A 71,909-nucleotide genomic window follows, 5' to 3' on the forward strand; every position below is an offset into this window, starting at 1 on the left:
TATCTATCTATCTATCTATCTATCTATCTATCTATCTATCTATCTATCTATCCCCAGACACACCCAGCATCTATCTATCTATCTATCTATCTATCTATCTATCTATCTATCTATCTATCCCCAGACACACCCAGCATCTATCTATCTATCTATCTATCTATCTATCTATCTATCTATCTATCTATCTATCTATCCCCAGACACACCCAGCATCTATCTATCTATCTATCTATCTATCTATCTATCTATCTATCTATCTATCCCCAGACACACCCAGCATCTATCTATCTATCTATCTATCTATCTATCTATCTATCTATCTATCTATCTATCCCCAGACACACCCAGCATCTATCTATCTATCTATCTATCTATCTATCTATCTATCTATCTATCTATCTATCTATCTATCCCCAGACACACCCAGCATCTATCTATCTATCTATCTATCTATCTATCTATCTATCTATCTATCTATCCCCAGACACACCCAGCATCTATCTATCTATCTATCTATCTATCTATCTATCTATCCCCAGACACACCCAGCATCTATCTGTCTATCTATCCCCAGACACACCCAGCATCTATCTATCTATCTATCTATCTATCTATCTATCTATCTATCTATCTATCTATCTATCTATCTATCTATCTATCTATCTATCCCCAGACACACCCAGCCTCTATCTGTCTATCTATCTATCTAATTGCTTTTGTAAAGCGCCCGTCTCCTTAGTATCGAGGCACAAGGGAAGGCCTGTGTTCGGAGGAAATGCCCCCAGCCAGCAGCCCAGCCCAGCATCTCAGACAGGTGTTTGCCATGCCCTAGGGACTGGCAGCCCGAGGCGATCAGCCTACGCCCTGTATGGAGGATGCTGAGCGCGTGGTGTTGGGGATATTGCTGGGAGGGAGCTGGCTTTCCAGTCCAGGGGGCTCCGTGCGAGGGATGCAGACGAGGGGGAAGCCGAGGGGGGCATTTCACTTCAAGGCGGATCAGGGCCTCAGCCACCCCGCTCTGTCTAGTCACAGCAGCGGCTGCCTCATCTCTCTTGGCTTTGCCTCCCAGAGGGGCGTGGCGTAGGCTGCAGGCGGCTGATTGTGACGGGGACCAGCCCCCGCAGTTAGGGGGGTCGGAGTTTCTTCACAGGCTCATCCCTTAAAGGGAAAGCCTGCCAGCAGCCTGTGCCTGACTGCATGGCTGGGCTGAGGCCAGGGTCCTGCCAGGAGGAACAGAGGGGCCTTCTGATGACCTAACTATCCTTCTCCCAGCTCCATCTCTAAAGTCCTCTGCCTCTCCTAAGGCTGACTGGGCCAGATCCCCCAGTGCCGACTGCAGGCCAGCTGGGGATAGCCCTTACTATCGGAAGCTGCACTCCAGATCCCGTGGCCTCTCCCTGTGGCATTTCCCAGAGCAGTCTGTATTGCCTCAGCACATGGGGACGGGGAAGGGGGGCACACGTTTGCCTCCCGGGACGCCTGGCCCCATTCAGGGTGTGAGTGAAGGGCAGTGATTTGTTCCTTGTCTCTGAATCACGTTGCCCTCCGCTTCTTGTTAAACAGCCGATCCCCAGCTCCTGTGGTAACCTAGCAGCTGATGTGCACAATTACAGAACGGAGTTATGGGCCAGGCAATTGCTATGTCATTATACACTGGCTAGTTATCGGCTGAGTGCTGCTTGGGGGTCAGCAGGCAGTAGAAGTCCAGCTCCAAGGAACTGGCAGCCAGGACTCCTGGGTTCTACTCCAGCTGTCCCCTGAAATCTAGTCTCTTTTCTGTAACTCCGCCACTGTAAGGGTGACATGGCTCTGCCGCTGACTCACTGCATGGCCTGGGACAGTCTCTGTCCCTCTGTAGGGATATTTCCCTATAGCATGGGGGAACTGGGGAGTTGAGTGAATTATCCACAAGATGCTCAGAGGAAAGGAGCTATGGTAAATACAAAACGGGGTTGTGTCTGTCTTCCAAGCTATGTAACTAGGCATGGAATAACATCGATTTTTAAGGCTCTCTCTGTCTCTCTCTGTTATCTACGTCTCCTCATACGTATCCATGTCTCTCTCAGTATACCACTCTCCTCCCTGGCCTAGCTGAGCACTCAGCCATTCAGATGCTCCTTGATGGGCGTGGTATAATTATCTAGAAGAACAGATGGCAGAACGTTTCCCAGAATGATCATCCCCATGGTATAAAGACCGCCCTGGGTCTAGATTCCTCCCCGCCTTCCCCAGAGGTCGCTGCGGGGGAACGTTAAAAAAATGTATTTCTCTCCCTCCTCTTTATTGCTTTTCTCCCCCTTTGTTACTGCCAAGTCATCTGCCAACGCATGTTGCTATGTAATTTACAAGGTGTTCAACGTTTTAATTAGAGATGGGGCTGCAGGGTTGGCTGGAAAGCCAGCCGCACGGGGCAGGCTGAGCTCTGATTCATACAGCGTATGGTGCTCCTGGGGCTGCCCGAGGGGAACTTGACCTACATGTGCCCAGCTCCAATACACTAGAGCCCCAGGCATTGAGGAAGGGGGAGGAGGAAGTAGGTGTATGGATGTAGCCAGGTATCTGGGGTGTAATGAATTCTCAGAGGTCTCAACTTGGGTCTTCCACTGCCCATCCTCAAAGGATCAGAGCACTCCCAGGCTGTGGCAGCTCGAGGCTGGAAAAGAGAGGGGCGAAGGAAGGAGAGAGCGAACCACAGTGACCTCGCCACTGCCCTGCTGAGCTGCCATGCTGTGACCAGTCGGGGCTAGACCAACCAGGATTGCTGCTCGCGATGCTGGGTGACTGGAGAACCTGTTGGGGTATCCCCCACACCCCAGCCTGCTAACAGAACAAGAGCAAGAAAGCAAAGGGATCCCAGGCACCTCCCTCCTTGGCCAAGGGAGCTGATTTCCCATTCCACGCCCTGGAGCCAGAAGGGACCTTACCAGGGCTGGGAATGGCCCAGTGTAAGGGAGCCATAGGCCAGCCCCACCCCCACTGTGTGTTGTGTGTTGGGGTCAGGGGGTGGGAAGCTGAGGCCCAAGGTAGGGGCATGAGTGTACTCCAGTGGGGCCCATAAGAGAGTGGGAGTCACCGAGGCATGTGTAGCTCAGCGACGTCAGGGTTGGTTGGTTGACAATAGAACCTAGAGGTACAACCAAGATCAGGGCCCTATTTAAGGGGGTGCTCCACAAACACACATCTCTAAAGCGCTTGCAGCCTAGAGACAGCGTGGGATGGGAGACAGAGGGGCAGTGACTTGTCCAGGCTCATACAGCCGGGCTGGGGATAACACCCCGGTCTCCCAGTCCTCTATGCACTGGCCCATGCCAGCAGTCATGGAAGTCTAGATGTTAAGAGGTGGGAGATCCCTCTTCGAGCCCCCAGAGGTTGCTGCAAGACTGTCCTTTCGCCTCTCTTTTCTAGTGCTTTCCCTGCTGTGCTCTTTAGCCCCCTATCTAGGGAGGATTTCCAGATGGGTGGGATTGGCAGAGACCTGGTTCTTCCTAAAGACTGAAACCGCAGCGCTGTCTGCCTAACATTCAGGCAATTGGAAGTCAACTTGAAAGAGGACATGCAGGCTATTCCTGGTCTCGGATGGATGCAGGCACCAATTGTCAGCTCTTTTATTCAGGTTCTGATGCCTCCCTGGGCACCCTCGTCTCTGCGGCCCTTCCAGTCAAGCAACATTTTGAGCAGGGGGCTGGACTAGATGACCTCCTGAGGTCCCTTCCAACCCTGATATTCTAGGATTCTATGAACATGACTAACGTATGTCATATGTGGCTCGTTCTCTCTCTCAGCCTTACCCCAGGGGGAAAGTTATGGAAGTTGGGAGTTTGGGCCAAATTCTCTCCTGGGGTCACTCGACTGCAGTCAATGGCATTATGTCAGCTGAGACTTTGGCCCTAAGATCCTGCTCCTATCCTCATGTCACCACTTATCTCGGTGCAAAGGGAGCGTGAGGTGCTGCCCGGTCAGAATGGCAGCGTTTCACACCGACAGTGCACAGTTGTGGTGACCCAACGTGCAAATCGGTGGAGAACTGGGTGCCAAGGTTCAATTTGTGTTTTTATCTTTCCCCCAGATTTAGGCCTTGTCTACAAGGGCAAGTTTTACAGTAATACAGGTATAACTCATTGTGAGGACACTCTTACAGCAGAGTAAGAGGGAATGAGGGAATATATCTGTATAATTACCTTAGGTTATACCAACAAAATGTTCCCGTGTCCACAAGACTTTACCTCCCCAGGTAGAGTTCAGCGGAGAAGAGCTGGGCAAAGGTTTCAGTGAGCAGCTGTTGAAATGTCTCTGTGGGACTTAGAAATGAGCTCCACGGACCCAGTGCATGATCCCTCACACAACCCTTCTCTCCTTGTTTCCTTTTTGTCGTTAACTCGTTAATTACTGTGATTCAAAATACCTTACAGTTAGGCAGTGCTCTCCATCCCAAAAGGATCTGAAGATGTTCTGCAGATCGTACGCAGAGGTCACTTCCCACGCCACTGTAATGCAGCCACCTCTGGGGTGGGACGTGGCAGCTGTTTAGCAGTGCCCAGTTCAGAACACAAAGGAGGAGGCTGAAACCAATTCAAAGGGAGACAGGATGCTGTTGGCCACAGCTAAAAGCTTGGTAGCTGGCGGGGGCAGAATTTTCCTGGCACAGACATAACTTAACATAGGCAGCCCTCAGGAGGCTGCTGTGAAGGAGAACAGCCCCTGAGTGCCCTATTTTTTGACAGGCCGCAGCCCAGAATATGGAGGGCCGGCAAACATGGCAGTGTCGTAGCAGGCTATAGCCCTCTGAGGCCTGATACAAAGCCCAGGAAGTCACGGGGCGTCTCTGCATGGCTTTCGATGTGTTTTGAATCAGCCACTGTGGCTCCACGCACTGTACAGATATATGCACTATCTTACCCTTGGCACCCACCAAGAGGCAGGTACATCGACATTATCCCCATCATACAGCCAGGAGGGAAGTGGGGCTGGGCCTAGCTCTGGTGAATGAGGTAATTCCTCAGCACCGTGCCTGGTGGAGCCGGGGTAGGCTCGTATCAGGAGCCAGGGCTCCCTGATTGCCAGCTGGCCCTCTGCCTCCCCGGAGTAGTGGGCATAGAGGGGCCTGGGTTTATCTGAGAACTCAGACCTGAGTTTAAAGCTCTAATTCTGCGGTGTTTGTGTTGACCAGGCTCTGAAAGGCTCATCCATACCAGGTGGCCATCTGGGGTGTCAGGCCCATATTTGGCTTTGGGATGGGAATGGCCGGAGCATTTTCATCTCAGACCTCTTTGCACTAGACAACCATGAAATCCCAGACGGCTGCAGCACTGTCGTGTGCGGAGAAGTGTCTCTGTAACATGCCGTCAGAGGAGGGTCTATATTTAGTCTCTTGAGGTGACTTACAGAGCAAATATGCCCTGTTTAAAAGCCAAAAGATGATTATTTCCCCCAACTGCGGAAGCTGCAAACTCTCGCTGGGGAAGGCGCAGGCTTGTCTGTTGGTTTGCATGTAGGGATCCGCCTGGGGAAGTTCAGAACCAAGAGGGGCGGATCCTCACTTACAGACAGTCCCTTAACCCCACACTTGTGGCCTACAGGGATTTTCAAGGAGGTGAAAGCAGCTTCCTGAGGATACTCCTTGCACCAGGGGCAAACCCACCCCAGGTAGATCTTGCACCAGGCTTCCACACCAGCCTTGCTGCTAGCCCGTAGTGTTGTGGACAAGAGAGGAGGTGAATATACAACAGCTGCTTTCTGCTTCCCAGTGTCTAGGACAGGCGGTCCCAACAGCGCCAGCATGCAGTGAGCACAAAGGTGGCTTAAAGCCAATTCCTGCCTCCTGAGTGGAACAGACAGAGGTGAATTTCACCCAAGATGCCTAGAAGTTTCAATACAAAGCAGTACAAAACCACCCCAGAATGGGATGAGTCAGTGCTTCAGAGCTGCAGTTAGTAACATATATGGGTATTTCTGACACCTCCTTTCCCAGCATGTAATATCCCTCGGGCAGGGCTTCCTCTTAGATAGCTGCATTCCTTTTTCAGGCCCTGAGCCTGCAGTCGGATCTCCTCTGGCAGGCCCTGATCAGAATCCCAACAGGGCTCTGGATGGGCGCAGGGGTCTGCTCATGTGGATCTGATTGCAGCAGTGGGGTCTTTGTTAGTAAATACAGTATTAGGCTTTCCAAGACATGACAGCTAATTACCCCATTTCACCTTTCAGTGGGAATGTCTCTTGCTTTAGTGGGTTGCTCTCAGATGCTTAGGGGCCTACTCTCCCCTTGAGAGTTTTGCATAATTCCTTTTGATTCCAAGCACACATGAAGAAAAGGGGCTACACCTCTTACATCTCCTTCAATGCAGGCTTTGTCCCCCTTCCCCTCCCAGGAATGGAAGAGCCGCCGAGTCACAACGATAGATTCAGCGCAAAAGAATCCTTCCCCCCCAGCCCCCGCCTGCTCCTGCCGGCACAGACCCAAATCAAAGGATGCAAAGCAGTCATGACAGCATTAGTGTCTTTGAGCTCTGCCTTGCCCCATCCCCCTTCTCTGCCTGTGTGTCAGCTGCTGAACTCTGCTGTCCCTATCTCTGCACTGTACGCCCCCTTCCCCCCCCCCCCGTGACTCACTTCAAAGTGCTCCCCTCTAATGAGCAATCTGAACCAGAAACAGCTGCAGAAGGGGGATGGAACTAAAAAAATCCTATTTTCTTTCTTTCTTTTTCTTTCTTTCGAGTTGGTTGCTCCAACAGTGAAAGGGGGCACGTGCTATTTTTCAGCCACGCAAGGCCCGTATACCCCAGCGGAGCGACTCTAACGTTAGCATTCAGCAGAAAACCACTGTCATTAACTCGATCCAGCTGCAGATTAGAACACTCGAGCCAACAATCTGGCCAATCTGACTGGGTCAAACTGTGGGAGTGAGGCAGATTCCCGGTGGGAGGGAAGAGGCTAGTGGTCAGAAGATGGGCCTGGGAATGAGGACTGCAGCGTTCTGCCTTCTGCTGTGTGACTTTGGAGCAAGCACTTGCCCTCTCTGTAAAATGGCGATAATGATAAATACCTCAGGGGGCAGGCAGGGAGCCTGCGTTCATTTATGCTTGTGAAGTGCTTTGAAATCCTCAGATGAAAGGCCCCATACCAGGGCAAAGCACGATTAATCTACAGACAAGTGGGCTGTTCCAATGCAATCCCTGACAACTGTTGTCTGGTGTTTTCATCTTCCCCTGCCCTCTCAATCAACTCTTGTCTCCGGTGAGGACAGCAGCCCCTACTTTGAGGGATGCTTTCTGGAGCCTTTTTCCTTTCTGCATTCAGTGCATCCACCGTGCACAGCAATGGCCTGTGACTCCTGTTTCGGGCCTGATTTCTGTGAAGTTACACCAGTGCCTACCTGGAGTAACAGAGTGAAGCATCGAGCCCAGAATCTTTACTGAGACGGACCCAAACCAAACCGGGAGGCGGGGGTTGAATCTCAGAAGCAGCCGAAATGGAAGGGGTCAGTTTATCTACACGACCCCACCTCCTCCCCTTTCACAGTCCCAGGCCTTCCCCTTTTCCAAAGAGAGAGGCCAAAGCTAGAGCTGGGAGAGCAGACCTGTCCCCATGCAAGTTCAGTCCTCTCCATTGAGACAGTGCTTGTCCATCATAAAGGCCGACGGTCATGATGCAAATCGCTGAGTGCAAGGAGGTGAACCCAGATCCCACCCGACACACTTCTCATAAGCCGCCTTTTGGTGCAACGATTTGCACTCATCATTGACCTGCGAGTCTCTGCATTTCATTAGGAATCATAGAATATCAGGGTTGGAAGGGGTCCTCAGGAGGTCATCTAATCCAACCCCCAGCTCAAAGCAGGACCAATCCCCAATTTTTGCCCCAGAGCCCTAAATGGCCCTCTCAAGGATTGAACTCACAACCCTGGGTTTAGCAGGCCAATGCTCAAACCACTGAGCTATCCCTTCACCCACCTGCCCCAGTCATCTGAAAGAAACAGATCACTTTGGGGGGTCAGGTCACCAGAAGAGCCTGAAACCAAGGGGACTCTTTCTTTTGCCTTCAGTGGGCTTTGGAGCAAGCCCAGAGCAGGATGGGAAGAGAGCAAGGTGCCCATTTTCTCCATCCCCTTTGTCGCCTTTGAAATGGAGCCAGCTCAATGCTATTGCCCTGTGCTCTGTAGGTGCTGCAAGCCAAGCAGATGACGCCTTTTCTCACTTGCCCTCAGCTCTCCCACCGCCGTGCAGTTCTGTGCTGCGGTAGCAGCAGCTGTATTACTGTTGAGCTTGGGGGCGTTCAGAGCATGAGCTCTATGAAGTCAATTAGCGGGGTATCACCCCAACCTGGCATGTGCCTTGTGTATGGATGGAGGCAACAACAGGAATAAGGGTGGGAGATAAAGCTGGCTAACGGCAACGGCCGGGGACTGTGAATCAGGAATCTCAGCTGTGCCACTGACTCCTTGGAAAAATCACGTCACGTCTCTGTGCCTCGGTTTCCCTCACTTGTAAAGGAGGAATAATACCCACCCAGCTTTGGAAGGCCTTGGAGGAACGGCGCAGTGTACATGCAGAGTATCATTTCTGTTCTGGCTCCTGTGTGAAGCTTGTATCAGAGTAAAATGTTTCAGCGTCCCATGTCACAGACCGCCACTGTAACAGCTCACGGTGAGGGCTGCTGTCATCCGAAGCCAAGAGGCCCCCTGCTATTGTGGATCAAGCACGATACAAGGGCGTGGTCTCATTAAGAAGCCTAATGTCCACACCAATTCAAGTTTTTCCAGCCCGGCTCGAATCACCTGTCTGTCGAATCTGGTATCCTGCCTCCCTGCAATGATCAATGCACATCGCAAGCAGATTGGCACCCTCACATAACATGCCAGTTTGCATGCTGTCCATGTGGCGAGAAGGCAAGTTCCTCCTCATGCCGGTGATCCGTTTACACTCTGCAGCACGAGACTGGAGTATTTCCAGGATTGTCCTGTCTGGCTGGGGTCGTGCCCACTTCCCTCAAGCAACAATCCCAAAATCACTTTGGGGGAAGCTGCAAAAAATGCCATTGTGTTTGCAATGTCTCCTCACAACGTTGTGGTGCCAGGATGCAACATTCCCTGGCTGCACCACAATCATGAGCAGGGTATAAATACCTAGAAAGATAGGAAGCGCATGCAGGTGGATTAGATACAGTAAATAGATCCTGGAGATAGCTAAGCACTGTCACATTGCTTTGGAACGGACCAGGAGGATTAAAGAGGTTGCAACACACAGCTTGTCCTGTTGGGAAGTCTCACAACGGTCATAACCCCAGTATTGTACCGTTTATGTTACTCCGTTCTATGGCATTCCGGGTTTTTCAGATTTATCATTCCTGGTGAATTTTTTGTAAATGTGTCCATAAAATGTCTTTTGAGGATGCACTGCCTGGAAAAGTTCCCCCATGAGGAGATCAAAACCCACAATCATGAGCAGGGTATAAATACCTAGAAAGATAGGAAGCGCATGCAGATGGATTAGATACAGTAAATAGATCCTGGAGATAGCTAAGCAGATAGATCAGACACTGGCAGATAGATTAGATAGGAAATCTGTCCTCAACATGGGACTTAATGTTCCAAAATCTGCTAATGAGATGATGCTCCAAGCAAATTAATTAGTGTTTCAGCCTCTTGGGAAACCCGTACTGCTGACCCGCTGGAGCTGGTGTGAGGAGATAAGAGTTTTTGATAACTAAATACCATTGGCTTGCTAATGTATCTGGGCATTTGCAGAGACGGTTGTGTTAAAGGCCTGTTCCTGGAGTACCCAGCATGGTTGCCCAAGGAGCCCAGTTATCAAACTCTCTTGTAATGTTTGCAGCCCACAGGCGTTTAGCGCTAGTGAGTCCAGTGGTGACCTCCTACAGCACCCCATCATGAGATGCCTGGTAAGTGGTGCAAAGGATTCTGGGAAATGCCGGAGAACGGAAGGCTGCTGACATTTAAGATGGACATAGGGAAAGTCCTTTGAAATTGGAATGGGGACAGGTAGGGAACCTGATGGGTCACCAGGTGGGTTGGCAAGAAGGCAGGAGAAGTGGAACAGGAGCACCTTGGAACAACCCTGAAAACACAATTCCTGTACTCGCAAAAAGAAAAGGAGTACTTGTGGCACCTTAGAGACTAACCAATTTATTTGAGCATGAGCTTTCGTGAGCTACAGCTCACTTCATCAGATACATCTGTATCTGATGAAGTGAGCTGTAGCTCACGAAAGCTCATGCTCAAATAAATTGGTTAGTCTCTAAGGTGCCACAAGTACTCCTTTTCTTTTTGCGAATACAGACTAACACGGCTGTTACTCTGAATTCCTGTACTTTTCTTACTGTGTCCAGGGCAACCGTCCCGAAAGAGAAGGCTGCAGAGACAGCCCTGTTGACCTTGACCTGATCTTGGAAGGTTTATGCTTGTGTTAAATTATATTTGAGAGGGAAGCTAGGGTGCTTTAAAGATGTTGATATTAAAGCTGTGATACAAGTAGGGAAGAATAAAATGTAACAGTAGGCTTTGCAATATGCTGGAGGCCTAGCAGGGCCCAGGAGGAAGCAGTGAGCTTAAGAATGCTAGGGTCACAGGATTTAGCAATAAATATCTTGTGATAAATCATAGAATATCAGGGGTGGAAGGGACCTCAAGAAATCATCTAGTCCAACCCCCTGCTCAAAGCAAGACCAATCGCCCATTTTTGCCCCAGATCCCTAAATGGCGCCCTCAAGGATTGAACTCACAACCCTGGGTTTAGCAGGCCAATGCTCAAACCACAGAGCGATCCCTCCCCCCTGCAAAAGCCAACCACAAAAAGAACAAAACCAACATATTTCTAATAGAGTTTTGGTAGATGTAACCATGAGGTTAACTGCTTTAGCATGTTATAAATGCATTGATGCAAATCGCTTGTGTAAGCACTCGGAACCCTAATCATGGGCCCCTGGACTACCATACATGGGCAGGGGGTTGAGACTTAATCTACATATGGCCACCGGACACGTGCAGGTGTATAGGACAGGGGTATAAAATAACATGCAAGTCCAACCTCTGGTGGGCACATTGAAATGACTTAATGGCAGAAGCCTGGCCTGTCACATCCCGCTTAAGATGTTCTCCACTTCCTCTTCTTCTTCACTTCTAATGGTCTCCACAAGGTTTGGGAGAACTAACAATACATGGGATCGTTCTGTTGCATTTATCTTATTCATTTATACTTTATTCACTTATAGTTGTTTGCACTAAACAAAGTCTCCATGTCTCACTGGGTGTCTCACCAGTCTCAATTCCTATTATATTTCTTATGGAGCTGCCTGAGTAAAGAATCTGTTATTAGTAACTTGTGCATTTTGCAACCTACATTAATCAAAGGGCTACAGGTGTGTAAGGGGCCTCCTTCACAGGAGTGAATTTTACTCTCTGCGTGTGTCTGACCCTATGAAGTTATCTGGATCCTCTCTGATTCTGCCACTGACTTTGTATTACAGGGCAGTGCTGGTCATTAGCATATAAACCACGTGATTCTTTGCACGTCCATGGGGCTGCCCATCTGAGATTAGAATCAGCTTGCCATTTTTCACTCCCTTGCTGATTACCTTTCCTCAACTCACATCGCGCGTGGTGCTGCATTGTCGCTGGCTTTACCATCTTCAGCAAGTGGGTGATGGGGGGGCCAACAAGGGGGAAGCTATAGCCAGCTCTCCCTCAACATCCAGCCTGAAGAGCCGGGGATGGCACAGTCCCTTGGAATTCCTGGTGGAATTTGGCACACAGAGGCCAGATGTGCTAACCCACCTTCAGAAAGGAGTAGGGTGTACATGAAACAGCTCATCAGTGGGTACACATTTTCCTAAAGGATCTGCTCTAGGAATTTTGGGGGCAGTTCTCTGGGCTATTATACAGGAGGCCAGACAAGATGGTCACAGTGGTCCCTTCTGGCTTCGGAATCTACGACTAGGGAGAAGTTACTGCTGGGGTCTCCAGAAGCCATTCCGGACACTCTGCCCCCTACGAAAAGGGAGAGCGACACCACCTCAGACCCGCAGGGGCTCTGGATTCCTTCACTCGCCTCCCATCTTTTCTGTTAATGGACCGTTTCTCAGGCTTCCAACTTTCCGCCTGTTGGGATGCAGAATCCTGAAGCTGCCTTTGAACTCTAGCTGCAAAAGTCTGGGTCAACGGCCAGTAAACAGTGGTCCCCTTACGCTCCTGCATTCCTGAATGTTCCTATTTCTCAGGCCCAAGAACTGCCACCGAGATGCTTCAACGAGAGACTGTGTTGCGGCAGTGGGCAAAACAGAAGGCGTTAGCTCTGCTCAGGGCATTAGCTTGTAAACTGTTTGGGGCAGAATGCTTCTGTTGGTTCTGTGGTTTTAGCAAACTGGAGCAGAGTGGGGTCCTGGTCCCCAAATCGGGTGGCCAGGCCTTGTGGCAACAGATGTAACATTGAGGTACCAGCAAATTTAGAGATAGAGGCACATACGCACCTTTTGCAGGGCTTCCCGTGAGGCTGTTGCCACAGAAGAACTGAAGATCCTCTGCTGGTTGTGCAGGAGATTGTTCCGAAGTGTCATCCCCAAAAACTCTCTCGCTCACACACACAAACACACGCCCACATACACACAGAGTGAAGGAGTAACAGCCATACAGTGCCTGGAGCAGGATTGTTGGGGTTTTTTTTGCCCAGCATGAAGGAATTGCAGGGTACTAGGGGAATCAAAGCATCAGCATGAATCTCTCGTCGCTGCTGAAGTTAAGGGGTGATTATCTCCGGATAACCTATCAGAATATTAAGCAGCCAATCAAAACAAGCCTCCATGTTAAAGCAGGTTGAGAATATTCCCGTAATATGTCACAAGCCATTTACCACAAGCAACATGAGAGGGGAGAAAATGTGAAGAGACGACCTCGTCTCCCAGGCCGCAGGAATTAACGAAGCTGTGCATTTGGATGCTTTTGAGTTATTTTAATAGTGTGGGCAGAATCAGGGTTATTAGGCCTTTCGGGGGGATCTGCTGAATATACATTGGAATCTTGCAAGTCTTCTGGTTATTTGTAACTTTCTGTACCAAGGCATTCATTCAGAACAACCAGCAGCCTTGACTTCACTGGCCATTCTCTGTTCTCAACTATTCTTCGTGCAGCCTCAAGGCATTGGGGTTGCATCTGTGTCATGGGGTGGAATCTGGAGATGAATGTTCATTGACCAGCTTCCAGAGCTTCCTCCAAGTTAAAACCTTTGTGAACAAATTGCTGGGAAGTTGTCTGGTCTTGTGAGCTGGTCACCAGGCAGTCCTGAGTTCTAATCCCACCTCTGGCCATTTTCAATGTAGCCTTCATAGAACCACTTAACTTCTCTGCCTCAGTTTCCCTATCTGTAAAATAAGATGAAGGCTATTTCTGTATCCACCTACCAATGGTGTTATCAGGATTAATTATAGAGTGTGCTAGAGACATATTCAAACAAGTTCCCTGCCCTGAAGGGTTTACAATATAAATAGTACAATCTGAGCTGAAATATTTTCTATGAGGACTTAATTTCTCTGCAACGTGATGTTTGTTTATCACTTTCATGCTATGGCCTGAATAAGTCGATGTTTTCACAAGATGGGACAGATCCACAGGTAGCGTAAATTGGTGGAGCTAGAGCAATTTATGCCTGTTCATGAAGCTGCTGTCCTGTCCGCTTTCAAATCCTTCCTCCAGCCCCATTTCTACCACAGTGTCGCTGGGAAACTGACTGCAGACATAGATGGCTGGGATTTATCTTTATGTTAATATATGTAGACATCTCTGCTTATTATTATTATTATAATAAATAATAAAACTCAAATCTACCTATGGCCTCAATCCTCCAACATTTACGCATGACTCTACTCCTGCATGTAGTCCCATTCACTGCCAACTGCAATTTTTTTTGGGGGGTCCACAAATGAAAAAGGTTGAAAACCACTGCTCTAAAACCTTATTATAGGAAAGAATACACAAGGCTTTGTAAAAGACTAATCAATTGCTATTCTGTAGCTAAAGGACATTGTAAATGTAAACAATAGCCCAGGACTGTGGGTGTCAGCAGCCTACAGCTCAGGGTGGGCTTGGAAGAGACGACCTCGTCTCCCAGGCCGCAGGAATTAACGAAGCCGTGCATTTGGATGCTTTTGAGTTATTTTAATAGCTTTTAATAGCTTTGGGGGCGGGAGCTGCAGTGTCAGTTGGTACATTAGCTAGACTTACCTCTTCTAGGGCCTAATCCAAAGCCCACTGAAGCCTGAGGTGCATCCGATGAAGTCAGCTGTAGCTCACGAAAGCTTATGCTCAAATAAATTGGTTAGTCTCTAAGGTGCCACAAGTACTCCTTTTCTTTTTGCGAATACAGACTAACACGACTGTTACTCTGAAGCCTAAGGGAGTCTCTCCATGGACTTCAGTGGGCTTTGAATCCATCCCTCAGTGCTTAAGGCCAACATTTCCATTGACACCCAAACTCAGTAGCCATTTGTGAACATGCTGGTCTAAGTGCTCAAGACATCAGTAAGAAAACACCCTGCACAGGTGTGTAGCAAGGGAAGAGGAGCCCTGCCCCATCTTCCGTCACACTGAGGGCCCTTTGGTGTTGGTTTTTAATTTATTTTTCCTGAGAATGTATCGGCGTTTATTACCACACCAACAAAATCAGGTGAAAATCAGGACAAAAAACTCTTAATAATTTGTCTCGGTAAATATCGGGGTTTATTTTGGTGGACAGAAGGACAGAGGAAAATTGATTCAGTAGATTAATGCTTTGGTGAATGGAATTCAATGTGGTTTGCTGCAGAATTAACAGAGAACTCAAAACACAATGCTACCTCAGAATTTAAGAAAACAATGTATCGCTAATCTCCAAATAAAACTTTTCGCTTGAATAAACAGTTTTCTGTTGTAGACTCAGATCTATTAACCTATAAATATTGACATTTAATAATTGGGCCACATCATCTGCGGCGCATCCACTCAGCTCCATCCTTTTCTCCTGTTTTTGCTTTTTCAAAACTTTCAAATACTTTTGAGTGTATTCTGGTACAGATTTTCATTTTCTTCCCATTTTAGTCTGTCAGATCTTTAAACCATTATCTGCTAGCAGCTTGAAATGTGTACGTGATGTGCATGCGAGTCATCACTACGTTCAGATGCACACGCACTTCAGAGCTTGTGTGCGCACCTGTTTGTTTATTGTGTGTATCTTTTAGACTAATACCTAGCCTTCCTTCAACAGGCTGCTTTGCATACACACACCAGCTAATGTATTATCGTACTACATATATCTCACGCAATGTATTGTATTTTCCTAATAAAACAAGTTGTTTTTTAGATATTTGAATGATACAAAAGTAGGGTGAACATCGGAAAAAAGCGAATAATACTATTTGTAAAGCCCAGGATATTTTTTGGTAAAAATGGGTTTAAACTGAAAACGAAGGGGCTTGTTATAGCGCATCTCTGTTTGTACAGCATCTAGCACAATGCGGTCCCAGTCTATGACTAGGGCTCCTAGGTCTTACTGTAATACAAATAAATAATACTAATAATAATCATTCATATACAACACGGGGCAGTAATTTCCCCCTCTTGTCCATTTATGAATACCTAGCAGTATATGTTTATATAGAACTATAAATGGGGTGAAACCCTGGCTCTGGATTAGGGTCTATGAGCAGACCTGGCCAACTGACCAGCCCTTCCTGGCAGGGATATAGAGTAAGACATGATCACTCAAATACTGAGAGGGCCTAGTCTATGAAGGGCTTTATATGCAAGTATGAAGACTTTGACTTGTGGCTTTTGGAATAGCAGTAATCATGTAATTCATGGGAGGCAGATGCAACCGACTCCCTCAGTCCCTGAGGAGCGTGCAAGGTGCTATATTCTGCAGCCATTGTAGCTTGCTGATCAGTCTGAGGGAAGCCCAGTTAGGATTGCCAGCAACAAGTTGACTCAGCAACATCATGTTATCATATGGTAATACGAACATCATGATGTTGCTTTTTAGCACTGTGGGACAAATTGCCAAATTACAATGATACTTTACACTTCTGTAACAGTGTACTTTTCATCCAAGGATCTCAAAGCACTTCACGGGCATTAATTGAGCCTCCCAATTCTCCTTTACTATAGCAAATCAAGTATTGCCAGGCCCAGAGGCCCACAAGACCGGCCCCCAGAATCATGAGATCACCTTAAAAATTGTGAGATTGGGGTTCCTTTTGTTTGCATTCTGTTTTGGGGCCTTTAGGAGATACTCTGATCATTTTTTCAAGCTTTTCTCTGCAACCATGAGAGATAGAAACTCTTTTTTTTGAACGCCGGCTGAAATTCCCACTTTTCTGTAGGATTTGGGGCATAAAGAAGAACACCACATATGGCGAGACTCATGACAAAATCATCAGAGATGGCAACTCTGGGAGTCACAGAAATGTTAAGTGACTTGCTCAAGGTCACCCAGGAAGACAGTGGTAGAGCCAGGTATAAACTCCAACCCTCCTGGCAGAACAACTAGTCAGCATTTCTTCCCTGTAATGGCAACGTTGGATGGTCCTTAGCCATAGTTATAATATCCCAATATGGTGTGGCATGGAAGTGAGGAGACGGGTTTCAAACTTGGCTTTGTCAACTGAGTGACAGCGGACAAGTCACGTAGGCCTGAACTTTTGAAAGTGTCCACTCATTTGAGAGGCCTCTGGTTTTGGCTGCCCAATTGGAAACGCCCCCGGCCTGATTTGCAGAGGTGCTGAGCGATGAAGTTAACAGGAGCTGCGTGCGCTGCACCCCTCTGAAAACGAGGCCCTACACGTTTCAAGATGGGCACCCAAAACCTGCAGCGCACGCAGCTCTTTGCGCCTCATCTTCCCTTGCTCTACAGCGGGGGGCAATGGTGCTTTTTGAGGCCTACAGACAACTGGGGATTTTCAAAGGTGCCGAAGGGACTTAGGTGCTCAACAACCATTGATTTTCAGTGGGGTTTAGCGGCTGGCTCCCATGGGCTTCTTTGACAATCCCGCCACGCCAGATGTAAGCGTGATTACGGGACAGTCTCCAGGCAGGAAGCACCCACACGTTAGGACCGGGAGGTCCCAGATCAGCCAGGCGCCCAACTCCCATGGCCGGCCAGCGCGTGAGGGTGGGGGAGAGCGAGGGGGGCGGGGCCTCGGAGAAGGGGCGGGGCAAGGGTGTTCGGTTGTGTCCGGTCGGAGAGTTGGCAACCCTAAGCCGGGCCCATCTCCCTGGAGGCGGTGGCGGGTTACCCCGCGTGGGGGCTGCTGGGGTCCCTGAGCCCCGGGCTGTGGGGGGAGCGGCTGCAGCCGGTGAGTCAGCGCTCGGGCCCCGCCGCCGAGCCCCACAGCCTGGGGGTGCCACTGTGAGGAGAAAGACTGTGAGCGTTTGGGGGGGGGGCCCTCCCACTCCTCCAATGCGCCCCTGAGCGGGGTGCGCTGGGAAATGGCGTCTTGCGCTGCAGGCTCAGGCTGAGGCCCGCGAAGGCGGGGGCGGGGAGAGAACTACAACCCCCACAATGCCCAGCGCGGGAGAGGCCGGGGCGGGGGGGCGGCGCCGGAGCGAGGCGCGCGTGCAGGGGGCGTGGCCGCAGCGGGGTTGTCCTGGTCGCGGGCGGCGCGCGCACAGCAGCCGGGTGTGCAGCCGCCGCCGCCGCCGGAGCCTGAGCCGCCTCAGCCGGAGCTGCCCCGCCGCCGCCTCTCCCGCCGCGCCGCCCGCCCGCGAGCCCAGCCCCGCCCGCCCGCCCGGCCGGGAAGATGGTGGACCGCGAGCAGCTGGTGCAGAAAGCCCGGCTGGCCGAGCAAGCCGAGCGCTACGATGACATGGCGGCCGCCATGAAGAACGTGAGTCCTGCCTCCCCTCCCCCCGCGGGGCGCGCACCCCTGGGTGCGGGGCCGCCCCCGCCTTCCCCCTGGGGCTGCGGTGTCCCCCCCCTCCCCGGGCGGGGCGCCCCCGAGCCTGGCGCCGGGGGCTGCCCCGAGGGCTGAGCGTGGGTCGTGCTTTGGGGGGGTCCCCGCTAACGGGGTTCTCCCCCCCACAAGTGGCCTGCCAGGCTTGTGCCCCCCTTTGCTCTTCCCTTCTACCCACCCCCCTTTCTGGGCGGGGCTGCCCCCCGAGGGTCCTTTTACCCCTTCCCGGGCCGGGGGGGGGTCGCTTGCCCGCCCGCCCTCCCTCCCTGTTTTCGGGGTTTGGTCTGCGGGGCTGGGGGTGTCGTGGGGCAGCGGGGGGCATGCCTCGGAGAGGGAAACCTCCACGCCTTGCTCCTGGGTGGGTGGCTGATGGCGAAGCTATTCCGTCCCGTGGGGGTGCGGAGGGCGGGTCGGAGGGCTGTGGCTTCCCCAGCGGGGTCCGAGGAGCCCGGGAGCTGTGCCGGCGCGGGTCGCTTTTTCCCCTTTCTCGCCCTGCCTTGTGTCTGGGCGGTGCCGCTCCCTGCCAGCTTTTCCCATTAACTCAGCTCGTCTGCGGGCCCCCCCCCCCCCCACTACACACATCCACCTCCATCCCCTGCCACCTCCCTTACCCTGCTTCTCCTGGCAGGTCTCAGGGAGCCTTCTTCTGGAACCTGAGATCTTTGGATCCTACCTATAAAAACCTCATCTTAGAGATTGACGTGTACGTTGTCTCTAGCACCCGATCTCACTGCTCCATTTAAATTGCTTTCTTAGAGGTCGCGGTGCTGCTCAGGGGAATTCACGATTGTGTGTGTAATTTATAAATAATCACACTGAGGGACTTTTATGCATGGCTTTCCCTGTAGCTGTTAAACATCTCTCAGTTTCTCTAATGCATCCCTTTTTCATGTCTTCTGTCCTGTATTGTCCTGTATTTGGGAAGAGCGTATACCTATCTCTTCAATGATCTAAGTTTAAGTTTATTTTTATTACATTTGTTTCAAGATTTATGGATTTAGCCTTATTTTCGTTTTACACTCTTAAAATAAAGAGACTGCATTTATCAGACTGATCTGATTTGTGATACTTAATGTCCCTTATTAATAAATGCAGACATCATTTGGAAATCAATAAGTAAGAAATCACTCTGATCTGATCTTGCAAACAAAGCAATCGTGGGAGGTAGTATCAAGTCATTCCAGAAGATTCTGCATTTGTCATATTGCAGAGAGGCTAGACTGGGTGGAGGGAGGGAGGGGTTGCTTTAAAGGGGAAAACTGTTCTTTATATTTGCCTTGTTAGTCAGGTCTGAGCCTTTAAGAGAAGCTGGGGTGTCCTCCCTTGCTGAAGAAAAGTGAATGCTGATCTTGGAATGTCGCAGTCTGTCTAGGATGCAGCTCTCTGTGCCTATATTGCACCATTTTGTCAATAGTCTTCAATTTTTCAATAGACAGAGTTGTCAAAACCTGACTGAGAATGGGAAAGGAGGAGATGTATCAAATGAAATATGGAAAAATCAGAATAAGATAATAGCTTGACAGTACTCAGGGATTCTAATATCTGATGTTCCTCTCTACTGCGATATGAATTTTATACAGTTCTGTGTCTGTACTGATGGCTTCAGTTATCAGTTCAGGGCAGCTGCTTGCTATGAGTGCAAGTATTAAACCTTATTTTATATGGGTAATGTATCTATTACTATTGCAAAGCGGAGTGTAATATGGCTGAGGACATAACAAGGAGTAGCCTTATTGCAATATTTCCATTCCTGCAAAAAATTGACTAGCACACGTACACCAGTTCTAGATTTAAAAGAAAAATTCTCATTTAATCAAGGAGAGGGTGAATCTTTTATTGACCATCACTGAAACAGCAATTTGGGATAATGCTGCATCTCCAGTTGATGCAGTTCAGCCATTAGAAACTGATTCACACTAGGGACTGTTTGTGCTAAAGCCTCTTACTTCAGCAAACAAAAAGAGGAGCTTTGTTCTTACAATACTTGTAAAGTACTGCTTAAATTTGAGCTCAATTCCATCAGTGGATGTCACATTTAGTTATGCCTGGTATTTGTCCCATCCCATCCCCCAACTCCAGTTGTGCAGGAGGCTTGTGACCTCACGCTCATTTCCGTAGCAACACATATTGATCTTTCTCAGTGAAAGAAGCTGCAATGCACCCAGGTGGTAGCAAAGAGGATGCAAATTGCATATATTCAAGGTAATGCTGAAATGTAATAGTACAGTGATCCAACTGGATTGATATTCCCTGCAGAAAACTACTATTAGGTCTTTTTCAGTTGTCCTTCCACAGTTGGTGCCTATCACTTCCTGACAGGCAAATAACGAGCTTTATTACATCAAAATTTCATATTTGCTTCCTGTTGTACAAAGCAGTTTTATGATAAGACGTTAAATATTTACAGTGGCTCTTCTGTTAGCGGAAACTCTTTAAGTAGAGAGCAATAGCTAAGAGTGAACAACAGATACTTGAAGTATAATTGCCTTTTTAAAATGACAATTCAATTTTTGAATGGTCATCAGTAACTTAATGACTGATTGTATGTGATGCAGCTTCCAGTTACCTATTTAAATGAGCCCAACACATCCTTTTGGGAGTTCTTAAATGCAGTCATTCTATTAAGGGGTTCAGAATCAGTTTGATACAGTAGAGTTCTTCTGTACTCTTGAAGCCTTCTGAAAAGACTTAAAATAGAAAAAATGTACTGAATGAAAATGCAGTCATCTTATTATTCAGTGTTTCAACACTTGACTTTCTAGTAGGAACCATCTTTATTAAAAGCAGGATTTTTAACTTGCTAAAACCATTGAACCCATTGATGCACTTAGGGCATATGCAAACAGAACTTATTAGTGATTCTGTTTAAGCAGGTTAGTAATACTATTTAGTCTTTGAGCTCATTAGGCTTATTGAGATGTCCCAGTAAAATGGAGTATACTGTGTTGCATTTGCCATGGAGGATCAGGATAAAACTGTATTCATATAAGGCTCTTGATCAGTCTCTCTTTGGAGTAGTCTCTGTATTCTTCTAACTATTCAGTCATAATGTCAATTTATAGCTTGATTTCTAAAAAGCCAGCTAGATAAGGTTGGTTGTTCTCCCTGAGTAGGCTACTAAGACTTGGAACAGATCATCAGTATGGGCACTTAGGAACCCTGTCAGTGCCTTAAGTGGAATGAGCTTTTTTTGTCTGAATTGGGCCTCTAGGAGGCTAACCTAACTTACCTTAAAGCTTACTGTTGTACAGCTGCTTATGCCATGATGGATCGATCAATACCCATTAGGTGTAATGGAGTGGTGACGCCTTTGCAGGCTTTTCTGAGGTGGAGTCCTTCCAACCATCCAAGTCATGTGATGCTTGAGGAATTGTCTGCTTTTTGGTGGGTACATCTATACTACAGTTTTCAGCCTGATCATTCCACCTGTCCTGCCAGACGGGAGTGTCTTTCAGTGAACACTGACTATCTGTAAGAAACTCGCTTTTGAAGGACAGTGTTTGGAAGCATTTTAAGGCTTCAGGATTGTGATCTTTGTATTCTTCAGTGTTCTGTGAGCAAAATTTTTATAGGGACTGCATTTATGCAGCATGTAATAAGAGCAGTCCAAACTATCTCCCTGGTTCTGTCTAGCTTCAGTCACTTCTTGTCTCCGATAACATTTTTAATCTCCCAGGAAATTCAGTTATGCCATTTTAATACTGAATCACCTTCATATTTGTTACATTAAGAGAAATTTATTTGTCTTCACTTACTAAATTAACAAATCCAGCAATAGACTTTTCAGGGGATGGAAAGTTTGGGGAAACTAATAAACCCTATGTGAATGTTTCTCTTAAAGCAGGTGTCCAAAATATTATTGTTACAGGAAATCATTAAGCTGTGTCTAAAACCACACAGACAAGTTGACAGAAAGAATGGATTTAGGGATGGCTTTAAAAGTTTTCAGCAAATGTCTCTTGTTCGCTGGTGACTCCCTGGTTACTTGATTCCAGGTATCTAAATGTCTGTATTACATAATAGTATTAGGCTATAGTGTGATAGTCTAGTAGTAATCTATAGTACTATAACTGTACATGCAGCATTATACAAATAGATAAATACTAGAGATTACTGCTGCTTGGAGCTTACAATTGCTGCTGGATCAAGAACATAACACTAGTAGACCACAGTGTGTGGGTAGGACATCAGTAAACATGAAGTACAAATTGTTCTTGGGGAGAGGTTTGTACCTATGTACCTGCTGTACTCAGCTTGAGTGAATAATTTCCAAGTTTCTCATTGGTCCTGAAGAGCTCAAATTTTAATTGTGCAACAAGTGTTTGGCTTATCGGAAGGCCTCACGGAAGAAAAAAAAATACTAGAAAGGGATGTGGAAGAGTGGTTGACTAATATCATAGAGGCTGTTCCAGTCTTAAGGGTCAACATGGAAAAAACATACTAAGTGTGGAATGACTAGGCAGGAGTAAATTGGTAGGCATGGGGAAGGAGAAACCTAGAGCCAATATGTGCTCTGGAATGGAGCTGTGCAGAACCTGGACTGCGAGGGTGACTAATTTTTAAATCTTTTTGGCTTCACCAAACTCAAGGGAAGTGAAAGAATGCAGGAGGTGATTTTAGCCACACCTTGGAGGGAAGCACAATGAGAAGTAGGGAATTCAGAGGGGAAGTGGGTTTAGAGGATAAAACACGAGGTGAAATAGGAACTGTTCGTGGTATCTGAGTAGCATCTACTGGTGTATACTGAAGCAGTAAGGTTATAATGCATAGGCACCAGGGGCAGAATCAAGGTTACAGTATAGCAGACAGCAAGTAGTCTTAATATGACTTCTAGAGAAATCTAGACCATTATGGTTGTGTAGCTAAAGTCTTAAATGTGAAAGAGCCAAAGCTGTTTGCATAGGCACAAGGGGCATAGTTAAAGTTCTGTGTATTACAACTCTTCCCTGTAACCTTAGCGTCTGTTAACGTGTACTAGTTTGTTAGGATTTTGTGAATACCATTGATCTTTTTTTATACACAAGGTATCCACAGCATTCATTGTGGATAGCTCACCGGTGAGTGAACTAATGTTACTATAGACCATAGTTGAAGTTCTCTGAATTCTGCAGATGCAAAAATCCTCTTGTGGCTCTTTTTGCTGAGATGATACAGGTATTGGCCATCTTGGTTCCTGTCTGCCACAAGAAGGGGTCTTTCAGCAGGCATGCATCATAACTCAGTGAGGTTGCTATGAGCCCTAAGAAGGAGCTTCCAAATAGTTAGGCTTCTGACAAGGCACTGAGCTTCTGAGCCTGATATGCCAGCAACCCACTCCCTGCGAATTATAAGTTTCTCTGAAGGCTTCACTTCTATGCAGCTGTCTTTTTTTTTCTCTGAACCCCTTTGAATTTCTGGTCCCATCTTTTCCTGCTGTTGCCTTGCATGATTTCAGTGCAGCTACGAAAGGGGTCATGGTACACTGACCCTAAATGCTATGGCAGAGCTACCTAAGTCTTTATGAAACTCCAGTATTGGATGCTATGGCAAATTGGGCAGCAGCCTGAACTGCATGGAGCATAATTTTACTGAACTAGCTAAAAATGAAGAAAAATCACTTTCTGAATGTTTGGCGACCTATTTTATGCAGCTGCAGGAATTGAGAGACATGTTGGTGGAATCTGCGTGTGGAAAGCTATGCCGTAATTATAGCCTCTTTCACTTCCTGTTTTTTGTGCACTTACATTCGTAATACTGATGGTAGACTGACATGAAAAAAAAATTCTATATCTAGACATGATCTGCTAATTGGTTATCATGTAATTCCCTCAAGTCGTAGGCAATAACACTCATGTAGGTGGTACTTGGTATTGCTCAGACAGTTGGAATAAGTTGTAATATGGAAAAAACAGGTGGGGCAACACTCAAACTCTACAACCCAACTAATGAAGTATTTGTTTGCTTTAATGTAGCAAAGACCTACAAAAAGAAGCAAGGTAGCCCAATAGAGCCACAGACCATCCTACTGTCATTGAATCATAGAATATCAGGGTTGGAAGGGACCTCAGGAGGTCATCTAGTCCAATCCCCTGCTCAAAGCAGGACCAATTCCCAACTAAATCATCCCAGCCAGGGCTTTGTCAAGCCTGAGCTTAAAAACCTCAAAGGAAGGAGATTCCACCACCTCCCTAGGTAACGCATTCCAGTGTTTCACCACCCTCCTAGTGAAAAAGTTTTTCCTAATATCCAACCTAAACCTTCCCCACTGCAACTTGAGACCATTACTCCTTGTTCTGTCATCAGCTACCACTGAGAACAGTCTAGATCCATCCTCTTTGGAACCCCCTTTCAGGTAGTTGAAAGCAGCTATCAAATCCCCCCCTCATTCTTCTCTTCCACAGACTAAACGATCCCAGTTCCCTCAGCCTCTCCTCATAAGTCATGTGTTCCAGTCCCCTAATCACTTTTGTTGCCCTCCGCTGGAAGTTTTCCAATTTTTCCACATTCTTCTTGTAGTGTGGGGCCCAAAACTGGACACAGTACTCCAGATGAGGCCTCACCAATGTTGAACAGAGGGGAACGATCACGTCCCTCGATCTGCTGGCAATGCCCCTATGTATACATCCCAAAATGCCATTGGCCTTCTTGGCAACAAGGGCACGCTGTTGACTCATATCCAGCTTCTTGTCCACTGTAACCCCTAGGTCCTTTTCCGCAGAACTGCTGCCGAGCCGTTTGGTCCCTAGTCTGTAGCAGTGCATGGGGTTCTTGAGGGTTAGTCTATATTTTTATAACATTAAAATAGGTAAATACAACCCATGGGTTAGTAGTGATCTTCTCTGTGCCTAGTCCACAGATGATGTGGTTGTGTTACAAGTCTGCTTGAAAGCCTGGCTCATAGCTCAGGTAGAGACAGACTTTTAGCTTTGGAGTCCTAGGGTCTACCAAGATGTTTGCCTCAGCAAACATAGCTACTCTGTTGCTTGTCTGCCTTAAGTACTTTGTTCAAAGCTGGGTACTGTGTGGCTAGTTGACACTTTGATTTTTGCCCATGTTCAAATCCTTTTCCAGGTGTACTAACAGCTTATTTCACAGAACAGGTAACCACACACCACTGCATAAATAAAATGGGGGCAGGAAATCTCTCTACATAAAAATACAAGATCTTAAACTGGCCATCATCTTCAGCAACCAAAGCCTGGAGTCTTCTACACTTGTTTACCTCCCAGCAGAACTCCCCTGACTTTAGTTATTTAACATGTACATCTTGGGAAAACCTACAGATTTATTTGCAAGACGGAAGAAACACACTGGGTTTGCCTTTGAAGACTGTACCTGGCTGCCATACTCAGCAGCACTTCAGTACAAGTAGCTCAGCTAACAGTAATGTTATAAAACAATAAGTGGTTATGATAGAGTTCATAGATTTTGAACCTGAATAACATTGCAGCATAGCAAGGCAGGGCTAGATGTAGACAATGTTGCCTTAGATAAAGGAGACTCCGCAGGTAGTCAGGCGCTGTTGGTGGTGACTGGGTGCAAGAGTGAGGAGGCTCTGTCAAGGTGAGCGTAGCATTACTCTTGGGACTTGCTGCATCAAATCACCCTGCCAGTTAAGGATGGCTGGTTTACAAGAACTGGAGACTCTTGCAGGTCACTGCAACAAGCTTCACCATGACATGCATATAAAATCACTTCTTGGTGTATGGACCCTGTAAAGATGTGGAGGTCACCCCAATGTACCCCCCGCAGTCAGGTGCAGGCCGCAGGTGAACCCTTCCTCTGTTTTCTTTCATCTGGGTATAAACAAGTCCAAGCAGGCTTTCCAGTATTAAAGTGCTCTCTTTAGAAGGTCATCTTACTTAATGGAAAATGACAACACAACAACCAAAAGCTTTACTCAGTTACTCCAATGACAGTGCACCAACCTTGATCACTCTTAGGCTGGATTCCCTGCCTGGAGCTTGGGTTTCTGCTAGGCATTCAGCCACATGCCAGTCTTCCCCTACCAGTGTGTTTTGCTGAGCAACTCCCTAGTAGCTCCTCGGGGTTCCACACCCACTTCATTCTCCTGGACTGCTTTGGTCCCTTGTCTTGGGAGCACCTTCTCTCTGGACCTGTTGCTCTGTTCTCCAGGGAGACACCGTGGTGAGTAGTTTCCTGACTAGCTCCCCTGAGGAGGAACCTCTCTGCTCTGGGGCTAGACTGAGTTCTCATAAGGGGATAGCTCAGTGGTTTGAGCATTGGCCTACTAAACCCAGGGTTGTGAGTTGAGGGGGCCATTTAGGGATCTGGGGCAAAAATTGGGGATCGGTCCTGCTTTGAGCAGGGGGTTGGACTAGATGACCTCCTGAGGTCCCTTCCAACTGTGATGTTCTATGATTCGCTGCCCAGCTGGTTAGGCAATTAACTATCCATAGGTGGATCTGAGTTGGCTCATTTTCCTTAGAGCCTGTCACAGGTCAGCTGGATGCTGCTCTCCCTTCCCTACCCATCAGACCCTTTTTGTCCTTGCCGTAGTCTTGACTGGCATACTGGTGGCACATTGGTGCATATTCCAGAACAGCGAAGTTATAACAGAGGTTGCTAAATGCAAATCAAGGAAAAATGTACTATCAAACACTCAGTCCTACAAACAGTTATAGAAACAGCAATTTAAATTGATCACAGAATTCCTTATGCAACCTTAACACCCTACTTCCACACAGACCGTTAAACTGAAAACTCCCTGCCAATGGACCACTAAAGCACATCTTATTGAGTCTTCATGCTATCTTGAAACATGCATTATTTGACACCTTTGCTGCTGTTGGTTTGTCTTATCTGGCTTAAACTGAGGACTCCATTTTGCCCCTTGGCTTTTGGCCAACCTGGTTTCACTAGCCACAAAACAGGCACTGTGGATGATGCCTACAAGAGAAGTTATCAAAGTTGAAGGGGGAGGCATTGAGGTTAACGTCCAGTACCCTGCTGAGGGACCTAATGTACACCACTCTAAGTGCAGGAAAGCTGCTCCTTATGTTGCTAGCATGTTTGTAGACCCTGCTTGTGGTAGGGCCTAGGTGGTGTCAGGCGGGATAAGGGAAAGCATCCAGTTTATCTTGGGCTCAGCTGCTGGGACTAGGAATCCTTCTCTTAGGCTTCTGTCTTCCCAGTTGTTGCCTCTTTGGCGAAGACCCGTCTCTTGGAGCTGGCTGAGGGTTTTTCATGCTGCACAGTTGCCTTCCTGCACTGCGAGTACCCCAGCAAGTCAGACCATGTAAGCAGACCGGCTTTGCTTTCACCTCAGAGGCTATAAACAGCATAATTGCCCATAGCTATAAGGTACCACACAGCTCTTTCTAAGCAAGCGTGTTTATTCTTTAGGTGAAAGCATTACAGAGAAAACATAGTAAAACAATAAAGAACCTGCATGCATGCTAATCTTACCAGAGATTGTCCCACAGGAGTCAATCCTTCAACCCCACATAGAGGATTTTCCTCTTGTTACAAGTTCATAACACCTTTTGCTCAGAACAGAAACCCATCATGAATCAGTCTTTCCTTTATACAGTTTGGGCCTTCAATCTTGGATCCCTGGGAACATGTAATCCGTACACAATGGATTTCTCCTCAAGCATAGCTTCAAAAGGTTGGGTCTGAAGGTGGGAATTTGCATTTACCTCCTCCCAAGTATGTTCTGGGAAACCCACTCAAATGTTCATTCTTGTCTGGCACATTGGGTCCCAGAATTTAACATTTAATCACATCTCCCCACTAGACGTTGCGTACAATGACAATAATAAACAAACATTTGCATTTTTCATACTAGGTCACACTAGGGGGAATCTTACAGCCTTCTTTGTCTTTCTGCTTTGCTTCTCTTCAGAATACTCCTTTACCTGGACTTTCATGTCTCTTCCTCCCTACCCATGCATTTTTGGATATCTTCAGATCCCTTCTCTCTACTGCCACTCAAAGCTTTCCTAGATGTGGAAGAGTGAAAATGGTTCAATCCTGGTCAGTTTCACCACTGCTGTTAATGCAGTCTAACAACATTTTTGAAAAAAAATAGCAATATTGAGGGAGTCTTTTGTTTAGTCACTTGTAATTCTCACAATGTATTTCCTCAGCATCAGTAAAAAATCCATTCTTCTGCTATTTGGCGCACTGGATAGAGAAGCGGAGAGACTCCTCTTACTGAGATCTTTTTCTTGAAGTGACAAGGAGCAGTAGAGTGAAATGAATTAGGTGGCTCAACTTCAGGGCTGTTTTGTTGGGAAGCAGTGAAACTGACCAAGATCATGCTTGTTTCAAGTTGCTGCTGCTCTCCAACTCATGGCCTGGAGGTCTGTTACTTGCTATGGACAAAAGGTTTTCAAGACTTGATGTTTATCCAAGGACTTGATGTGCTTCATAAAGCACAAACGAATTCTCTCAAGGCAATAAAATGACTTTAGAGGGTGAACAGGCACAGGAAGGAGTTCGCGGCAATGAATGTAAACCAGTATCTGAGAAAATGCAGTGCAAAATTTCAAACAAATTAGAACTTTCTGCAGTTTGATCATAAACCCAGTGGATATTGGTAGCCAAAAGCTAGTATTCTGATTTTCTTTTGTGGTTCTTAAATCAAGGTCTGATATAGTGAGATACCTCATCACTGCCATGGATCTTTTGTTCTGTCTTCAAGGAATATACTTCCATAAAGACTATGGGGAAACGACTAAAACTGTCAATTAGTTTTTAAACTTGGTATCTTAATGATTCTCTGTTTATGTAAATCAGGCAGCATTCCTTGTTGAGTTTACTTGGGGTTTGGGTAGAACAGGTAATATTCTCAAGTGTAAAGTACTCAGATTTTCACACTGAGAACCTACAAAAGAATAAGAGGAAGTATCTGTTAGCTTCCTGTCATGTGCGGGTGCTCTTGATTTCTAGTCTTTGACTTTAGTAAGTGTCAGGGGTTAACAGTTAAAGGCATGTGTACAACTGTTGGGCATCAGCAGGTGGAACAAGGCTCCATGGGCTGTCATGTCATCCTAAGTAAGGCTATTGGTCGTGGTCATGAGTTCATAACAAAGAAAGCTACCCTCTTCTATATGCAGATCCCTTCAGAAGAAGGCCAGCTGAGCAAGACTCTGAGTATTGACAAATCAGGCTCGCTGTAGCCAGTGCAGTGGACTATAAGGGTTCTTAATTTATACTACTTTAAGCATGTTCAGTTCTTTTTACAAGCAGCTTCATACTAATTAAAATGTGCCATGATTCTTCCTCTGTCACTAAAAACTGATTAGTATGGTAATACTAGTCAGACTTTTTCCCATGTGCCATAATAACCAGCCTTAGATATAGTTCACCTCTGAATGGGTCATAAGAACGGCCATACTTGGGTCAGACTAAAGGTCCATCCAGCCCAGTATCCTGTCTACCGACAGCGGCCAATGCCAGGTGCCCCAGAGGGAGTGAACCTAACAGATAATGATCTAGTGATCTCTCTCCTGCCATCCATCTCCACCCTCTGACAAACAGAGGTTGGGACACCATTCCTTACCCATCCTGCCTAATAGTCATTAATGGACTTAACCTCCATGAATGTATCCAGTTCTCTTTTAAACCCTGTTCTAGTCCTAGCCTTCACAACCTCCTCAGGCAAGGAGTTCCACAGGTTGACTGTGTGCTGAGTGAAGAACAACTTCCTTTTATTTGTTTTAAACCTGCTGCCCATTAATTTCATTTGGTGGCCCCTAGTTCTTATGGGAACAAGTAAATAACTTGTCCTTATTCACTTTCTCCACATCACTCATGATTTTATAGACCTCTATCCTATCCCCCCCTTAGTCTCCTCTTTTCCAAACTGAAAAGTCTAGCCTTTTTAATCTCTCCTCATATGGGACCCATTCCAAACCCCTAGTCATTTTAGTTGCCCTTTTCTGAACCTTTTCTAATGCCAGTATATCTTTTTTTGAGATGAGGGGACCACATCTGTACGCAGTATTCAAGATGTGGGCGTACCATGGATTTATATAAAGGCAATAAGATATTCTCGGTCTTATTCTCTATCCCTTTTTTAATGATTCCTAACATCCCGTTTGCTTTTTTGACTGCCGCTGCCCACTGCGTGGATGTCTTCAGAGAACTATCCACGATGACGCCAAGATCTTTCTCCTGATTAGTTGTAGCTAAATTAGCCCCCATCATGTTGTATGTATAGTTGGGGTTATTTTTTCCAATGTGCATTACTTTACATTTATCCACATTACATTTCATTAGCCATTTTGTTGCCCAATCACTTAGTTTTGTGAGATCTTTTTGAAGTTCTTCACAGTCTGCTTTGGTCTTAACTATCTTGAGCAGTTTAGTATCATCTGCAAACTTTGCCACCTCACTGTTTACCCCTTTCTCCAGATCATTTATGAATAAGTTGAATAGGATTGGTCCTAGGACTGACCCTTGGGGAACACCACTCTCCATTCTGAAAATTTACCATTTATTCCTGCCCTTTGTTCCCTGTCTTTTAACCAGTTCTCAGTCCATGAAAGGATCTTCCCTCTTATCCCATGACAACTTAATTTACATTAGAGCCTTTGGTGAGGGACCTTGTCAAAGGCTTTCTGGAAATCTAAGTACACTATGTCCACTATGTCCACTGGATCCACCTTGTCCACATGTTTGTTTGACCCCCCTCAAAGAACTCTAATAGATTAGTAAGACACGATCTCCCTTTTCAGAAACCCATATTGACTTTTGTGCAACAGTTCGTTCTTCTATGTGTCTGACAATTTTATTCTTTACTATTATCTCAACTAATTTGCCCTAATGCTCAACTAATTTGTCTAATGACGTTAGACATACCGGTCTGTAATTGCCAGGATCACCTCTAGAGCCCTTCTTAAATATTGACATTACATTAGTTATCTTCCAGTCATTGGGTACAGTAGCTGATTTAAAGGACAGGTTACAAACCATAGTTCTGCAATTTCACATTTGAGTTCTTTCAGAACTTTGGATGAATGCCATCTGGTCCCGGTGACTTGTCATGGAAGAGCAGCTGACATACTAAATTTCCATGGTTATTAAGTGAACACTATTTAAAAAAAAAAAAAGTATTGTGGTGTTAGCCTGAGCATGCTTGAGTTTCTTGGTTTGACATTTTGAGTAGTTAGTGTACCCATGATGCTTTCAGAAAGTAACAAGGGTTCAGCAATTATACCATACTTTGCTGGCTCACATGAACTTGACGTCCCCTGTTCTTTGGAACTTAATGTTGTTCCAAGTATTTCATTCCAGTCCATATGAAATGGTATTTCCTTTGCCACTTAGATTCTCTCTCTCTGACTCCCTCTTCTCCCCCCCCCAAGAAGGCGAGAAGGTTGTGAAAGCTTTCATACCAGATAGTGGCTTGGAAACCTAACATAAAATATTTTGTTAGAGATTCCAAACAAAACCCCTTTAAACTCATGTGAGGTTGTTGACTAAGTGATTAATCTCTTGCTTGATTCTGGTGAGCCAAGGTTTCTTGCATCTCTGGCAGCCAGGGTCTCTGTAACTTAGGTACATTGCTTTCAGCTGGTGGCCATCTTTCCAAAAAGGGAAGGAACCCATTGTAAGACTTGTTAATATTAGAGGGGACAAACTCCTGTGTGTAATGCATAATTTGACGTGATGCTTAAAGACAATTGAAATTAAGAATGGCATTTCTGCTTTACCTCTGCTCTTGTTATGGTTTCAGGGTGTTTCAAACCTGATTGTGGCTGTCACATCTTTCCAGAGTCCATCTTAACATGGTGATTGGTGTGGACCTTTAGGTCATCTGTTCTGTGGTCACCAGGCTTTGGCCATTCTCCTTTGCCAGAATCTTAGCATTCAGTTTTTAATGTTTAAATGGACACCCTTTTCCCTCTTTTGTCTTGAAAGAGTTGGAAGCTGGTCACCTTTGTCTCCAAGAACTGTCCTCGGTGGCTACTCAGTATCCAAAAAGAATCCATTTACTTTTTTAAAAACATTGGCTTGTTTGGATGAGCCAGGGTTCTGAGCGGACCCCTTAAATGGGATTTTCTAAGTCTTGCTTAAATAAAATTTTCGGTCCTTGTTTAAGGGAGAGTTGGGTGGCCTGAAGAACACTACTGCAGAATCTCTGGTCCACTCCACCCCCTTCCTGTCTGCGCGCACATGCCGCTTCCACTTTGCTGCTGTTAATATTGAATGCTATGTGTTAAAGCCTGGGGAAGAGCATATGCATGACCCCCTCTCCATGCTCGGAACACTGAAGAATGCCCAGAGCATGGGATGGATGAATTTCATAAATTTGCATTTGGGACACAAACCAGCTGAAAAGTGAATATGCAAGGAACTGTTTATCAAGGAGTGCCTTCCCCACAACACACTGGCTTATTCTTGCTGAAGAAATTCAGTCTCTTAACTTCTTTCCAGTCCAAAACTAATTGTTACACTAATTAGCATTCACCTCCCTCGTTGTTTCTGCATTCCCTTCCTGGATGGTAAGTGTACCCAATGGTATGCAAAATTAATTGTATCAAATGACTTCTTACACATTTATACTGAGTTATTGTTTAGAAGCAACAAGAGTGGTCTTAGTGTGGCAGTCTCTAAACTGCTGGTTGACGTTCGTAAAAAGCCTTAAAGGTAAAAAGGTTTCTTTTGGGGGAAACTGGATAACTATACACAAGTAGGGATTTCACTGAGTGTCTTCAGGGTTATTGCCCCACAGCTGCATAACGAGTCATTGCATGTACTTGTACTGATCTGATGTCATCACTGAAGTGCTTGAATGGGAAGTCTGCGTTGGGGTGGAGTTGAGGCAGAAAGTAAGTTGGTTTTTCAACGTTCTGTGGCTCCTTCAGGCTTTTAAAAATGTGGACTGTGCAGTTCTTGATGTTTCACTTGTCTTTGCAACCTCCCATAACGCTTAAGTACCCACTGCCTTTTACTGGATGGTATGGTGGAGTTGCCCTAGTGTAGGTGGAAGCGTTGCCTTTTAGTAGCTGTAGTGTTAGGGCCTATGCCCTGATGACTACAAATATGGATGCTTAATGGGGTACTTCTAAGATTCCCTGAGCTCTTTTTCTGAGTGAGGATCAATAGATATTTTTGATACAGTTGCCAGTACATACTAGGATGTTTCGTGCGAACAGCAAAGCATCCAATCCTGAGACTAATCTGAAGGATTCAGAAAAAATGAATAAAATGACTGTCATTTAAAAAAAAAAAATCCCTGCTAACTTTCAGCTATTCAGCTGTTAATCCTTCTGAGGCTTAGTTCACTGTATATTAAAACTGTCTCATATGAATTGAAACTCACAAGGTCTCATTAACCAGAGAGCCCAACTCTTGACTTCTGAACACTGAGAACACACAGCTTGTATGTGCAGTTAATTCTCTCAACTCTCTATTGGGTAAAGCTACAACCTGCTGTCACAAGTGATGCAAGACTGCTTCAAGGCTGGGAATAGGACAGTGACCTCATGCAGCTGAAGGCATGGTGTTGGCAGCGTGGCTAAAGAGAAACTCCTCTGTGGAACAGCTGATGGCAGAGGCAGCTGCAGAGATACAGAAGAAAATTGCCAGAGTGAGGAGGCAGAGACAGCGCAGCAGGGATGGGGTTAAATTTCCGGGTGTTATGCCACACTTAGTCTGGATCCGTAAATGTGCTCAGCTAGTTGTTTACCAAAAGCAAGTTTGTTTCCATGTCCTCTCACTACATAGAGAGATTTCAAGTATTAAACCAAAGTATTTATCAATAGTGTGGTGGTTGTACAATTTTTCATTCTGGGTCACTTAAGAATGGCAGCTACAGCGCCTGGCTACAAGAAAAAGTCGTGTTGAGGAGACATGAAGTACGTATAATTGCTTTAATGTGGGTGCCTCGTGGGTTATGTTTAGGACTTCTGATTTTAGTTTTAACCAATAGAACGCCATGATATAAAAAATGAAATTGGTATTTATCAAATAAACACCAGAAATGTTTAAGGGGCTTGTCTACATGGCGCAGTAATGTGGACTGGGATGTGATGTCTAAAGCACGCTAACACGTGTATGTATTGGTCTGCGTAGACCGACTCCTGCACACTAATGGTTCCCTAGTATGCTTTAATGCAGTGCTGTTTGAACTCAGTCTCGAAAACCCTCATTTTTTGAACATCTACATAAAACTTGAAATTGCTAAAAATAAACCAGTTAAGAAACCCCCAAAAACATAAACCTGTGTTATGTTCTCTCCTCCCTCAAATGTTTTCAGCTATTTATTTTGAATGCAGAACTTTAATAGTACAAAAAGTCTCTACTTGCCTGTAGCCCCACATTAATTTATCTTGCCTTCATGGTATTCCTGTTTGCATCCTCTCCAGTTGTGTATCGTGGCTGAATTTCACCAAAGCACCTGCCACCCAGCCATTTCGCATGGAGGTATTTCTTTGATTTGGCTTTTAGTAGGCGATAGCAAGCCTCTAGACTACTAGGTTAGGGATCGGTCTCACTGGCAGATGCTTCACCATTTGGACAGTAGTGGTTCTGGAGTATCTGGAAGTGCTTTCTTGAACTGTCTGTAGTTGATGGGTAATTTTGGGACAGCTACAATAGTGCTGCATGTTTGACATGGGCATGGAAACTACTTTAAGTCGACTGTACCACTAGAATGGGCTAACGCTTAAATGTCAGCTGCGGCTGAAAATTCAGGGCCAGATTCTAAGTTGAAGTAAAGTAATACAAGCTGCTGAAGTCGTTGCTTTGTCTGTGTCAGCTGGAATCTGATCCAATGGGTGAAACCCTGGCTCCACTAAAATTAATGGCAAATGGCAAAACTCCTATTGACTTTGGTGGAGCCAGGATTTCACCCTGTGGAAGACAATGAGTTTTGCAATGGACTTTAGTAGAGCCATGTTTTCATCTCGTTTTTCAAGGGCTCTGTCATGTTGGTGACTAGCAGAGAGCATCAAATCTTTGAGGAAAGACCTTTTTGGAGTTAAAAAAAAAAAAAAAAAAAAAAGTTGAGGATGCAGTCAAGTGGCTACATCAGTGAAGGTTTAGCTAACTTGGCTTTTTGTTTAAGCCAGAAGGATCAACTCCAGAATTAATAGTTAAAACTAAAAATGCAGACCAAGTAAATTCTGGCAACATCTGTTCACAGCATTTATGCCACTGTAATATTAGAGTTTGAAAGTATCTACACATCTGCAGCACAAGTCTACAAGATAAAACTCAATTCTTATTTGCCTATTACAATAAAATGTCAATCTAAAGTACTGTAACACTTTTTGCTTATCTCTAAATGAAGTTCCTTTTTATGACCAATTTAAACAGACAAACTTAGTGTAAACACCAGAAAATGTTGGATGCTATGCAGGTTAAATTAACTACCTCACTAAACTAAGTGCACAGGGTGAACTTTCTCCAAGTTTCAAACTACATCTTTCGCTGCAAAAAATAAAATGCACACAAGCAACCCATGATACCGAAGGTGACAAAATGTGGCATGCATGGTCCTGGTGTTGTGCATCTGGATTCTTAAGTGCATGCTAGCTCAGTGTTTAACCAAAGTCTGTTGCCTTAGATGTACTGTATTACAGAGAGACAAGGTGGGTGAGGTAATACGTTGTCTTTCACCAACAGAAGTTGGTCCAATACAAGCTTTTGAGCTGCACAGAGCTCTTCATGTATGTAACTTAAGGAGGACTGTGGCATTATATACTGAGAACTTAGTGTCATTGGTCTGAATTGATGAACTTGGTCACAGGTAACTTGATTTGAACAAGGGACCAAAGGGGATCCTCAGTTGTCCAGACCCACTCTTTTAAGCAGTACAGAAACATGAGAGAGATCCCACTCAGAAGCAAGGGTTCATCTATTCCTCTCTTCGTGTAAAATAAGGCTAACCTGCAGGAAAAAATGCAGAGCTAAATGAACACGGGCATGATATCCGGAAGAATGGTTATGCAAGACTCTCCATACGTTGGTGCTGATAAAATGGCCATTGGAAGAGTGTAAACCTTGGGATCTCTACAAACCTGTGCCAAGTAGTGGGCGTAGATCAGATATCAGAGGATTGACTTCAAGAGTAAATGAATTCCACTTAAGCATTTCTAAGGCCTGGTCTACAGTACACAGTTATTTTGGAATTAGCCAAGTTAATTTGAAATAAAACTGATTCCGTCCACATGACCAAACCAATTTTTCGATTTAAAGGGCTCTTTAATCTGATTTCTGTACTCCACCTCGGCAAGTGGAGTAGTGCTAAAATCGAGATCGCAGTTCCGGGTTACAGGTACTGTGGACACAATTTGATGTTATTGGCCTCCGGCTCTATCCCAGAGTGCTCCCTTGTGACCGCTCTGGACAACACTCTCAGCTCTGATGCACTAGCCAGGTAGGCAGTAAAAGCCCCAGGAACTTCTCAATTTCATTTCCTGTTTGGTCACCATCAGCGTAGTCCACCATCACAGGCGACCATGCAGAGTCCACCATAACGAGACCCCACAGTCCTGGATTCCCAGACTAGCTCCAGCATGGTCCAAATGGGAAGTACTGGATCTCATTTAATGTTGGGGGAGATGAATCTGTTATGGCAGAACTACGTTCCAAAAAAAGAAACGCAAATACGTATGCTAAAGTTTCCAGAGCCATGATGGAAAGAGGCTACTCCAGGGACACAGAACAGTGTTGTACAAAAATCAAGGAGCTCAGGCAAATGCTACAAAAAGCCAGGGAGGCAAACGGGCACTCTGGGTCACAGGTCCGTATATGCCGCTTCTACCGTGAGCTGCATGCAATTATGGGGGGTGACGCCACCACTGTCCGTGGACACCTGCAAGGGGGGAGTTGCATGGAGTGAGGAGGATGAGTTATTGGAGGATGAAGAGGACAGTGCACAGGTGGCAAGCGGGGAATCCGTTTCCCCCCCCAGCCAGGAACTAATTCTTAATGCTGGACTCAATAGCTTCCCCCCCACTCCCAATGCGGGCTCCCGGACCATGACCCTGCTGAAGGCACTTCTGGTGAGTGAGACCCTGATTGGAGGCGTGCGGGGAACCCCAGCCGTGCTGGGCTGTTCACGTTTAGTTTAAAGGGCTCATCCCAGCTCAGAGCCACATGGGGGGGGAGGTGTGTGGGGGGTGGTGGTGTTGTGTGAAGTGATCATCCCAGAGAACCTGCAGGCCCTCCTTTTATATGGCAAACCCACCAGGCATTGCTTGCTATGGGAAAGGGGGCCTGGCAGTTTGAAAGCATTGAAATGAATGCGGAAGAAGCAGAACCCCGCGGGCCTCTAGGGCTTGCCATGGCTGCCTGCAAGCTGAATTCTGTTGCCTGGCTGCGTGTGATGGCTTACTCTCACCGAAGTGGCAGGCACTTCAGTATAAGAAGCAAAATGCAACCTTGTACAGAAGAAACATGTGCTGTGTACTATGAATTGCCTGTTTCACTGAGAAAGTGTCCCCTTTATTCTCCCAAATGTATCTTTTAAAATACTACCCACTTTTTCTCCTCCCGCAGGTGCAAGTGTTTCAACATGGCCCCTATCTACTCCGTCCCACAGGCTGGTCCATATTAGAAGGTGAAAAAAATGAACTCGGGACGACATGTTCGCCTAGTTCATGCAGTCCTCCCTCACTGATAGGGCCCAGCTGAATGCATGGAGGCAAACAATTGTGGAGTCCCGTGAAGCGTTAAATGAACACAAAGAGAGGAGGGACGCACATGATGAGAGCAGGCAGGATGCTATGGTCAAGCTCATGGGGGAGCAAACTGACATACTCCGCTGTATGGTGGATCTAATGCGGGAAAGGCAGCAAGACCACAGACTGCTGCTGCAGCCCCTGTATAACTGCCCTCCCTCCTCCCCAAGTTCCATAGCCTCCTTACCCAGACGCCCAAGAACATGGGGTTGGGGGGGAGACTATGAGGACCCACACACTCAACCCCCAGAGGATTGCACAAGCAGCAGAAAGCTGGCATATCCGAAATTTTGGTTTGGTTTCTGGACTTGTCCTTCCCTTCCCCAGCACCCCCCTTCCCCAGTCTACCTTCTGATTTCTCTCAATGTGTTGTGAAACAAATAATAAAGAATTTTTTTTAACAAATGTGACTTTATTTCCTTTTTTATTTATATATATATATATATATATATGGGGGGGGCGGGTAACTTCAAGAGAAACAAACACAACTGTCACACCATACCCTGGCCAGTCATCAAACTGGCTTTCAGAGCTTCTCTGATGCACAGCGCACCCTGCTGCACTCTTCTAATCGCCCTGTTGTCTGGCTGTGTGAAACTGGCTGCCAGGCGAGTTGCCTCAACCTCCCACCCCACCATAAATGTCTCCCCCTTACTTTCACAGATATTGTGGAGCACAAAAGAGGCAGCAATTACAGTTAGAATATTAGTTGTGCTGAGATCTAACCAAACCAGTAAACTGCGCCAGCGTGCTTTCAAACGTTCAAAAGCACATTCTACCACCATTCTGCACTTGCTCAGCTTATAGTTGAACTGCTCCTTACTACTGTCCAGGGTGCCTGTGTACGGCTTCATGAACCACGGCATTAAGGAGTAGGCTGGGTCCCCAAGGTTAACTATAGGCATTTCTGGTCTAGGAAGTAAGTCCTTTCCTGCAGCTGTTCAAACAGACCAGAGTTCCTGAAGATGAGAGCATCATGCACCTTTCCTGGCCATCCCACGTTTGTCGGTGAAACGTCCCTTGTGATCCACCAGTGCTTGCAGCACCATGGAAAAGTACCCCTTGCAGTTTACGTACTGGCTGCCCTGGTGTTCCGGGGCCAAGATAGGGATATGCGTTCTGTCTATTGCCCCGCCGCAGTTAGGGAACCCCAGCACATTAAAGCCATCCCCAGTGGTCTGCACATTTCCCAGAGTCGCTACCCTGGATAGCAGCAGCTCAGTGATTGCATTGGCTACTTGCAGCACAGCAGCCCCCACAGTAGATTTGCCCACTCCAAAGTGATTCCAGACTGACCAGTAGCTGTCGGGCGTTACAAGCTTCCACAGGACTATGGCCACTCACTTCTCAACTGTGAGGGCTGCTCTCATTTTGGTGTCTTTTTGCGCTTCAGGGCAGGGGACAGCAAGTCTCAAAGTTCCATGAAAGTAGCCCTACGCATACGAAAGTTTCGCAGCCACTGGGAATCATCCCATATCTGCAATGCTATGTGGTCTCACCAGTCTGTGCTTGTTTCCCGGGCCCAGAATCAACATTCCACGGCATGAACCTGGCCCAACGCCACCATGATCTCCCAATCGCCACATGCAGTGCTTCAAGGAACGTCTGTGTCCCTGTCCTCATCACTATTGTAATCGCGCTGTCATCCCTTCCTTGCCTGGTTGTGCAGGTACTGCACATACTGCTGGATAACGCGTGAGGTATTTACAATGGTCAAAACCGCAATGGAGATCTGAGCGGGCTCCATGCTTGCCGCGCTATGGCACCTGCACGGGTAATCCTGGAAAAAGGGCACGAAAGGTAGGAAAGCAGAGTGGCAGCGGAAGAGGTGCTGTTCAGTTTACAGTAGCCGAAAAAAGGTGGAAAATGGTTGTCTTCTGTAGCTTTCACAGAGGCGGGAGCCCAGAACAGACAACATGGAGAAGCTCGGTAGTGGGGCAAGAGCGGGAGAGCAGAGTTGGTGGCAGAAGCTGTGCTGATCGGTTTGTGATGGCCGAGCAGAGTTCGCAACGGAAGCAGTCGATGAGGAAAAGAGAGAGAGGAGATAAAAGACTAGAGGAAATGCAAGGTGGATTCATAGTACAAGAAGAGAAGCAGTGCACTGTACTGCACCGTCTGCTGAAAGCAGTGGGATGTCCGCACGCCAAAAAGGTGCGAAACGATTGTCTGCCATAGCTTTCACGGCGGGAGGAGCGACTGACGACACACATCCAGAAACACTCGCGAGAATGTTTTAGCCCCATCATGCACTGGGCGCTTAACCCAGAATTCCAGTGGGCGGTGGGAACTGTGGGATAGCTACCCACAGTGCACTGCTCTGACATTTGATGCTAGCCTCGGTACTGTGGAAGACTCCACCGAATTCACGCGCTTTAGTGGGGACACGACTGAATGAATAAAAGTGCTTCTGAAAATTCGAATAGAATAATTTCAAAATTTCGTACTGTAGACGTACCCTAAAACAGCGAGCATAATGTGTAATCTGTTTGCACCTGTGCTAAGCAGGTTTGAACCATTCTGATTTGATAGTTATGACCAGGGTACTAGGGGAGCCAGCTGAGGTCACTCAATTAGGGTGAACTGTAAAGAATGGGGCAGACAATTCCCAAAGCCTGTGGATATTCCAATACTTAGATTTACCAAGCCACCACAAAAGAGCTTCTTTATTGCTTCACTGGTTGCCCAGAAGCCAACACAGTTCCCTTAAGGTAACCCAGCCTCAGGCCTTCACCCAGATACCCAAGTCAAGAATGATGAAGATTACTGAAAATCCTTTTCATTTTATAAAAGAAAAGGTTCTACCAATCCCAAAGGATCAGACACATCACCTCCCAGGTTAATGAATATTCCAGATCTTACTCAAATACACGCTTACAGCCAATTCTTAACTAAACTAAAATTTATTAAAAGAAAAGAGTATGGCTAAAAGATCACTATACAGACAGACATGGGTTCAATTCTTGAGGTTCAGGTTCATAGCCTATATGGGGAGCTTTGTAGTTGCAAAGAGTTTTTAGAATTTAGTCCATAGGTCATAGTCCAGTGTCCAATATCTTATTCAGGATGTTCCAGTTTAACTGGGATCTCAATCTTGCAACTTTAGACTTCCCCTGATGAAGCTTAAGCAGATCTGAGATAAAAAGGATTGGGACCCAAACATCTTTTATACAATTCAGGCCGCCTTTGACAGGTTGGAATCCCTCAGTGAACAATAGGCCCTCATTTCCTGAGCATCACCTGGTGATTATTCACACAGATTAACACAATTGCCTGGTTTTCCACCATTTGTGGATGATTTGCTATACGCTTCAGAGAGATGAATACAGTGGTTTCCTGTGTTTACAGTTCACTTGATCTCTGAATTAACAGGATACAGGGACTGTTTGATTATATTATTGACCTTTACCAATATATATGTAAATACACAGAAACACAAACATTATCTTCCCGTGTTTTTAAGGGTTGAATTTGAGTCCTTCATCCTGAAGGATGCTTAACCCTTTCTGGTCATGCGTCACAATAGCATTTTACAACCACTCTGCACAGATGTAAATGAGTATCGTAGGTGTACGGCAGTGAAGAATCAGGAGTGGGGGTTCTGAGGATGACTGCAGCAGGGTTTGAGTAAAATCCACATTCAATCCTCCGTGATTGCAAGCTGCTGTGGGCACAGCCACAAAAACACTACTGTGCAGGAGCACGATATGAAGTAGGTGGCAGGCGAGGCATACATTGTTTCTTTCTAAGGTGCTCAAAGTGCAAATTATGAAAGGGCTCATAGTTACAATTTGTGCCTACTTGAGTGTGGAGCGGGTTTCTGCAACTACTTTATGCCAGATTAGTCAGGGTGTGTGTGTAAGAGCAAGAATTACGATAATGAAACACTGAGATCAGTAAAGGCTGGATTTAAAAGGGGTCCTGTCCTAATCTGAGCCAAAAACTTACCCGCCTCTAAAACTGTTAATCTGAATGCCTTAAACCATGAATCCCCTTTCTTGAAAGGTGGGAGGAACCAGACTAGCACTCCTTCAGGTAATACCAGATACAGTTGATGCCCTAGAAGTGTTGCTGGTCTCTGCTGTCTGGCATCTTTGCAAGTCATGATGACGGTGCATGGACTTGTCATGTTTAATAGAGCAGAGGACAAGAATCTAGTTGCTAATGAGTAGGAATTGTCAAATGTGTTAAGTGCAGTATGTATATTCTGCTGTGTTTTAAAGTGCTGAACAAATACTTATGTTCTCCTGTGAGGTAGAACACCTCATAGGTGTTCAGCTAAGATTAAAAAGCTAAGTGACTTGCCCACGGCAGGCAGTAAATCAGTGGCAGAGCTGTTGTGGGAGCAAGAAGTGCTCTTGTACAGTGGTTTTCAAACTGGGGTACCCGAGCTCTCGGCAGGGAGTATGGAAGAAAAATCCTGTAATGGCGGACAACGCATTTTATTTAGTAAGACTTGGCAATCTAATCATAGGTATATTTTGACCCTATCTCAGATGGGGGTATGCAGTAGAAAAAATTTAAAAATCACTGCTCTAGGGCCATATTCAGTCTACTAAAATTTGTCAGTTATAGATATTTTTACATATTGATAGAGCACAACTGCACTTAAGCAGAGTTGTTTCACCTTGATTTCCTCTGTACTACTGTCTTTAGTGTTAAGAATTAGATTTAATGCTTGGTCTAAAGCATTAAAACAATGGCAACACAAGACTCATCTCTTCTGGATCTTCAGGATCTAGTCTAAACTTAAATACAGGTATGATTGGAAGTTTATTAAGTCAGACGATTGCTAACGTGTTTCAAACTTGAAATTGTAGTCTGTTTTGTCTTGATAATGTCCTGTGGTTGCAAAACAGAAATCCAAGAGCTGCAGTACATCTTCCTTTTCAGCATGTAGTTTGCACATTTCCCTGTAGTAGTCATAGTAGAATAAAGTACATCTAGTACTCAGAACCTGAGACAAACTCCTATCCCATAGGAGATGGGAATGTGCTCTTCCCCCTAAGAAACTAGCTTTTTAAAGAACCTATTAGTTAACCTAGTAAAATATTTTCAAACTTTTGTTGTTCATGCTTATAAAGCTACTCATAGTTCATATGTTGAACGAACATCTGACTCAGTTTTTATTGAAACAATTATATAGCTTAACTTAAATTTTAAGCTAATCTTCAAAGCCCTGCCTTGATTTGCCAGTGGAGAAGCTGCTTGACAAGGCCTGGACGTAAGAATGAAACATGGTTAAGAGATTAATGTGTAGCTGCAGGGAGCTGCTATGTGCATGGGGGAGATTTCTCCCATTTCATTCTGCAGCAGTCACTTGTCAATTGCAGGAATAGCAGTGATTTTTCCAAGCAGGAACAACTGAGGCAAACTTACAAGAGTTGCCCTTGTTCCATCCTGCTGTGGCAAAGCTGGGGATGTTATAGATAGCACAGTAACAAAGCAGAAAGTGTCAAATGCCAGGAATGGAGAAAGGAGATGAGCAGAGTGGGCTGGAGGGAAATGAAGATGGAAATAGTCCCAGTAAACCAAAGCAGCTTCAAATTTACCTGGCACCTACGAGCCAGAAGTAAAGTTCTGAAATGGGAAGAGGAAGGTGGATGATCAGGATTCCTGCGTTGAGCTTATCACCAGGTTGCTGTCCTTGCACTCTGCTGCGGTAAACTGTCATACTTGCCTCCAGCTTAGGCCTGGTCTACACTGAAAACTTAGGTCAGCATAGCTGTGGTGTAAAAAATCCACATCCCTGAGCACCTTAGCTATGCCGACCTAACCCCCAGTGCAAACATAGCTAGGTCAATGAGAGAATGCAGAAGAACAGCCATGTGGGCCAGATCAATGGTCCATCTAGGTCAGTATCCTGTCTTCAGACAGTGTCTGGTGCCAGATGCTTCAGAGGGAGTGAATAGGACGGGGCAGTTGATCGAGTGATTCATCACCTGTTGGCCAATCCCAGCTTCTAGCAGTCACAGGTTTAGGGACACCCAGAGAATGGGATTGTGTCTTTGACCATCTTTGCTAATAGCCATTAATGGACCTATCCTCTATGCTTCCACTGACCTAGCTATTGCCTGGGGAGCCAGTGTTTCTACAGCAACAGAAAACCCCTTTTGTTGCTGTAGGCTTTGTCCACACTACAGGATTATGCCAGTGTAGCTGTGCTGTAGCTATGCTGCTATAGTCCATGTAGTGTAGACATGGCCTTAGATGTCTAAACTTTTCAAGCTCCAGAGGAGAGTGCTACTGTTCATTAACCTTTTAAGGACCACTTCCCAAATGTTAGAATTGGGCATGAGGGTAGACAGGGAAAGTGCTAATATCTTAATGCTAGACAGGGTGGATTAAAAACTTAATATTTTTTTAAAAAGATGTACGGTAGTAACTTTAGGCTTTAGCATAGGTTATCACAATATATTAAAAGCATGTAACTTAAATTCAGAAAAATCAAGCAGTAGATGTTTGCCAAACTTTATTTAAAAAAAAAAAAAAATCAGACCACTGAACTGGTGGAAGTCACTGGCTAAGCACCTGGAACCGGAGTTTACTGAAGTGCTAACCAGCTTTTGACAGCAGTAGCTTCTGAAGATTCAGAGAATATTTTCTTCATTTCAGTTTATTTAACTAATTCAAGTCAATAATTTAATTCAAAGGTAAGAAATCAATTGGTGGTTGAAAATGCAGGAAAGCTTGTTTTCATCTTCCAATTTATGAATAATAAAAAAAGACCAAATATGAGAATAAAGAGATACTTGTTCTAAAATCTTGAAAGACATGGTGACTACAAACATCAGTTAAATTAACTACAGATAATACTTCCTTTGTTTAATAAATCAGTTAGTGTTAAACGCCAGACGTGTTGATAATCTTCTGTATATATCCAGCACATTTGTGTTTAACTAAAAATGCACAAAAGCAATTGACAGTTTCTATTAATACTCTTCAAATTTCATCCAAATCACAAGTAAATCTACTAATTAGGAAATGCATTAACCATTTTCTAACATAATAAAATAGTCAAACTATATAATTGCTTAAATATGTTAGTGTATACAGGTTAGCAAAAAGCACTGAATTTAGGATAGAAGCTATATTTAGTGCAACTTGTGGTTTTAGTGTCCATCAACCAATGAGAATCCACTTCTTTTAGGAAAATAACAAGTGCAAATGCAAAACTTGGTTAAAATTGATTATTTAAATCAAGTTTTCCTGCTTGCTGATTTAAATCATGATCAAAATCAGTAATTTAAATCATTCTACCCTGGAGCAAGACTTTCAAAATAAGCTTTTCTTAACTCTTACAATTAACTTCAAAATTGGCTAACTTCCGTGTTCTTAAATCTGTTGTGTCCTGCTTGTATCTGGCTTGACCACTTAAAAATGACGGAGAATTAGGACATGAGGCCAGATTTCTTTTTGGTATTACATTTAAAAGCATATTTTTCAGCAATTACTCCAAAAAATACAGTGATCATGATCTTGCTTTGTATCTTACTTTGCTATGTTTCAGGACGTTAGTCAGTGGTGGTCCCACCCACTTTTATGAGGAGGAAGAAATTGTTCTAATCAAACCCCAGTGTTTATTCTTGCAACTCAATAGATCCCTATGCTGTGAGGTACCACAAACCTGAGGACATTAAAGTCTGTCTCTGGACTTGGACTCGAGTTCAATTAAAGGGAATCCTTTATAACTAGGACAAAAAAGGAAGAGAACCTCTCTAAAACCCTCTTCTCAGAATTGAGAAGAATACTGGTTTCCTTTTAAATGAGAACACTTATTTTAAGCTCTGCTTCTTGGTGATAGTGCAGTGAAATCATAATGTGGTGGTCTCTTTCCCATCAGCATTAGACTTCACTACACGTTCATAGAAACTAATGATAAAAAAAGCTTTAGATCATCTGGTCTATTTCCTGCTACTGCAGGATAGTTCCCTACTGTACCTAGGTTCAGGTGTAAGGATGGGTTAGCTTCAGTGCCTAATTTGGCATGAAAGAGGTGCTTTCAAGCAACTTTTTTACATTCATAACTGATGCAGCAAGCCTTGAGGTGCTGCGGCTCAGTCCTGGCACAAACTAAGCGCTGGTTAGCTTGTAATGAGACTAAGGGCTTGTCTATTTCTTGCTCAGGGATATGAAACACCCCCCCCCACCCCCCAGCACTGCACGTTTCAGCTCTGTAAATTGTCAGTATAGACATTGCGCCAGTGCTGGGAGCTGTGTTCCCAGCCCTGGTAGCTACTCGCCTCGTGAAGGTGTTTTGTTTTTTTTTAAGAGGGTTTGGAGAGCTCTCTCCCAGCGCTGCACCGCGTCTACACAAGCCACATTAAAGCGTTGCCGCAGCAGTGCTTTAACATTGCCAGTGAAGACATGCCCTAAATGCTCTAGAGCTGCTGTTGCATAAAGCGTAGAAATGCGACGCAGGCATGTGCTTCATGGTAGCCATATCTGAGAATGAATAACTGAGCCCTTCTCTTCCTTTCCAGCTAGCAGACAAGTGTGCAGATAATCCACCTTCTGTAGACAGCTAGTGGAGACTTGAGTGATACTGGGAATGATATGATTAGATTTAGTTCTGTCTCCATCAGGTGGCAGGAAGGAACTAAACCCAGTTGTACTAAGGTAGAAGAACTTCTGGGCAAAACTAATGGACAGGGAGGTAGGGAAAACTTCCTCTTAACTTTTAAGACTACAAAACAAGGTACAAATAGATCCACTTAGCTTTTTTTTAGGATGAAAGCTCTTTAGGACAACTTTACTCATGTTAGCCATCAGCAATATTTACTGTTAGGTGGACAATCATTTGAAGATGGTAGAAGCACTTGGAGGAGACGAAGGTGATCAGGAACAGCCAACATGGATTCACCCAAGGGTAAGTCATGCCTGACTAACCTGATTGCCTTCTATGATGAGATAACTGGCTCTGTGGATATGGGGAAAGCGGTGGACGTGATATACCTTGACTTTAGCAAAGCTTTTGTTATGGTCTCCCACTGTATTCTTGCTAGCAAGTTAGTGTGGATTGGATGAATGGACTATAAGGTGAATAGAAAGCTGGCCAGATTGTCCGGCTTAGCAGGTAGTGATCAACAGCTTGATGGCTAGTTGACAGCCGGTATCAAGCGGTGTGCCCCAGGGGTTGGTCCTGGAGCCGGTTTTGTTCAGCATCTTCATTAATGATTTGGATGATGGGATGGATTGCACCTTCAGCAAGTTCACGGATGACACTAAGCTGGGAGGAGAGGTAGATACGCTGGAGGGTAGAGATAGGGTCCAGAGTGACCTAGACAAATTGGAGGATTGGGCCAAAAGAAATCTGAGGTTCAGCAAGGACAAGGGCAGAGTCCTGCACTTAGGACGGAAGAATCCAATGCACTGCTACAGGCTGGGGACCGACCAGCTAAGTGGCAGTTCTGCAGAAAAGGACCTGGGGATTACAGTGCACGAGAAGCTGGATATGAGTCAACAGTTTGGCCTTGTTGCCAAGAAGGCTAATGGCATATTGGGCTGCATTAGTAGGAGCATTGCCAGCAGATTGAGGGAAGTGATTATTCCCCTCTATTCAGCACTGGTGAGGCCACATCTGGAGTACTGTGCCCAGTTTTGGGCCCCACACTTCAGAAAGGATGTGGACAAATTGGAGAGAGTCCAGCGGAGGGCAAGGAAAATGATTAGGGGCCTGGGGCACATGACTTATGAGGAGAGGCTGAGGGAACTTGGGGTTATTTAATCTGCAGAAGAGAAGAGTGAGGGGGGATTTGATAGCAGCCTTCAACTACCTGAAGGGGGATTCCAAAGAGGATGGAGCTCAGCTGTTCAAAGTGATGGCAGCTGACAGAACAAGGAGCAATGGTCTCAAGTTGCAGTGGGGGAGGTCTAGGTTGGATATTAGGAAACACTGTTTCTCTAGGAGGGTGGTGAAGCACTGGAATGGGTTACCTAGGGAGGCGGTGGAATCTCCATCCTTAGAGGTTTTTAAGGCCCGGCTTGACAAAGCCCTGGCTGGGATGATTTAGTTGGCGTTGGCCCTGCTTTGAGCAGGGTGTTGGACTAAATGACCTCCTGAGGTCCCTTCCAACCCTGATATTCTATGAATCTATGAACCAAAAATCTAGATCATGTGAAAAATTGAGCAGGTTTAAATACCTTGGCAGGTTCTTATTGAAGGAAGTTTTTTTAGACTCCATGGTACAAGATTGTGAAAGGGATGGAGGGTAAAATACAAATCTGTTCAGTATATGGATTTAAAATATATATGTGCAAAGACTACCTATTCTTCCAGTTTGTTCGTATTGTGATGTCCAACTTGTCATGTTTCAAGTCAAATAGCTTTCCACATCTGATTACATGAACTAACAATTTTTTGGCAACAAGATAGTTACCTGTAGCGAGAAGGCTAAAAAAATGCATAAAGTATAAACATCCCGAGACTAGATTCTGTTCTTTCAGCGTTTTTAGTTTATTTTGGGGCATTTGCTAGTGCTCTATGTGGTCAGTTTCCCTTGTTTTTGTAGAGGTCCCATACAGCAACAGGGAAGAAACATTTTTAAAGAGAACTTGGCATGGGGCTTGAGCAGGTGGCAATCTCAAGTCCTAAGACTACAAACACTCCAGAAGATTTATATCAGCAGCCCTCTGACCAGGGGAAGGATATTCAGTGAATGTTAAGGGAGATCAGAGCCAACAAAGTCTAATAAAATGACGTATGACTTCATGTTTGTGACTAGCCCCCGTGTCAAACTGGGACAAGGTTTAGAAGTAGTTTACTTGATACTTTATATGATGGCTTCTGGGAGGACTTAATCTTTTGGAGAACCAGAAAGCTGACCTCATAGGACTGCAAGGTGAGGTTGTCTCTGCCTCTCTGTTAGGAGCTTCACCTCACATCTGAGCTGGTAACTGTAATGTAAAAAGAGAAGGAGTACTTGTGGCACCTTAGAGACTAACAAATTTATTGGAGCATAAGTTTTTGTGAGGCTACAGCTCACTTCATCGGATGCATGCAGTGGAAAATACAATGGGGAGATTTTATATACACAGAGAACATGAAACAGTGGATGTTACCATACACACTAAAGAGAGTGATCAGGTAAGGTGAGCTATTACCAGCAGGAGAGAAAAAAACTCTTTTGTAGTGATAATCAAGGCGGGCCATTTCCAGCAGTTGACAATGTGTGAGGAACCGTAGGGGGGAAAAATAAACATGGGGAAATAGTTTTACTTTGTGTAATGACACATCCACTCCCAGTCTTTATTCTAGCCTAAGTTAATGGTGTCCAGTTTGCAAATTAATTCCAATCCAGCAGTCTCTCGTTGGAGTCTGTTTTTGAAGTTTTTTTTGTTGAAGAATTGCCACTTTTAGGTCTGTAATTGAGTGACCAGAGAGATTGAAGTGTTCTCCGACTGGTTTCTGAATGTTATAATTCTTGACGTCTGATTTATGACCATTCATTCTTTTATGTACAGACTGTCTGGTTTGGCCGATATATATATGGTAGAGGGGCATTGCTGGCACATGATGGCATATATCACACTGGTAGATGTGCAGGTGAACAAGCCTCTGATAGTGTGGCTGATGTGATGAGGCCCTATGATGGTGTCCCCTGAATAGATATGTGGACACAGTTGGCAATGGGCTTTGTTGCAAGGTTAGGTTCCTGGGTTAGTGTTTTTGTTGTGCGGTGTGTGGTTGCTGGTGAGTATTTGCTTCAGGTTGGGCGGCTGTCTGTAAGCCAGAACTGGCCTGTCTCCCAAGATCTGTGAGAGTGATGGGTCGTCCTTCAGGATAGGTTGTAGATCCTTGATGATGCGTTGGAGAGGTGACGGCTAGTGGCGTTCTGTTATTTTCTTTGTTGGGCCTGTCCTGTAGTAGGTAACTTCTGGGTAATGTGACACTTGAGGCCTCCCAGCACTCGAGCTTGTGTAGTCGCGGCACAGTGCTTGGAGAGAGCTCTCCCAGCACTCTAAAAAACCCATCTCCAGGAGGGGAGTAGCTGGTAGCTCTGGGAGCCGCTGTCTACACTGGCAGGTTACAGCGCTGAAACGTGCAGCGCTCGGGGGAGTGTTTTTTCACACCCCTGAGCGAGACCGTTGCAGCGCTGTAAAGTGCCTGTGTAGACAAGCCCTTAGTGTGTTAGACTTGTGCTTGTCAAGAGTTGTATGTCCAGTAAAAGATATTACCTCCCCCACACCTTGTGTCTCTAGTATCCTGTGACCAAGCACAGGTACAACAACACTGCATACAAGAGTTGTGTGCACACTTAACAATTCAAATTCTTCTATCAAACAAATTTTAGCCCTCCAACTCTAAAACTACCCTGGTCTAGAATGCTTCCATCTTGTACAAACAAATTTTGTTATGGTAAGAAATGTGTTTAGAAGTTGGCTCTTTGCATCTTGGGAGCAGAAATTGTTTCAGTGCTACTAGCAAGTGTCACTTATAAATTACTGTGCCTGATGCTGGTATCAAGAAATTCTTAAAGGTGGCCTGCGATGGACTCTAAAAATAGGGCTTGTCTTCTCATGCTCCTTCATGGAATATAAAGAGAGCCCAAAACATAAATATAATTTATTTGGTCTTGGCTTTTCATGAGCTCGTCTTGGAGCATTTGTTAAAGATTTTAACCTCTTTATCCCACAATAGACTGCATTTATCTGCAATATTGGTGACTTGACTTCAATAGGCATTAACAAAACGAAACGTTTTCAGCAGCCTGACTACAAATTGCCTCTGGATTTCTCAGCTCTTGCTCATGTGACTCCTATGTCGTTTCACTAGCTCCCAGTCACAGGGCTGGCCTATACAGAGTTGAAATTGATGTAGTTATTTTGGTGCTATTTGCACCTTTTGTTTTGGTGTCGATCTGTGTGGACATTCTAATTGTAGTTTAAGAACACCTTATTTTGATGTAGCTGAAGTTGGTAAAGACTCAGGTTTAACTGATATAGGACATCCTTAAACTAAAATTGGTGTCTACACCTACGCTTTAACAACCCTTTTGTTATGGAATTACAATCCAACAAGTTGTTATGGTGAAAATCTGTGTAGACAAGCCTGTAGAAATGTAGTACTTGGTTTTCAGGGTAAAATGACTTCATAAAAAAATCAGAAACTTAAAGCCGTATCTACACTACCACTTATGGATTTTTCTCCTTACTCAATAACTCCCCTTGGGCAAAAGAGTAGATTTTTCCCTTCCAGATCAGAAGTTGGCATCTCTGCTATCTGATCTGCCATGTGTAGGGTTTGATATTTGCTGTTTACTGTAGGTTTATACCTGTGGTAACACATCAAGTAAATACAGAGCTAGAAATTTAAATTTAAATGAAGCAAAATGTTGCACCTTCCATCGAGGGGGTGTTGTGAATAAGCTTAGGTACCAGTGGCATTTGTTACCTGACCCTAAAGCCCTGATCCCTGGTCTCATTCCTTACTCACTCTGAAAATGCCATATACAGGAACAGCAAAGGGGGCCGGGCTTGTTGCGTAACAGTAAAAATGCAGAAGAGAAAGAGAAATGAGTCCTGTGCTTGAAAGCTTTCTAAAACTGTCAGTGAAGCTAAAGTTGTTACAAGGTTCTTGAACTTCAGTGGAAGCTCAGTTAAGCTTCTAGTGATTAACTTCTGTTGGAGTCCAAAAGAATTTTTAACTGTGCAAAATTTAGACACACATTTGTTAGATCTGCACATACCATGAAAGCATTGGTTTGCCTGGAACCTTGACACTGAGATGTGAATACTATCCAAATGCCTATAAGCCAGTGCTAATATAGTCCTGGTTAATTAACACTGTATTTTTAAAATGGGCCAACTCAAATTCACGTCCTTTCGATCATAAGGCTATGGCACAAACTTTCAGCTGTCAGCCCTTTCATTAGAAAATGGGGGAGCTATTGTTTTCACATCTGTGATGTATAGATATTATCCTGCTATTCTAAACTTCCCCAGATAGTCATTGCCTCCTATTCTCAGACCTGGTCTACACCTAAAACATAGGCTGACCAAGCTACGTTGCTCAAGACTGTGAATTTTGTACCCTGAGCACCCTAGCTTGGTCAACCTAACCTCTGGTGTACACGTGGCCAGGTCAACAGAAGGATTCTTCTACCAACTTAGTCACTGCCTCTTGGAAAAGTGGATTACCTACATGGATGGAATATCCCCTTCCGTCGGTGTAGGAAACATCTACACTACAGCGGCGTATCCACAGCTATGCCACACTGTCATGTAGATGTACACTCAGGATTTCATGGTTTCAGTTGTTTATGTGAGGGAGTTAAGACTCTCTGAACTCTGATTCATGAAACAAAAGAAAAATCTCTTGGAAAAGAATTTGGAACATGATCTGTGCGATTTGTTACTAGCCAGCTCTCACCCTGGTCTAGTGAGATTTTAAATTACAAGGAGTGAAACACCAGACATGTCTTTTCTGTCCAGCCCTAAGTTAAGTGTCTTGAATCTTATTCGTAGATTCCAAGGCCAGAAGAGTCCATGGTGATCAGCTAGTCTGACCTCTAGAACACAGGCCAAGAGCTTCCCCAAAATAATTCCTAGAGCAGATCTTTAAGAAAAAAAAATATTCAATCCTTGATTTAAAAATTGTCAGTGATGAAGAATGCAGTCCACTCCAACCCTGGGTAAATTGTTCCACTGGTTAATTACTCTCACTGTTAAGAAATTGCACTTATTTCCCCGTCTGAATTTATCTAGCTTCAATTTCCAGCTATTGGATCATTTTTTACCTTTCTCTGCTAGATTGAAGAGCTCTCTATTAAATATTTGTTTGCCATTATGATACTTGAATCAATCTTTGACCATGTGTGGTTTTTTTTTTTTTTGTGAAACTCAATATGTTGAATGCTTTGAGCCTGTCCCTATAGGGCATGTATTCTAATCCTTTAATCGTTCTCTGAACCTTTCTTGAACATCCTTCTTGAATCGTGGGCACCAGAACTGGACCCAGAATTTCAGCAGCAGTCACACTAGTGCCAAATACAGAAGTAAAATAACCCCTCTACTCCTACTTGGGATTTTGGTGTTCATGCTTCCCAAGATCACATTAGCTCTTTTGGCCACAGTGTCATTTTGGGAGCTCATGTTCAGCTGATTATCCACTAGGACCACCATATATTTTTCAGTCATTGCTTCCCAGGATAGCATCCCCCATTCTGTAAGTGTGATCCTCATTCTTTTGTTTCTAGATGTTTACATTTAGCCATATTAAAACACACTGTTTGCTGGCATCCAGTTTACTAAATGATCCGGATTGCTCTGAATCAGTGACCTGTCCTCTTAATTATTTACTATTCCCCCAGTTTTTGTGTGCTTTGCAAACTTTATTGTTCAGACCTTGAGTTCTATTGAAATTCATCTTGACTAGTATCCTATTAGCACAGGCTCAAGGAAAGCCAGTATAATAATAAATTTGCTACATCTGCCTACAAAATAAATAAATGTCTGCTACAAACCATAAAAGATGGAAATTTCCTGGTAGCTTGAGAATTGCCAGTTTTACTTCTCATATTAAAAAAAAAAAAAACCCAGTTATCAGTAGTACAAGTTTATTTTGTGATAAAGCGTGACAAGTGAATGCGACAGAGTTCAGGAATTATAGATTTAGTTATAGTAAATACATGCTGACAACCTATACTGACAACTTCAGTTAATTCCACTTGGCAAGTTACAAACCTTCCTTTCAAATGCCTGTCACAACTTGCGTATGGAGTTCATTTGGGAATTTCTCTGAGCACTCTGCTGACAGTGCAATGGTGCAGTTCTAGTATTCATGTTTTAAACATTCTGTGACTGATTAAATGTCCTGTAAGATCACATCACATCACACGGAATTCTGTAATAAATACAGTATTTCACAATTGTAAGTGAACATTAATGCTGCAGGCAGGTAAGTACTTCCTACTAGAAATCTTTTTTTTTTATGTCCTGGGAGTACTTTCTGTTCTAACAAGCTATTGTAACACACTAGCAGTGTGACCCTTAAAACAATAGGCAGTGGTAAGGCTGAGAGTACGTCTGTCATTTAAAGTGTATAAACCACATAACAGCACGTTAGTTATAAAATACAAACTAGAAAATCAGAAAAGTTACAAACTAACGGAGAAACAAGTGCCTGCGAGTAGGGAAATGCATCCAAAAAATCTTAACTCTGCTCTACAAAGATGCCATTCTTGTTCCTTTCTAACCTACTCTACGGTATTTTATTTGGATCAAGGACTGGGCTTTAGAACTCCAAATGCAAGACTTCTGCAGAGGCTAAGTTAGTATATGTGAACAGTATGAATGGGGTATCAGAGATACATTACAGAACAGTATGAACTTGCCTTCATGCATGTGTCAGGTACAAGCAAAAGGCAAAAGTTAGTGTGGGGATATTAAGTGCTATAACTACACTACCTGATTGTAAAAGGCTTGAAGATAGGGACATATACAAATGCAGAGCTCTGAGCTTATAGTAGAAGTGAATCTTAATGCAGAATAGAAATGATTGCCCTTAGTGTACTAATTTTGGCTAATTGGGAATCACTTAGATTGAAAGAGGTTTGGGGCAGGGATTGTCTTGTTAGTACGGTGTCTAGCGCAAGGGGGTCCTAGTCTGGGGTTGGGCTAGTGCTACAGTGATCCTCATTTTCAAGTTATTTTTGTGGCTTACGTGGCTAGAAAGGCCAGAGTTAGTACAATCGCTGTATACCTTAAGGTGTTTATCGTCTCTGTGAAACGAAACTTTGGGTGTGAAGGTGGCCTCAGTCTGACTTTCTGAAGTGTTGTTGAAAGCAGACGTTATTTGGATGCTTTGAATTTCTATATGAAATGCTTAGTTTGGGGGGTAGCAGGAGGAAGGTGGTTTGGGTTTACTAACAGGATTTTTTATGATTACAGCATTTTACACAGCTTTCCCCTGCATATTGATTCAGTAAGAATGAACGCTATTTTGTTTGCTGAAACAGATCATATCTCCCGTGACCAAATGGGGTTGTCTGGGCACACGTAATCTTGAATTAGTGGTGTAAATCATGTTCATTCTCCACGTCTGCCAGCAACTGGTTCAAGTAGCTACATAGATTGAAAGGTGGATGCTTATTTGCGTGCCGTGCTGAGAGCTGCTACAGGGATCAGCCTAACTGCCACGACTACCCAACGCAGTTACATTTGCTAGCTTAGTAAATGTTAGTACTTGTGAAAGGTGCTATGCCTGCAGCCATGGAGACTGTTTGTGTTGCAGTTGCCTGTGCTGACTGTTCTGCTGAACATCCTTGTGTTAGCCTGGACGTGTTGCCTGTAAGTAAGAGGGAGTTTCTGTAACATTCAAGCACTTCCCTCGCTGCTGAAACCCTCAAGGGTGGTAACTAGTGACAGTGTGGTAGCTTTGATAATGTAGGCACTGTTCCGTTGGGAACTGGAATGAGGTGTCAGGCTCAGATATGACACTTAACAGCCATAAGATTGATTTGGTAATGATTGAAGATTATAATCTTGGCTGGATGTAAACTGGCAGTCTGATAGCAGAGTAGTTCCACGTTTCCTTACTATTCCCCTAAGCCATCCCATTGCTGTGGCAATTAATCTTTTAGTGGTGTATGTATCATGATGTCGGGAGATTTGTACACCTAAACTCTCCTTACAACCAGTGAAGACTATCTCCTGTGTAGGGAAAAGATAGCATGCTGCTACCATGTGAGCTTTTGACTCGTCACAGAGATCAAAGATGTAATGGATGTTTTGAAGAAATCTGTCTAAACTCAGTTTGCCGAAGTCTCTGGACATCTCAAAAGCAGACACCCAGCCTCTCAGAAAACTGAAAAAATCAACATTCATTGTCTTGTTTTATAGCTTTAATTCATCTTATTCAGCTAGTTTACTCACTGTCCTAGGAGTACGAGCATCTCTTCACGTTTTGCTGTAGCTCTTACTTTCACCTCTTCTGCTTCTTATTGAGGCCTGACATCCACCCAGTTGGTGTCTATCAAGGCATAACTTAAGTACCATCTTTTCCTAACTGGAAAAATGCTAGAAAAGTGATGAAATTTTGACATAGTTAAGTTTTGGGTAAAGCTGCATAGCTTTAACCTAGTATCTATGTTGATGGTACATAACAAATTGCTTCCCGGCTGTGTTTGAAAGCTTGCAGAATTTGCAATCCTTCCCCTCTGCCCCTCTTCAAACCCTGCTCCATCTGTGGGATGTAACTTCTGATATCCGAAATAAAATGAACTGGAAACTTATCAACTAGCACCTTGTTCAGGCCACTCTTCTAGAGGTAGCAGGTGAGAACAGCAGAACGTATGAGGTAGAGATGGGATTAAATACAGTGTAATTTAATCCAATCCTTTTTTCTCTCTCTCCCTTCTCAATGCAGGTCACAGAGCTGAACGAGCCACTGTCCAATGAAGAAAGGAACCTGTTGTCTGTAGCCTATAAGAATGTAGTGGGGGCACGGCGCTCTTCCTGGCGAGTAATTAGTAGCATTGAGCAGAAGACCTCTGCTGATGGCAATGAAAAGAAGATAGAAATGGTACGGGCCTACCGGGAGAAAATAGAGAAGGAGTTGGAAGCTGTATGCCAAGATGTGCTGAGCCTGCTAGACAACTATCTGATCAAGAACTGCAGCGAGACACAGTATGAGAGTAAGGTCTTTTACCTGAAGATGAAAGGGGACTATTATCGTTACCTGGCTGAGGTGGCCACAGGAGAGAAGAGGGCAACGGTGGTGGAGTCTTCGGAGAAAGCCTATAGCGAAGCTCATGAGATCAGCAAGGAGCACATGCAACCAACTCATCCCATTAGGCTTGGTCTGGCACTTAACTACTCAGTTTTCTACTATGAGATCCAGAATGCGCCCGAGCAGGCGTGCCACCTGGCCAAGACGGCTTTTGATGATGCCATTGCTGAGCTGGACACCCTCAACGAGGACTCCTACAAAGACTCCACGCTCATCATGCAGCTCCTCCGTGACAACCTAACGCTCTGGACAAGCGATCAGCAAGATGACGATGGTGGAGAAGGCAACAATTAGACCCCCAAATGGACTGGCAGCCGCACGCTGATGCTACTACTGCAGTCTTTATTTTTTTCCCACAAGTGGGGGGGGTCGGGGTGGGGGAGGGGAGGGGAAGGGTAACCTTCCCAGGGAGGCCCCCACGACCTGTCTTTGATTGCCTCTTTGACGTTTTTGCCAAAACACCACTAGTGGAAAGTCAGGCTGCCTGTGCTGGGTATGGAATGGCAGCCTCACACTGGCATATGGACTGTTCTGTAGATTATTAATACAAGTGGAGCTGTCTTTAATTTAACTTTATTGCTAGAAATAAAAGGGTTTTAAGATGAAATAACTTGAATGAAATGGCCCTCACTTTAAAAAATGAAGTTCTGTGGTTCCAGTAAGGTTTATGTGCATGTGTCTCCTCCATTCAAGTGCCGTATGTTTACCATGTCGCAGTGCATCCCCAGGGTGCACTGTGCCTGTCATGGCATAGCTTACAATCCCAGACTGAAAAGACTCACAATTCAGGGCTTTGAAAGCCCCAGGATTTAGGCCATTTAACTTTTCGTTAAGGTGTTTATTAGGGTAGCTTACAGTATTAACACTAAATTACGATTTACAGTATTTCTACATGACAGCCATATGTGACATCAAGCCATTGTACATTTTCTTTTGCTAACTCTCTTGGCTTGCCATCCTTATCCAGTCCCCTGTGGACTGGCTTGGCTATCCTTTGTCTCCCAAGGCCAGAAGACTGCCTGAGGAACATCAAAGCTGCTCTAGTTTTTGATCAACAAATTAACAGATGCTTGGCAAGCGGCTGTTTAAACTGAGTCCACAGCAAAAGGATTAAGAACTTAATTAGAAAGGGGGGAAATGTTAAACTAAAACGCCACTAGATAAAAAGAATTCAGGTCTGTATGTCATGTACTGTTATTTCAAAGACCATCCTGATTTAAGGTGCCACAGCTCCTTCCTCAGGGATTACACTGCCATTTCACTTTTCCCTGACTTTCTCCCACTGTACCATGAGGTTTGTCAGCAGATCTCTGTAGCGCCCAGACTCCTTGTTTTGTCTTCATGGCAGCTTGGTGTTCATTCTCCTGGGGAAGCTTGTGGTATGATGAGTGAAACCTCAGGAGTTTAGAAGTTCATTTGGTAGAGAAATCCACAAAGGAAGAGCTACAATCATAAACATTTCTATCAACTCTCGGGAGCCCTGTAAATTAGTTCTCTTTTAAAATACCTGTTTTCCAGGTCTGTTTGATTTGGCTGGGAGAAAATAAAGCTCACCAGGTAATATTTACCCCCATCTGCGTAAAGATTTTTTTTTAACACGATTGTTGGAAGTTCACTGCCATTTCCTTCTGATTTTGCAGATTGCTGAACTTCGTAGATTTTTAACTAAAACTACGCAGTAGAAGGAAACTGCACTCATGAATGTCCTATTAAAACAGGCTTTCATTGTCCTGTTCGGTAGTCAGTCTGTAAACAGAGCATCTTGGTGTTGCATATACAGTACAATCAGTTTTATTGTACGGTTGGATACAGAGTCTGGCTTTATTGGACTTAAAGAGCTTTTTTCCGTGATTTGACAGCAAAGATAAGAAGTCATCTTTAAGAAAGTAGGTTAAGAGGAATGACCAAAATGTAACTAAAATTCATAACCAAGAGTGACTTTGCAATTATATTGTCAAAGCTTTTTTAATGGAATTTACAATGGAAATCATGCAAAGATATGCTCACTAGAAATGACCATGTGCACATATGTTTTAAATGAATGTACTATATGCAACATCACAACGTTTACACAAAGTGACTTCAAATGAAGCCCACCTCTGTAAACGTAAAATAGCCTGATTAATGATCCCTACTGGAAAGATCAATAGGAAGAGGCTTGCAGCTTAGGTAACTGACAGAAACCTGCAGTAAATGCCATGGACTGGAAGATTTATTTAGGCTTCTTAACTTAATTTCACTTCATGTCCAGTGAGCAGTGTTGTCCCTGCCTGTATAATTTGAAAGTGATTTACTGGAATTACAAAACCTATTTTTTATTTCCGCTTTTGCTCTTGCTGCTTTAGAAAATGTATGCAGGAAAGATCGCACAAGAGGGCTAAAAAATGGAGCGGGGATGGGGACGGGGACTTGATTTTTAAGCAGCTTGAATGGTTTCTTTCATTTTTTTAAGAAATGCACTTGCCTATGATACTGTCTCTCCAGTGAAATGATTACTGCTCCATTACTCTATTGATACAATATTGTGCATGCTAGTGTCGTATTTCTATACAGTAGCTTGACATTTATTAACTTATACTGTAGATGTTATGTATTCCTATGACAAACTAGTCTTAAATTTTTTTTTAATTTTTTTAATTTTTTTTTCTTTTGGGGGTAAAGTTTGCTCTACCAAATAGTATCGTAAGAAACTGATCTGTTCTGGATGTTGCTATAGTGACATGCAATTATATATGATTTTGTTTTAAAAAAAGGAAAAGCAAAAGAAACACCAGTGTTAGCTTAATCTTAATGTCTGGTGTATGTCATGGTGAAATTATAACTATTACAGTGTAGGAGAACAATTACTATGTTCTTTGAATGAGCCTTTGTTTGTGCTTTTTGTCATGTTATGCAGTGAACTATTTTTAAGGTCTAATCAGTGATTATTTTTCCAACTCCGTGTTTCTGTAAGGAATTATTTCACTCACGGACCATTCTTAGCAGTTTTCCTCAGTGATGGAATATCATGAATGTGAGTCATTATGTAGCCGTCGTACATTGAGCAAATAAACTTACAGATCTGATGAAAGTGCTAGTTAATTGTATTGCATTATGTATTTGAATTTCTTTTGTTCTTTGGCTCCGCTGGGATGAGAACTTCACTGTCCAGTTGATTTTTTTTAAACTGTGTACTGGGGAACTTGTTTGCAGTGTTGTAGCTGTCTTGGTCCCAGGATATTAGAGGAGAAAGTGGGTGAAAGAATCTTTTATTGGACCAACTTCTGTTGGTGAAAGAGGTAAGCTTGCAAGCTTACACAGCTCTGCATAACAAAGTTGGTCCAATTAAACTATTTCCTCACCCACCTTGTGTCTACTGGGGAACTTGGTATTTACTCTCACCTTGGCCATTTAATCGTCTGACAGGTACCAGTTTCTAAAGCACCTGTTCTGGGGCGTGGAAGAAAGATTGGGTACATTGTGCGACAAGGGATTAGTTGAGTAGTTCAGACACGTCACTTAAAGCAGATCACTAGAGATGTGGAGTAGCCAAAGATACTCATCTTTAGTATCAGCAAAGCAAATGGTTTAGAAGCTGCTCTGACGTGATGGGCTCTTAAATAAAGCTGAACGTTGCATCTGACAGTCTGAGAGCCTTACACAGACTTTCAAGTACAGAAAGTGCTTATAGCCACCTTGAAATTTCTGGGCAAATGTGAGCAGTTCATATAAATAGAACAGGGAACATTAATGTGAGTCTTGATGTGAAGGTGGGCTGAAACCTCACAAAGAAGCAGTCTGGCCAAATTATACTTTCCATCAAACGTTACCTAGGGATCTGCAGTGTCTGTTTAGAAGATACCTAACTGTATCCTCTGGAGAATACAGCAACATGACTGAAGATGTCTAAGACCCGAGACCCATGCAAATCTTTTTTTTCACTGCAGTTCAGAGCCAGGTACACCAGTCCCCATGAAACCCTGGTTTCAGAAAGATATCGGGTGTCTGAAAACAGGGACATTTTGGTATAAGATCTGATGGCCAGAGATCAAGTTGAGTGTTCGGTTTGATTTTTGCTTTTCTATGGACGGTAAAGACACGTTCAGCTGGAATAAGACAATTCAAACTACCATGAGATGAAAACATTGGTATATTGAAGATAAGTGTCTTGGATACAGCTGTGGTAACCAGCACTTCTGTAGTGACCACTTGCTGTGTGGAAGTAGGAGGATATTAAGATGTAGATGTCCACAAATAGTAGAACGTTTGCTGTTGTAATGGCTTGTTTCTATCAGATCAATAGTTTCTCAGGACGCCTTTTGGACTAACAAATTCTACTTTCAGCCGATTTCATCTGAGCATCACAAATTAGTTGGCAGTATGGCCAGTGTTCATTTGACTACTATTTTAAGATCTGGAAGTAAACAGTAGCCTCAAACGACAAGCAAGGGAATATTTTTTTTTTTTAAAAAAAGCAGCTCTAGAATATACAACTCCATGTACTAGCTGAGCTTGGCAGAATACATTTGGAAGAGCAAGTGCCTTGGAATTTGGGTTTCTAAACAGGCTTCCCCTATCCTATCAATGTACGTTCAATTTGACAACTTCAGTGTAGAAAAGTGCCATGTCACCTAGATGTAGGCCAGAGCCAAAGTGCCAGGAGCTAGCCTGTTTTCAGAGTCTTAGCTGACTGCCCGAGTACTGGTCAGCTGTTTGAACACTTTTGTATAGAGCCATCTGTTTCCATGGTGACTTAAGCACCAGCCCCTTGCTTCACAGAGGTGGACCCCCCACAAGACCAAGATTGAGGGTGTAGGGTTATTCAAGGGAGAAGGAATTGCTTCAAGAATTGGGTTTGAAACCCACTACTAGTGTGCGAGGAGTTTAGCCATGCTGGCAATTTGCAAATGCTGGTCCTAATCCAAGACTTGGTGGCGGTAGGGAGATTGGGGAAGGTTGTGGGTGTTTCAGGTGTCCAGGTCTGGTCCATGTTTTGCCAGGATAGCTGTGTGGGCTAGGAGTGTGGAAAAATTCAAACAACCCAGGTGACATAGCTATGCTGGAAAAGCCTCCAGTGTAGATGCCACTAAGCCACCGCAGAGGGCATCTGGCATAGTTAACCTCGTTTTGGGAGGTGCTGGTACAATGGGGGCAGAAAAACTCTTGTCAGCATATCCTGCATCTACACCAGAGGGCTGTGCTGGCGTAGGTTTTGTTAGCCACTGTGGCTACCATGAAGTCCCACCGTAGCTAGTGATCCTTCCAAAATGGAACCGGATGGGGAGCTTGAGTCTTCTGTAGATTGGTTACTCTCCCTCTTTGTCAGGGACTGTCCAAAGCCAACCACCAGCGTTTTGTGCATCCTTTGTGCTGTGTAGGCACCTTGATCAATGTCAACAGGAGTTTGCTCTTGCAGTTCACCTTTCCATACTTCATTTAATGCCAGGAGAGTCGCTCTCGTAAGGTGGATTCTGTGTGCAAGGAGGATTCTGCCCTCTGATGGAACAATGCTTTGGTTAAAGTCTCTCCGTGCAGATGGGTTTTAAGATTGTGGCTGCTATTCTTGAAATCACACCCTATGTAAAAGGGGGTGTGTGTGAGAGCAATTCCAATCTTGGTCTCACTGGTGGGCGGCGGGTGATGTAGAGCAGCTAGTAAGACTCACTCCAGACTCCTTTCCAGGAAGCAAGTGGGAGGCTCTCTAAGCCAAGATGGCTGCTCTGTCAGCAGCTCCTAATCTGCCTTGGGGGGTGGGTGGTAGGAGAAGCGCCAGCACTACCAAGCACATCTGGTAGCCGTCCCTCCAATCCTCACTCAGATACAGGGTTGGGAGCAGAAAGCAACAGACTTTTGGGTGCCTGGAATGTGTTTTAGCCCTGGTCTCTGTGCTGCTCTCCTGATGGGGGGTAGGGGTCTGTCCTACCTCCGTGATAAGGACAGAGCCTCATTCCTTTTGACAAGAGCAGGAAGGAAATAAGAGTGTGGAGGAGGGGCCCTACCTGACACTCAGTAAGGCCAGCTGATCTGGATTAGCTAGCTTTCTGTTCACTTCTCCCCCTGCCCAAGTGTCATGAGTGCACAGCTGTTCTTTCTACCCTAACTTCCCAACACCCTGCTTCACAGGTAGCAGCTGCTGCTTCCTCCAGAGGTGGTAGCCTGCTTTATCTTCAGGCAAATGCTGCCTCCCACTTGCTTGTCACAGCACAAGCAGCTGGGAAGCCCCTCCCGCTTCTAAGAAAAGTAAGCATGTGTCCTGATCTAAGTTCAAAAAGAAGGAGGGCTCACCCTTATTTAAACAGGGGGTGGGGGAATCCTTAGCCCTGTTGTATAGATTTCCTCCTCTTTGACTTGATCGGTTTTTATGTGTAGTTATTAACACTTTGTTCCTCCAAGCATCCATGCTCAGTTGTCAGGTCATGCTGTGGGTTAATAGTCGTGTTTTTTCCCCTTAAAATTCTACCTTCAACTCCTGGCTTAGGTCAAAAGCCAGATGGCCTGTGCTCTTGGGCCTGAGCTCAGAGGGGAAAGAAAGAACCTTGTAGCCTTAATGATCTTGCTCTGCAGTTGTGTCGTCCCCCCATCTCCTCTCTCTCTCCCCTGCCCCTTCCACCCCCCACACGCATTAAAAGCCTTGTTACACAGGCTCCTGGGGCAGAGGGAAAGCAGCTGCCCTTCCTTTCCAGGTTTATTCACCGTGACTTCCACGAATATAGAGGTCCCAGAAGAGTGGGGGTGGAGCAAGAACCGTTCTAGTGTGAAAACACATTGTGTAAATAAATAGTGACACGCATTCAACAGCAACCTCGTTCTTAACTTCCAGCCCCAGATTTTTCCACTTTTCCAGTTGCTGGCTGTGACGGTGCGTGTGTGGTATCTAAAAACCCTCCTTCCCTTGAACCTGCACGCCTACCATGCGTGCCTGGGTTGCCTCCTTCGCCCTGCCACTGAGCTCCGTGCCGAAGAGGGTACCGGCCATACAACAAATACGGGCTCTGCAGAACCACCTGACCTCCACCCAGCAGCTACGCGGGAGGTGACCGGGAGATGCAGTCGGGGCTCCCTGTCTGCAGAGCTCTGTTGGGTTGAACCTGCGCAAACATCTAAGTGCCTAAATCTTTCTCGAGCTGCTGGCACCTTTTAAGGGTTTCTGGATAACCGCCTAGCCCATGAAATGAGGTCCCTTAATGTCTATACAAGGAGCTGGTGCTGCCTTGTGCATCTGTTTATGGGGTTCCCCTGCCCCAAAAGAAAAAAAGCAGATACAGCCCGATGATGGTTTCTGCCTGAAATGTGGGTTACTTTCCCTTTTCACCTACTTGTGCACACAAACGCTCCAGGGCCAGATCCTTGGCTGGTGACTTCCGTGGAGCTCTGGTGATTCCCCCCAGCTAAGGCTCCCTCCCACTTCCTGCCCCTTGGCTGTCCCGCTCAGAACCTCCCCCCCATCCAACCCCCCTTGCTCCTTGTCCCCTAACCACCCCTTCCTGGGGCCCCCTGCTCCAAACCACCACCACCCTAGACCCCACCCCCTATCCAACCCCCCTGACTGCCCCCCAGAACCCCCTGCTTCTTATCCAACCCCGCGCTCCCCACCCCCTTATCATGCCGCTCAGAGGAACAGGAGCTTGCAGCCACATGGCCCGCCCAGAGCGCCGGCGGTGTGGTGAGCTGAGGCTGCGGGGGTGGGGGGCTAGCCTCCCTGGCCAGGAGCTCAAGGGCCAGGCAGGACTGTCCCACGGGCTGTAGTTTGCCCATGTCTGGGTTAGGGTGACCAGATGCCCCGATATTTTAGGGACAGTCCCAATTTTGGGGTCTTTTTCTTATATAGGCTCCTATTACCCACCCCTCCCTGTCCTGATTTCTCACACTTGCTGTCTGGTCACCCTAGATGGGGTTGGGGTCAGGGTCAGGAGGGAAGAGGTGACCAGCCTGTGAGGTATGCTACTCAATCCCTGGAGAGACAACTGGGCGCTTGAGGGCTCCATCCTGCACTGACTTGGGCCCTGACTCAGCAAAGCATTTACACGCACGCTTCCCTTCCGCTGAAGTTAATGGGACCGAAGCGCGTGCTGCAGTGCTTTGCTGAATCGGGGCCTTGGCCGAGAACCGGCTGTAACCCAACGAGAGCCACCCCCAGCTAAAGCTAAGGAACGGTTCAACCTCAGACCGCTCCCATGGCCCTGCCCCTCTGTCCGTTGTGCTGGGCCATTGCAGCTGGGTGGTGCAAGCTGGGTGGCTGGTGCTCGGCTTCAACAGCCAAAGCCTTGGAGAATGGGGGTTTGCGAAATAAACTACCCGCAACCCCGGAACGCCACATGTTTGCGGTGTCGACATTCTTGGGTACTTCCTCTGTGCAAGTGCTCGATCCGGAGATCTGCTGAGTATTTGTGTCCCCCCGTCCCCCCGCCCCAGCCACCAGAACGGGAAGCGAGACAAACCGAACAAGGTGCTGCTCCGTGTGACATCAACACTGGTCAACTCTGAGTGTCAGTGTCCCACTGGGACATGACAAATAGTCATGTTTGCTCTTCGACTGACTGCCAAACAGGGGAGCTCAGCATTTGTTAAATAACATTTGGCTTTTGTTTCAAGTCTTACTGGTTATCAAATATACTTTAAATGAGTCGTTGATTCCCTGGCCAAAAGCAACTGTTGTGATCATCTAGTCTATAACACAGACCACAGAACTTCCCCAAAATAATTCCAGGGGGCAGGGATTGTCGTCTTGTTCTCGGTTTGTACCACACCTAGCACAACTGGGTCCTGGTCCATGACTCCAGGGGATCCTGCATGCTACTGTGAGACAAATACATGATCATTCTTAGCACATCTTTATCCATCATTCATGTCAACACCCATTTTGAAATGACCCACTAAATAAGAGAGTATATTATTCCTATAAGCAGACTTTGCTTAGCTTAAATAGCTCAAAAATGGTCTCTGTTCCTGACCATTTTAGCTATTTGATGCTCCTTTGTTTGAGTATGAGGATGAAGTCTTGAAGATTAGCATGACACATGTAAGAATGCATGAGGAGTAGCACCCTGTCAGATCTGGCTGTCGTCGTATTTGGTTGAAGAGTTAGAACTGATAGAAACTGATTTTTCCCCATTGTTTAGGGAGAGAAATAACGAAATTGTGATCTTGACTTCCCAAGCCTGTGTCGAAGGCTGGTGAGTCTCTATCTAATCTAGGTTTCAAAGTAGCAGCCGTGTTAGTCTGTATTCGCAAAAAGAAAAGGAGGACTTGTGGCACCTTAGAGACTAACCAATTTATTTGAGCGTAAGCTTTCATGAGCTACAGCCCACTTCATCGGATGCATTCAGTGGTAAATACAGTGGGGAGATTTATATACACACAGAACATGAAAAAATGGGTGTTTATCATGCACACTGTAAGGAGAGTGATCACTTAAGATGAGCTAGTTAATCAGTCATGCAGCTTCTTTGCTCAGTTCAAGATAACCTTGGCCCTTATCAGCACCATAAAGAGCCCTCGTCCTCATAAAACAAATACTGAGAAGCAGGGGCCCTAGCTAAGCACAGGTGCCTGTATGAGATTCCTTTAACCTCTAGTCCAAGGCAGAAGGGGAGGAGGTCAGGTTTAACTCTGAATTTCTTTGCTTTTGATTGGTCTGTGCATTGGCCCTAAGTCTGGAAGCTCTTTGAAAGCAGCTGTCCTAGCAGGATCCCAGCTTCTTCAGACAGCTGCTTTTGTAGCAAATCCCCATTCCAATCGCACCAAGAGCTGAACGGACCATTTCAAGGTTTTCCTTGACTGTGGAATCAACGACTGAGCTCGACCAGCAGGAATTCCTCCCGTCTTGCTGAAATGCTCTGAGTCGGACTCCTCTTCCAGCCCCTGCATTCTCTGCTTCTCGCCTCCTTCCCAGAATGTCTTTAAACATCCCAGAACTGTGCGCGCCGAGCAGTGCCTTCAATCCCCCCCCTCTCGCCCCCCGCCCTCATGAAAAGCCGTGTGTGGAAAAGCAGGTTCCCGCTGTACCCCTGCCTTGCTCTTCCAGCTGAATAGGGTCTGCAGGGGGCTTGGGAGCCCCAAGTAACCCACCCGTGATCACATGGGGCCACCGCTGGGGTTCAACAGAGCTCAGCACCCAACGTGGGCCCAAACCTTTTTGCTGAGCCCTTCTGAAAACCAGCCCCGCACCCTGTTTCCCCCAGCAGATGACTCAGGGGCAAGGGCTACCTGAGGGCTTGGCAGGGTCCAGCTTCCAAACAGGGTGTGCTCCTCTCAGGAGGCTTTCCCCAGATGTGGCCATTAGCTCCGAGTGCTCCGTCGGGCTGGGGGCCAGGTTTCTGGACCGCTGGTGGTGGGCAAGGGAGGAGCTGAGGCCTGAGTTTGCAGGGAGGGCGGGGAATTCCCCGCTCCCAGTGCTCCTAGAGGCGCACAGAGCAGGACTTGCTGGCTACACACAAGCTGCAGAAGGGTTGAGTCACCTCGGTGCTATTTGCCTTCCTCCCCTCCTGCACCCAGCCCTCCCACGCATTTGCTGCACTCTGGCCAGCTGTGTCGAGGGGTGTTAACCGAGAGCGGCTTGCTTTCCGTGCCCAGAGCCTTCGCCCAGCCGGAGACGCTCCTCCCCTTGGGCCTGCGGCGCGAATCGTCGGCCAGCTGGTGGAAATGGGCCTGGCTCCAGGCTCGACAGCGATCCCAGCCGTGGGGCTGCACCGTGGAGCGTGCCGCAGGCCGGGGCACACCGGCGCTAAACCGCCGCAGGGCTGAGTGCGGTCGCTGACTGACCGTGACTCTGCTGACGGCGCGGCCAGGTCCAGCCGGAGAGAGGCCAAAGGAAGGAGGTGGCTCCTGATTAGGGATAACTGGCTAGCTGTCGGCCTGGCCAAAGCCCAGTGAGCTCCCATGGGCTTTGGATCAGATCCTAGACAGCCACATATGGGGCTGTAAAACAGCAAAGAGTCCTGTGGCACCTTATAGACTAACAGACGTAGTGGAGCATATGGGGCTGGACAATCTAGATTAGATTTTGCCCCTCAGCTTTCGTGGCCAGTCCATGCTAAGACTGCCCTCCCCCCCACATGACACATTGTGTTATGCTGCACAACCTGCTCGCAGCTCTCTTTGCCAGGGGTGACCACCCAGGCCCTCTCCGGTTGCCCACTTAAAGCCACTTTGGAGGCGTGCTAGCCACTGCGTGGCAGCCTGGCCCCCTGTCCACCCTAGCACAGCTCCCGCTACTGCCTCGTCTTCACCGCGTCTCCCATCTTCGCAGGATCTTGCCCGGGCTTGGCCCTTACCAGGGGCCTCATGGGCCAGTCACGCTCTGTCTGTACGGACTGAGGGAGCGGGACAGAGCCCACTCACCACTCTGGGCACTTTGGAAGCATTGAGGAGGTATTGGCTTGAGTCCTAAGTGATGAACTAATTGGCCGAGTGACTCAGCTTGTCAGCTGGAAGCAGTTCAGAGAGAGGCGGGAGCAAGGGGGAAGGCTTGGAGCTCAGAGAAGTGTGATCTCCCCTGCCCTGGTAGGGAAGGGCTTGATGGCGGTGGGGAACGCGCACTTCCCAAGCCCAGTGTCAGTAAGCACCTGCTGCGGAGCTAGGCACTAGCTTGCACCAGGAATCCAGGTGGGGGGAAGCCCAGCCCCGGCCTGTGCCGGGGAGGTAAGATGAGATCAATCCATGTTCCCGCTTAGGGGCAGCCCTTGTGGTTTGGCAGGTGCTTCCCCACTGTTGCCCGAAGTGGGCACCCTCTTGCTGTTTCCCCAGTCCTTTCCCCAGGGAATCCCCCAGGTGGTGGGTCATAAAGCCAGGCCCCAGGGAGCCCTCGCCCGCCCCAGACTGACCGCTTACCCCTTTATTTCCCTTCCTCGGCCCAGCTCGGAGCTGCTGCCCCCGGCAGTAATGCCGTTTGTTCCAGCAGGGATGGCCTGGCACCATGGCCGTCTGCTGGAGAGAGCGACTCCAGGGCTCTGCCGGCCGCGGACAATCAGTGCACACAAGGGAGAGCCCGTGGCGTACTGCGGAGCCCTTCCTGGCCCGTGCATGCTGCCCGGGCAGCATATGGGGCCGTGAAAGACAGGGGGAGGATTCCCCCAGTGCAAGAGCAGTGTAGGGCCCCTGCCAGCAGCTGCATGGTGCCCCCACCCCGGCAGACCACGGGTGGGGGATCAGGGTTATGCCTGTCCTGATCAACTCCAGGAGGTCCTGTGTCTGCCCTGTCAGTCCCTCCAGCTGCTGAGAACATGGGTGGTGCAAAGGAGGGGAGTAAGACGAGAGGAGATGGGAAAAGGGCCAGGTTAGCTCAGTGAGACACCAGGGGCTCCATTGCTCCCACCTTTGCCCGTGTCTCTCAGGAAGGGCAGCTCTAGCTCTTCGCTCGGGGTCCTTTACGCCGAGAGCTGGTCAGGCTCCACACCCAGGAAACTTTGTTGTTTGCTTCTGGCTATCATGCCCCAGTACCGTGCAGATGCGAGAGGAGCAAACCTGGCTCTGGCTTCAGTGGAGTCAGCGTGGACAAGTAGGGAGAGCAGGAGAGGGGTGAGGCCTCCCTTAGCGCTCTGGAAGGTAATGTGGTCTAGTGGTTAGAGCGAGGGGGGGGGCGTGGCATCCAATAGCCAGCATTCCTAGCCTTGCCACTGACTCCCCGGGGGTGACGCTGGCCAACCCAGATCCCTGTTTTGGTCAATATTGAAGCGGGCAGGTCACTGATGCCAGCTCCCTTTGCTAAGCTGGACACAAGCAATAGGGCTAAATGTCGACCGCTAGGAAGAAAGGCTGTTGGCCATGCAGGGTGTTGGCCAAAGGATGGGGGGTGCTATCCTGGGAAACAGCAACTCTGAACAAGATATGGGGGCCATGGGGGATAATCAGCTGAGCAGGAGCTCCCGGTGGGACACTGTGGCCAAAAGAGCTAATGCCATCCTTGGATGCATCAACGGGGAATGTGGAGAAGCAGCAGAGAGGGTAGTTCACCTCTCTACTTGGCACTGGGGTGACCGCTGCTGGACTCCTGTGTCTGGATCTGGGGCCCACAATTCATGAGGGATGTTGAATTGCCGAGGGGTCAGAGAAGAGCCACACGAATGAGCTCCTGGAGTCTCTCCCTGAAAGGCAGGTTTTCTAATCCTTTAATCAGTCTGTTTAGCTTACCAAAGAGACAGTTAAGGGCTGACTTGATTAGTCTGCAAGTATGTACGTGGGGAACAAATATTGAATAATGGGCTCTTCAGTCTAGCAGAGAAAAGTCTAACACAATCCAATGGCTGGAATTTGAAACTAGACAAATTCAGACTGGAAATAAAGTGCAGTTAATGGTAAGAGTGATTAACCAGTGGAACAACCTACCGAGGGTTGAGGTGGATTCTCCATCACTGACGGTTTTAAATCGAGATGGGCTGGTTTGGTAAAATCTCTGCTCTAGGCATGATCTTGGGGCAGTGCTCTGGTCTGTGGTCAGACTAGAGGATCACAGTGGTCCTTTCTGGCTTTGGACTCACCGAGTGACTCTGTGCCTCGGTTTCCCCTTCTTTAAAAGGGGGACGATGGTACGACTCTGCCTTGGCAAGCCTTGGGTTTCTGGCGCTGTGGCAGGGTAACGGATGATCCTCCCTTGCTTGCAGAATCTCTTCTGGGGGTAAGAACTTGCCTGCAAGGCGGGGGCGGGTTACAGCCTGACCACACAGCGAGAAACCTCAGGCAAGGGGGAAGCTGGGCAAGTGGCCTAAGGGCTGTGGCTGGACCACAGCTCTCTCTGGACTAGCCCTAGCTGCGGTCACAGGCTCCCGGCCACAATTCAAGCTGGCGGGAGCTTTTTACAGCCAAACGCCCAGCAGCAGCCTCCCCTCCCCTTTGGAGCCGCTGCCCATGTGCCTGTGACAGCCCGGTGTCCGCTCAGCAATGCTGCCATCTTCAGAGCAATCCCCCGCAGTGCAGCGGGCTCCCCACCCTGCAGCCAGGCAGGGGAGCAGACGGTGGGGGAAGTGGGGAAGGCTGAGCTGGCCGAGAGGGCTGGTTCTCTGCTGGCATCGTGTAGGCCTCTGCAGAGCGTGTGCGAACGGCTCCCGTCACACACCCGCCGGGCACGGCTGGAAAGGAGCGGGCCGGGCGCAGACCAGCAGGGAACCAGGGGCAGCGAGTTGGCTGCGGGGCTCCAGATCTGTGCCAGGCCCTGCTGCGGTCTGCGGGGGTTCTCTCTGCCCGTGGTCCCCTTCAAAAATCTACCTCGCCTTTGGGGGGTGGGGAGACACCATCACTTTGCGCTTTCATCTGCGTCCCGCTCGTCCTACGCCGGACCGCCGATTGCTTTACCTTGCTCGGGGGCCGCATACAGACCCCTGGATCTAAATGGATCCTGCAGGCGGCTCCCTGCCTCACATTGAATCCACTGCAATGGCTCTGATCTCTGGTCTCTCTCCCTTTTCCTGCCTGTGTGTGTGTCTGTCTCTGTCTCTGCCGTTCTCTTCATGTCTTGCTCTCTGGATCTGTCTTCCCCATTCTCTCTCTGTGTGTGTCTCTCTGCTTGGTTCTCGTTATCTCTCGGGGAGGGGGATAGCTCAGTGGTTTGAGCATTGGCCTGCTAAACCCAGGGTTATGAGTTTAATCCTTGAGGGGGCCATTTAGGGATCTGGGGCAAAAATTGGGGATTGGTCCTGCTTTGAGCAGGGGGTTGGACTAGATGACCTCCTGAGGTCCCTTCCAACCCTGGTATTCTATGATATGATTCTTTCTTATCCCCCGTCTTTTCTTTGATCTGTTTCGCACTGGGGGGACACACACACACTAGAGCAATGACCGTTCCTGCCCCCGATCCTGTATGTGCTAATCTCACCCGTGGCTTTGCACAGCCCCCTTCCTCTCCAAATTCACAATAACAACAAAAGCCCCTAGGCTCGTTCAGCAGTAGATCTCAAAGCACTTTACAGAGGAAGTCTGCATCAGTATCTCCATTTTACCAGGGTGCAAATAACTGGGCCTGTCCCAAATGGAGGGGGTGCTGGGGTGGAGCCCTTGGGGCAGTAGTGGTGCGGGATGATGGTGGTTCTGAGACCCCTTGACTTGTGTCACTGGGGAGTGTGTTGTGCTTTAACCATGAAACTTGCATTGGCTCTGGAGTGAGTCCCGGGGCTGGTTCCCCATAGGGACACCATTCAAAATGTAAATGTCCTAGTATGCGCCACTGGCTAGGGCCCAAATGGTGGGAACCAGGAGTCCTGGGTTCAAGTCCTGGCTCTCCCTGTGACCTAGGGCAATTCCCTATTTCCCCGCCTGCCCTCTGTCTTTTCTATTTCAGCTGTAAGCTCCTTGGGGCAGGGACTCTCTCGTAACGGTTGTGTCCATGCCACAGCCGGCGGTGTCATTTCCGGCTCCGGTCGATACACCCGCGCTACTTTCGATCAAGCTAGCAGGCTCAAAAGAGGAGCGGAGCTGCAGTGAGCAGGGCAACCCGCCTGTGTGCAATCCTAGCTGCCCCTCCTGGGCAGCGGCTCAAGAGTCCCCCAAGTGGGCAGGGCGGCCTGTGCCGTGTGCTGGCTACCCTGCTGTTCTTAGCGCGCGGACTCAGTCAAAGCTAGAGCGCTGACCTGCCCCTGCTGGGCGCTCCGTTGTAGCCTGAGCCCCACGCCCAGCACCGTGGGGCTGGAGACTCCAGGCGCTGCCAAA

General features: G+C 46.3%; 1 protein-coding gene across 1 annotated transcript; it reads left to right on the top strand.

Annotated features, from left to right (window-relative positions):
- Positions 1-17,706: 17,706 nt before the first annotated feature.
- YWHAG (tyrosine 3-monooxygenase/tryptophan 5-monooxygenase activation protein gamma) lies at positions 17,707-59,364 on the top strand. Its single transcript, XM_077836320.1, has 2 exons — positions 17,707-17,858; positions 55,932-59,364. Exons 1-2 carry the CDS (start codon positions 17,772-17,774, stop codon positions 56,586-56,588), a joined length of 744 nt encoding a protein of 247 aa, XP_077692446.1. The 5' UTR covers positions 17,707-17,771; the 3' UTR covers positions 56,589-59,364.
- The last annotated feature ends 12,545 nt before the right edge of the window (positions 59,365-71,909 follow it).

The sequence above is a fragment of the Eretmochelys imbricata genome, chromosome 17 (genome assembly GCF_965152235.1).
Source record: "Eretmochelys imbricata isolate rEreImb1 chromosome 17, rEreImb1.hap1, whole genome shotgun sequence".
Taxonomy (NCBI): domain Eukaryota; kingdom Metazoa; phylum Chordata; order Testudines; family Cheloniidae; genus Eretmochelys; species Eretmochelys imbricata.

Excerpts from the sequence above, each read along its gene's own strand:
- YWHAG (XM_077836320.1), top strand. The coding sequence starts at position 17,772 with ATGGTGGACCGCGAGCAGCTGGTGCAGAAAGCCCGGCTGGCCGAGCAA. Across the intron at positions 17,859-55,931 it reads TGGCGGCCGCCATGAAGAAC|GTCACAGAGCTGAACGAGCC; the intron begins GTGAGTCCTGCC and ends TTCTCAATGCAG.